A 72089-nucleotide genomic window follows, 5' to 3' on the forward strand; every position below is an offset into this window, starting at 1 on the left:
CCAGCTTCAACGTGCGGTTGGCTAGTGCCTTCAGAAGGTATGTTACTTTGTGATTCTTGAATTTCCTCAAGATCTACTTTACTCCCACTGACTTCTTGTAAGAGAAGATCTCTTTCAAAGAATTCAGCAAACCGAGCAGTAAACACTTTGTTTTCAGCTTGGTAGTAAAAGTACTAACCCATTGTTTCCTTTGGGTATCCCACAAAGTGACATTTGATACCTCTGGGTTCTAACTTGTTTGAAGTGTCACGTTTCACATACGCTTCACAACCCCAGACTTTCAAATAAGACAACTTAGGACTTTTTCCATGCCATAACTCATATGGTGTCTTTTCTACCTTCTTGGTTGGAACCATATTGAGTATGCGTGCAGCAGACTCTAATGCATAACCCCGAAAAGACATCGGTAGAGTAGTTAGACTCATCATAGATCGAACCATATCAAGTAAAGTTCGATTCCTCCGCTCCGACACACCATTATGCTGTGGTGTATAAGGTGGAGTGAATTGTGAGACAATCCCACGATTCTTCAGGTGGTCCAAAAACTCTTGACTCATATATTCCCCTCCCCGATCAGAACGAAGGGCTTTAATGGTCTTTCCAAGTTGATTCTCTACTTCATTTTGGAAGATTTTGAACGTTTCAAAAACTTCATGTTTATGTTTCAGCAAGTAAACATAACCATATCTACTATAATCATCAGTAAATGTAACGAAGTATGTTTCACCATTTCTAGACATAGTTCTAAAAGGGCCACATACATCAGTATGTATTAGTCCTAAAAGATCTTTAGCTCTTTCACCTAAACCGGAGAAAGGAGCCTTTGTCATCTTTCCACATAAACATGACTCGCATACATCAAATGACTCAGAGGCAGTTGATTATAAAATCCCATCAGATTGGAGTTTTGAAATGCGTTGTTTGTTTATATGACCAAGACGACAATGCCATAGATAGGTATTATTCAAGTCTTTCTTGACTCGTTTGGCAGTACAGGTATATACAGAATTATTATTTGAAATCACACCATGCATATCAATTTCAAAAATACCATCACGTGGAATAGCATTAAAATAAAATACATTATTCTTAGAAACTGAAATATCAAGGTGCGTAAAAGTAAGTTCAAAACCAAAATTTTTCAAAAGAGAAACTGAAATTACATTGCTCGTAATACTAGGAGCATAATGACATTGTTCCAACAAAACAATAAGACCACTAGGTAAAGTAAGCTCATAGGTGCCAATAGCTTCAACAGCAGCTCGAGCCCCATTGCCCACTCTTAAGTCTAGTGTGTCTTTCTTCAGTCTCTTACTTCTTCTCATTCCCTGCATATTGTTACAGATGTGAGTACCACAACCAGTATCAAAAATCCAGGAATTACTAGAAAAAGTATATAACTATATATGAAATATACCTGATTTGCTGGTCTGGCCAGCTTTGCCTTTTCTCAACTCAGATAGGTAGGAAGGACAGTTCCTCCTCCAGTGGCCAACCTTTCCACAGTGGAAACATTCGGCGTCTTTCGCTGGGTTTTCTTTCTTGGGAGGTGGTGGAATCTTTTTCTTAGCAATTGACTTGCCTTTTCCTTTTCCCCAAGTTTTCGGCTTATTCTTTCTCACCTTACCATCCCTAATCATCAGGACACCTGGATTGGAAACCTTATATGGAATATCCTGTTCAGCTGTTTTGAGCATCGAGTGCACCTCTGCCAGAGATTTCTCCTAACCTTGCATATTATAATTCATTACAAATTGGTGATACGATTTTGGTAGTGAAACCAAAACCGTGTTCACAGCCAAGTTAGGCGGCAAGGTAGTTCCAAGTTTTTCCAATCGGTCAATGTAGCTTTTCATCTTCAAGACATGAGAGCTCACTGATTGACCCCCTCCATTTCGCATGTTTGAAGAAGCTTATAAGTTTCATATAACTCTTGACTAGCCTGTTTTTGAAACATATTTTTCAGCTCAGTAATCATATCATATGCTGTACGATCTTCCATTTTCTTTTGGAGGTCAGAAGTCATACTAGCAAGCATGATTAAAGCTATCTTCTCTTGCTCATCAAACAACTTCTGATAAGCATTCTTTTGAGCAGCAGTAGCTGTCTCAGGAGGAGCTTCGGGTAAGGTTTCTTCAATTTTGTTCAACTTTTCTTCATATTTGAGAACAATTCTCAGGTTGCGGTACCAATCGAGGAAGTTTGAACCATTGAGTTTCTCCTTCTCCAACAAAGAACGGAGGGTGTTTTGGTTTACCTTTTGATTGTTTGACATCTACAAAAGAACAAGGTTCAATTTTAGTATTTTCGATATATTACTTTAATAAATTAATTACCCAAGTTTTAATATATTTAAAGAAAAACAATTAATTTACGAAAGCCTAAGATCCACATAGAGGTTCTATAACTACATATGTTGATCAGCTAGCAGTTATAGAGTCTACTGGTAGGTAGCGAGTACCAATTGCATCACATGTGCAACTCTTAGATCTTTATGGGACCTTGAGATATGTGTAGTCTAACAAACCACTATTATCTATTGGCATGTTTGTCCCATTCTTGCCTCGAACTCAGGTCTCACCGTGAATACGATTAAGTCGTCCAATTTGGAAACAGTGAAAATTCAGCCTAGTCTCACTCGCAACTGAAAATCCACCTCGTGGCTATAATTCGATTAGGTTTCACCGTAATCAAAAAATAACGAGGAGTGTTTGCAAGCTCATTGGATGGCATGACTTAAATTTGACGGGTATTTTTAAAAAAGTTTGTGTTAACGAATAATGCATGCACACAAGATTCGCTACACTATTTGTTAAAAATCATTTTAACCAATTTTATATAGATCGATCGTGTTTATGCGTCTAGTTTGTTATTTTATTTTATATATAAAAGTAATAAATACACAAACGTGTATCGTTTTAAAACAATTTTAAAAGATTTCGGTCATATATAATTTGTGTTTAAAAAAAAATTATTTAACTTTAAACTCGTTAGAGTTTAACTTTTAAAATCATCAATTTTAATCTTTGAAACTGTTTCCGGTTTTATTTGATGTTTTCATCAAAAACATTTAGCATATATTATAATCAACAATTAAATATAAATGCATAAAATAAAACACAATCATACCATGCATCACACACACATAGCCTAGCCCAAAAATCCTATGCTTGATCCCATGAGCCGACATGAGATCAAGAGGTCAAACTAAGGGTAATATTGTATCTCCCACTTGATTCAAGAATCAAGTGAAAACTTGACAAACGCCATCGTTGTCAACTTGACATGTTCGCCATCTTCTAAGCCAAAAGCATGTTGTATTTTATCTTCAATCTTCATCTTGTTACATTTATTTAAATTTGAAAATACAACTAAACTAGTACTTTTACAAATTGAAATAAACTTAAATACAATACTATGAAAAAGAAAAATAAATATAATACAACTTTGGCTTCAAAATGGCCTTTCTAATAATACAAATAATCAACATGACATAATATTGCCGTAATCAACAATCACAACAATCATACATAGGTCGGGGCATCATGAGCTATGTGTGCAATCACAATTTTAATAACTACATTATTAAAGCTTAAAAATGGCTTGTCCATGGTTACAATGCATGTGTATAACCATGGAATAAAACAATCAACAATTATAATAAATATTCAAGTCATAACAATAAATCTACAATTTAAAATAGTGATATTCTTTCAATCATATTTGTGTGTCATGAGGTTAAGTCTAGATCAACCGAGTTGACTTTAAAAACCAAAAAGGTTTCAACTTTCACCAATATACCACAAAGCTAAATCTAAAGAATAGTCACACGACAATTAAGATCGTGTAAAAGCGGCTCGGATACCACTGAAGAAAAATCGTGTGTATTTTTAATTAATCAGATTAACGCAGCGGATAGTTAAAATAATAATCTTTTATTATTTCATAAAACTTTTACAAGATTAAATAATCACTTATTTAATGAAACATGCACACGATTATCTATCCTAATTAGATCCAGTTATACCATAATAATTGTCATGAATATAAAACAAAAGAGGAGTTAACGATATACCTTTCTTGAAGAAACTGATGAACGGAGAGAAACCTACGATCAAAAGTATGACCGTCTCTTTGGATAGTCCACACTACACTTCAAACAACGTCAATGGATGCTAGTCCAAACTCAAGTAATAATTAATCAACCTTTGATTAATATTATGAACCAAAATATGTAATATGTGTTTTTGTTCAGTTCACCGAAAGAATGAGAGATGAATTGTATTGTTATTGATTGATATAAATCCTTGTGTGTTTTTTTAACCAAGAATCTCTCATGATATATATATTAATGTGTATCTCACATGCCAACAAAATGACTACGATCCTTTTATTTAAACAAATCTACTTTTAAGATTTCCAAAATCAATCCAAGATCCTTTTATTTTAAACAAATCTACTTTTAAGATTTTCAAAATCAATCCAAGATCCTTTTATTTAAACAAATCTACTTTTAAGATTTCCAAAATCAATCCAAATCTCCTTTTCATATTCATGAATATGATTTATTACATTAATTAATCATTAATTAATTACTTTTATTTAATTACTAGAATAATATATATCAAATATATATTATTAATTGACGTCTAGGTGTATATGTGTGTGACCCCGAAGACTCAAATGAATTTAGCCATATAGTTATATGTTGTACCTTGCACATTAATCCTTCAATATATATATATATATATATATATATATATATATATATATGTGTGTGTGTGTGTGTGTGTGTGTGTGTGTGTGAGAGAGAGAGAGAGAGAGAGAGAGAGAGAGAGAGAGAGAGAGAGAGATGAATAAACACTATTTGAAGGATGAGCGGATAAGCATATCGCAAACATACACCGTTAACGTATATCCAATGTATAATAGTATAAGTCCGTTAACATTCATTTTAACATTGTTTTTACAAATTTAACATTCATTTTAATTATTATCATACATCATAATATTTATATTTACACGTTAACAATCATCTAGAATATTAGCATAAATCTGATTTTTGTTAACGGACTAATGTGAGACGAGAATTGCTTATTCCCTTACCTATCAAATTAAAGAGCATGAATTTGTAGTAATTTAGTGTAAAAGTAATACTTCGTATTTACTAAATGTGGTGAAGCACAATTTAAAGGGCGTGAATACAAAATTTATATGTTAATCTTTTTATGGCGGCCCCGCGGAAATAGATTTTGATTTGATATGTTGGTCGGGTGTTGTCTAATCCAATAGAATCGTACCATGTTTAGTTACTTTATTGTTGCTAATAAAAAAACAAGAGATCGTATATTCGTTACACTTATTGATTGTGATTAGAGTATCACTGTGATCTCAGTACGTAAGATACACAAAATCCTCATATCAAATTCTGTTAAGATTCGATAGATGTGAAGTATTGTTCTAACGATAGTCCTTAAAAGTTGTCATTAAAACGCCTAAATGTATTATATACTCTATTAACGAACAAACTGTAACTGCTACTCTAAAGTTATCATATACATGTTATCTAAAGTTATCATATAAGAACAATGAATTTATGCACTTTAATGACAGTCTTAAGAATTTGTCACTAAAAAAGTCCTTATAAAATTTAACATTGAATAAAACAAATAACGAGGTTAGAAGGTGCACCAAATTGGTAGACGTAGATTCCATTCTAGTTGTACAAGTATTCGTCAGATTTTTTATTAACCGGTGTACTCGTTGATTTTCATTGGCGAGTGCATCTTTAGACCATACCCTCGACCTGCAGAGCACGAGTTTACTCATGATTGTATAAATCAGCAATATGGTGAACTAATGAGTTTTTACCATTGAAACATCTACTCCGTATATATATTTTCACAAAAAAATAAAATATTAATTTTAAGTTTTTATTTACTTGCATGTTTTGTTTTACTCTTGTTATTGTTATTGTTATTGTTATACTACATAATAACTAATACATAATTAATAATTGCAAGTGCAGCGGGCAAGTCAAATGGGGTTTATCGATTGATGGATCGAGTTTTACCCAAATACCCGCGACCCGGTCATGCGTTGGCGGGTACATTTTTTAAACCATACTACCCGGCCATCACAAAGCAAGCAGATGTTTGCGAGTCATTTTGCTGCACATTGTCTTTCGTATGTGCAAGCTCTCTAACATGCTCCCGTCATCCAAATCATGTTCTTCGTCTTGCTAGCCTTTTAATGCAGTTTCTAAAGACTCGAACACGTGTACCACTAGACAACATAGAAGTTTCTTACAGTAGTTTTATAGCAAGTTTTTTATAACACAAATTTAACAGACTACTGATCATCTCAATTATTTTATTGAACATTACATGAAGGGCAATCATGGAAGACACTCACTTCAAAACAGATAGAATAAAGTTGGGACAGGTGTTACTATAGATAGATATGATATAATATAATATAATATATAATTATAAAATATAAATATTAAAAAGCTTACATTGATGTATGACGTATTCAATAACATGAAGGTTTTATAATTCATGTTTAAGATGATACTCTAAGGATCGTATAGCTCAAACACAATGTCCTGCAATATAAGCCCAAGAGTCCATACTTTTCTAAAACCAATTGGTGATAGAGGGACTTCCCCTTAGACTTATATACATACATTTGTTTTATCTCATGACCGATGTGGGACTTTGGTTTGCACCCTTACAAACCTCCCCTCAAACCTAAGTCCATCTAGGCCTCCCCTCCAACGATAGTCTGGATCCAACCTTTACCGCCGCCAACTCGGAACTCTCAACCTGGTGGGAGGGCAGGGAGATTTCGATACAAGGCTTCCAGGATCAACTCATCGTGCCAGGGTCCCCCTCGAACGAGAGCTGGGTCCACTCATCGCTGCTAAAGACCGAGGGGTGCGCCACATCGCTGCGTGCGCTCAGGGGTGCGCCTTACTGCGCCGTCCACCACATCGGGGCTATAGCCTAGCTCTGATACCACTTGTAAGGATCGTATAGCCCAAACACAATGTCCTGCAATATAAGCCCAAGAGTCCATCCTTTTCTAAAACCAATTGGTGATAGAGGGACTTCCCCTTAGACTTATATACATACATTTGTTTTATCCCATGCCCGATGTGGGACTTTGGTTTGCACCCTTACAGATACGACAATGCAATCCAAAATGAATCCAAGTATATACTTCAGAGAAACCAAGTGGAGTGAAACCATAGGTGGGAAGAAAGCAACAGTCCATTAAAATGAGTGGTTAAATCAATATTAATATTTATTATTATTATTATAATTAAATATTAATATTGAGTTATTGACAATAACAATATGCAGTACCATAGATCTATAAACAAATACTATGCATGGGAGATCACTGTGCTTTGGTTCAAATTTATAAGGGCAAAATTTTTAGGACCGCTGAACTTATTCAGGCCATGAATGCTCAAATGTACAATACTTCCACTTAAGGAACTTTTTTACTTCATTTTCTTCTTTATTAGACCCCTTAATTCTTGTTAACCCAAACTTTTGGTGAGTTTTTACATAATAGAAATAATATTTAAGAGTTAAGACTACGCCTGATTATGTGTCAACCAATATGCTGTTATAAAAGATGAATGTCCAAAAACTTGTTCGTGTATATGCCCTTTACCTTGCCAGGGGAATTGCGCTTACGACACCACAAAGGTCATCACCTCCTTGACCCCTAGAATTTTAGTTAAACTCCAAGTGTTGTAATTTAGCTCAAATATGCACCCTACATGAGCTAACCAACAACAATACTCAATCTCACAAGTGTGGGGTAAAAGGAGCCAGGGAGGGAGGTGTGATGCAGACAATACTCCACATGCCTTAGAATATAAAACAATATTAATATTAATATTATTACCAAAGTTCCAAAAATGATAAACTCTCGTAGTAACATATATGAACAAGAATTTTAGAATGATGTCAGCATTAATAAAGAATTCCTTCATTACATAACATTTGGTAATATGCTAAAACTAAGCAAATCAAACTTGAATAAATCATAGGTCTAGATTTGGTAATCAACAACTATTTACAGCTCTTTACATATATCTGGATCTGTTGCTCTTTCTGGTTGATCTCATTCATAAACTAACGAAAATAAAAGCATTCACAAACCCATGAAACAAGAATATGATTTGCCCAACAAGACACTGTTTCATTTGAGTTGCTTTCTATTATATATAAACTACACTATACACTATACTATACTGTATGTGCTTTAGTTATTAGGGGGACAATAGATCTATCACATATATTGCCATTAAAAAGTGGACTAGACCAATTTTCTCAAATCTTCTCAGATCAAAACCTTTACAAATATTCTAGTGAAACCTTGATGAATGGACCTTAATGAAACGTAGATAATATAAGATCTTTCATCTATACGTTTATAGTTAGATGTCTACTACTAGTAATAGATAGTAAATTATAGTAATCACCTTTATAATATATTACTACATGTCTAGGTATATAATCTTAATGAAAAGGCACATGCGATAGTCGAAAACGATTCTAAATCAGCATAACTTGAAAAGATAAAGAGCATGAGACGTCATACAGAAAATTTCTGAGGGACAAATCTAAAAACAAGAATGTACCCGAAAGGCTAAAATGAAGACATAAGGCAATGCCATCCTCCAGAATACATAGCAACATGTATCAAATCAATCACGATTTGGTAAACAATCTTTGATTTGGGTTATATGGGCGCTCAAGTAAATTATAGGTTTACATATGCCAAACGAGCATCTATTAAATCAATCCTTCACCTGCAATCGAACAGCAATTGGAAATTGATCAGAAGCACAAATATCATAAGACACTAACACAGAATGATGAATGGCAACAAATCATCATTGATTACAATAGTCACTTAAATCCCTTCTAAAAATTAAGGGTGTCTATCTATAAGTAAGGGTGACATGTTTGATTCATTTACTTTAAAATGTTAAAACATGAAAAATTAAGGTTAGAAACGGGTCAAAGAGTAAAATATAAAAGATTTATCTAAAGAAAACAAGTCAGAAGGGTTCTAAGTCGCCTTGAGTGACTTTTGTAATCGTACTTTTGACGGCCTAATTATTTATAGGTTTAATAATTTAAGGACAAACTTGTGTTTTGAAATTAATCAAACCCATTTTGACCCATACCAAAAATTTAACTCTTTTGATCCGTTAGCCAATCCACCCATTTCACAACCTCTATATATATGGGAATTTAATACAAACAGAACTTACGTAGTTCATCAAAGGAAATACTGCTAACGCTTTCTCCAGTTTTAAAGAGACGAACCTTTCCTGCAAGATCACCATAATAAACATAAGAGGATGTCCATTACAAAAAATAGTACACGTATTGCATTAAAGATCCGTGGCACAATGGTAGCGTGTCCGACTCCAGATCAGAAGGTTGCATGTTCGATTCATATCAGGTTCAATTACTGTTATTTTGACATTCAAAAAAAAAAAAAAAAAAACAGTACAAGTGTCACTGCAACTCAGTAAAATTTCGAATAATAGGAAATAACCAATTAAACAATTTGTAACGTATGGGAACATGTATCATCACCCTTTTTTAACCCATACCATAAAACTACTTGTTTTAATATGGTCGAACAAAACAGTCAAACATACACAGATGAGACACACTACGGTGTTGTTTATTACACACCTATATATACCCCTCTACATGGTATATATGCCTCTGTATCTTTGTATTTGTTTTTAGGCTATATATATGTACCGATGTATATGTTTGTATCTATATATGTATCTATGTATCTAAGTGCATGTATTGGTGTATGTATGTTTGTCTATCTTGTATCTGTACCTAGGTATATATATCTACGAAGGTATCTTTATGCATATAGGTTTAAGCTTGAGTTTTTTTTTTTTCCCATGCTTTTGTGTGGTATATATGTATATGTACATATATATATGTATATGTACATATATATATGTATATGTACATATATATATATATATATATATATATGTATGTATGTATATATATATTTATGTTTTTATTTTGTTTGTCTGTATGTTCTACTTGAAATTAAATGGTTATGTGCACTATTTTATTCATGCTATTTGCCCTACTGTTGGGCATTACTGCTATATGTGTTCTCTTTTATGGTTACTGTGTATGGTTGCTTCTTGCTAGGCGCACATAACTCTTACAGGTACGTATCATTTGCCCTCTCTATTTCGTTCTTATGAGCATTTCTGGCCGGAGGTCCTTTAGGAAGCAATCTCTTTTGCTCTAGAGTAGAGGGAGGGACGACCTTATCTAGGCGCGGGTTCTATACCCGCGGGTGGAGTAGTGACTTCCTTCTAATCTAGGGTACGAGGAACGATTGTCTACACCCACCTCCCCCATACCCCACTTTCGTGGGATTGGGTATTGTTGTTGTTGTTGTTGTTGTTGTTGTTGTTGTTTGCAGAACAGACCTATCAATTCAGCATAAGAATCAAACGCTCAAATTTTATTTGACACGAGATAATACAAATGGTTAACAGTGTAAGTTTTGTCATTCAGACTGTCAATGACAAACCATCATCAAACATTCATTTTTTATTCGAAGATATAGGCATTTGATTCATTCAGCATTTAAATCTTGATCATATACAGGTATCCAAAAATTGTAAAACTAAAAGCGAACATTACCTTGCCAAATCAGAGTTAACAAATAAAAGAAAAAAAGGTACTTACCATCACGACGAATGCAGATCTCTGGAATGTTCTTAACTTCACCATTAATACTATCATTGTACACTCTTGTCTCAATATCACCCTCTACATAAACTGAAGAGCTGCAAAATAGGTTCCCACATCAAGAAAAAAGAAAGACACAAACACATAATCAAAAAATATAAAATTCATTAAAATCTGATAAATATTCATACTTCTTGACGAGTTGTTGAACTGCATAAGCACCAAGTATTTCATTGTGCACAGCAATACGATGCCATTGAGCAGGTTTCGGCAAGTCTTTGGCTCCGATCGTTCTTTGATCAAACATACCTCCTGTCCCAACCGTAAAGATGGTAACGGTTCTACCATTTCTCAAAATCTTTTGCAGAGGTGGTTGCCCAACCTTTCCACAAATGATTGCCTGTGTAACTAGCCTAATTAGTATATCTAATATTGTACTCGTAATACTTTAACCTAACATAACTAAAGGTACTAAATTTTCAACCAATAGCTAACAAGCGAGCCCGATTTGGAATACGGTTTATCGCAAACGGAAGAAACGAGTCAAACAAGCATAAGTTTTCAACATTGTACTTCAAGTTGCACCCAACACCATAAATCATTTTTATTCAAAATCAAAAAAATGTTATTGCAATAATCCAGTTTTTTTTGTAATCAAGTCAGACGCTTTCGGCATGTTACCCTACCACGTAAAAATGAAGGCAAATTAATCATATTTAACGCATTAATATGACGAAATAGTTGAGTTCAAAACTTAGAAACCAAAAACGGATGGTGGAATTTAACGATTTGAGAGTACCTTATGCACACCACGAAAGCCCCAACCCTTTCGGGGGTCGACACCTTGCATTTGTAATTCAGGTTTTTCAGGAAGCAAATCATCATCAACATTATCATCATCAACTGAATCACCTTCAATACCATCACCACTTCCGAACAAACCAGACGATGAAGATGATGATGATGAGTAACATTTATTCGATATTCCAACTACACAAATTGATCATAATAACACACATTAGGTCTAAATACATTATTTTTAAACCCTAATTCATGTATATATAACTTATGTAAAATTAATTCGAGAGTAACAGTATGATCATATCACCCATAATCGATTTGATAAAATGTAAAAATACAGTATAGCATATGTAAATTAGAAAACCTAAAAAAAGGGAACATGGGATGAGGATTAATAATCAGAGAGACAGAGATACCGAATGAAGTGGTGTGTGTGGAAGAAGGAAGAAAGACACGTAAGCATCTTGTGAATTTGGTAGCGAGTGAAGAACTACAAGTCATATTTCGCAATTTTGGAATTGGAAGATGATATGTTTGATGAAGCAAAATAAGGGTTTACAACAGGGTTTTTGAGTTAGCGGGCCGATAAACGGATCCGGGTCGTTTCAAGAAAAACCTAATTCTGAGAATATTTCAAAATCTAACTTGAACTTTTCACATGTTAAAAATTCATATAATATTTCACACACAACTTTTTGATATAAATTTACTATTATACCCTTAATTATACTTAGAATAATAATATAAATTCAATTTTCTAAATTAATTTATGGGTATAATTGTGAATTTTTAGAACAAAAGTGTAGATATATCAAAAAGTGGTGTGTGTGTGTGTGAAAATCATCTCCCTTTACAATAACATGAACCTTTATTATCACGTTAAATACCAACTAATATGTAACTAAATGTACAAATATTATATATGAATATTATAGACACGGATTAAGATCTTTATTCTTATACTCGGTAATATTAATGTAAACAAAGTGTTGACCATTAGCTGGTAATGATTTTTTTTAGGGAAAATTGATTCAAAATACATCGAGCTTTCATCAAAATCTATTAGCTGGTACGTTGTGCAGTAAATTGTTATGTGGGTATGTTTTATGTATGAAGATATAAATATAAATATAAATGTTTTGTCTAACAGAAGGACTAATGAAATTAGAGTTTACAAATATGAGGGACTAAAGATGTAAATATCTAGAAGGTGACCTAAGAGGTAACCTGTTATTACATGTTGAATGCATACAATAGGAGAAAATACAAAGTTGAATGCATACAATAGAACTTTTGAAAGTTGAATGCATACAATAAGATTTTGATGAAAGTTCGATGCATTTTGAATCAATTTTCCCTTTTTTCTAATAGATGTTGGTTATTTAGGAGTGCCAAAAAGATAAAAAGGCAAACTTGTTACAAAATATCCCAACTTTTACACTATTGGTCAAAGTCTTGGGCTGGCAACAGCCCCGTCAAAACATAACTAAGCTCCGTCCTTGATAAGCTCCATTAAACGCCAAATCATTTCTAGCGCCCAAAATCGTCCTACTGTAGTCGGTCCAATCAAACTCCAAACCATCACACCAATCATAGGAGAATTCAAGGATATAAGTAGGCATACATTCCACCAACTACATAAAGCGGTCCAAACATTATAAGACCATGAACAATGAATTATCAAAGATCTATCAATTCTATATGTACCAAACACCATCCACATCTGTCATCCACTCGACCACTTAAGCATTGACTATAGTTAAACATCTCTAACCGGTACCCCATCTTGAATCGCTAACCAATGAAAAAAGGCTATTTATTCCAAACCACCTTTAACTAATCAAACTCTACCTCTAAGTTAGCCGAAATCATGACCCGGACACCTTCCGCAACTGTATGGACCTTGTCAACACATGGCGATCCTCATGGTTTAGCTTTCTTCGGGCGCTCGTTACTCTCGAGCAAGCCCTCAAGAAAACCCTTCTGATGTCTCCTTATTTTTCTATATTATTTTTTTATTTTTTTAAATCTTGCCCTAAACTTTAACTTTAGTAGGTTTTCGAGCAAAAGCAATTGATTGTTCTTCTGTCCAACATCCTCAATGTTATCATCACAATGTTCTGTCGATCCAGCCCCAACAACTTCGGAAAAATCCCTTGCCTTCAATTTTTTCCTTTTGTGTCCCTTACACGGGCTCTGATGTGGAGTAGCAATAACATCTTTTCTTTGTTGAAGCCTTGATTTTTGAGCCTTTTTTTTTTATAAATCGCGCAGGAAGATCTGCAATCTAATGTGGGACATTTATGCAAATCTTGTTTATCATGAGAATATCTAGCAGCGTGGAAGAAAGTTTGATTGTCAGGTAAATCCCCCTCGTGCAAAGGTTTTTGTAAATCGTCGTACGTTTTGAGTAGAGATGTTTCAAGAAGTTTACTTGGTGAAGATAATCCGAGGTCAAGAAAGAAGATGAATGAGGCTTCCACTTCGAGTACTCATAAGCTTAAAGATCACAGTGATGACTTGGATTACGGGTACTCAATTCAAAGCTTGTTTATGGACTCTCATGATGGAAGAGACGACAGTTCAGCGACTAACGGGAAGGGTAATATGTATGTGGAAGCTTTCGTGACATTCGATGAAATGATGACACGTTTGGCCGAGGAGATCGTACTGGGTGATAGATTCATCAATGTATTATCTTAGTAGATAGAGAATCGGTCCGGGAAGAAAATTTTGAAAGAGACGTTTAATGGTAAGTTGAAGAGGGCGGGATCTAGCGGTTTATAGGTTGGGTTTGTCTCGGGTTTATTCGTTTTCTTTCTTCTGTTTGTTGATTTCGCGTCCTGTTATTATCGTGTTGTATTCGGTTTAGTATTGTTTTTGAGTTTTTCAGGTTGAGGAGACTCGTTCATAGGTATTTTTTTTGTTTAAATGGTTGCTATCTAGGTGCGAACTTCCCCGTTTTTCCGTTCTTTTGTATTTTATGTTGAGGGCGTTTTCTTATGAAAAATGATCTCGGTTTTAGGAGTTTTAGTTTTTTTCAGAAAAAAAAGGTAGGAGAATGTTAAACTTGGACTACATTTGAAGATATTATATATATATATTTTTTTTTGGCTAAAATAACGACCTTCTTTGCTCCCGAGCTTGATTGGTATTCTTTTAGCTGTGTGTCTTCGGGGATGTCTACCGTAAAGGTGCATGAGTGGTGTTCTGGTTTGTTACGGGTGGTTGGCTCTTTGCTCTCGCAACAACTTCCACCTGACATACCCATCGAGTAATGTTTACAAGGTCCCTTGGCTTTATTTTTCGAGGCAACACCAAGCGTCGTTTAAGTGACGACTTGACTACCGCTTAGAGCCTAAATTGATGTTTCAGGCAGGCTTTTAAACACATGGAAATTTAATTTCTACCATTTTCTTGGCGCCTCTTTTTTATTTCTATTATTTATTTTTTATTTTTATTTTTATTTTTATCTTTATTTTTATTTTTTATTTTTAATTTTATTTTACTATTTAAAAAAAAAAATTCCTACTTTTTGGCCGGAGGTCCACTCGAAAGCAATCTCTTTATCCGTCAAATGAGAAGAGGGATGACTTTCTCTACTTTCTGTGGGAGAAATGACTGGTCTATTTCTCGGATAGGGGAAGGATTGTCTACATCTCACCTTCCCCATACATCACTCATGTAGTATTGGGTTTCGTTGTTGTTGTTGTATTAAAACTAAGTCTTTTCATCAAAAGATGAAAGAGACGAACAAGGATACAATCAGACCTAAAAACCACAAGGCTCGGACCTTAATGCTAAACATCGAAACCAAGCTAACTAAACCCGAGCCTTAAACGAAACGTGCCACAAATACAAACCCACAAAATAGACACAAACTAGAAGCTTACACAAATAAACCAACACAAAGCTAACGAAGGAAGAATCAACACACCTAACTAAACGAATAAAGATCGATCTAACTAACCGATGACCGATTTACCTTTAAGTTTCCGACACTTAATGACCGGCTTCACAACCACTCCATTTGAAGATATTATATATAACTTACTTATCTCATAATGATCATCCGATATCAAATCTAGATTAAAAAAATCCAAGTGAAAATTAGCAAAACACCATCATAGTATAGAAATGCACAGAAAACTGAAACAATCATTTAAATTCCATAAGTGCTTTCATAACAAACAAAATTCACACATCCACTGTTATTAGTTTGGGTCTGGTCTAATTCTTCTTCCCATATTTCAGAAAACAATAAAGTACACCATCTTCTCTTACAAATTTAAAAACCCAACAAGGTAACAAGACATGTCAAAAACCCAACCTTAAACATTTCACCGAGAATACTTAGAAGACGACCAACCCTTACCACCACCAGTGCCAGCACCACCTCCGCTGCCAGGTGGTCTCCACTTTCCACTTGGTCCTCCAGCCCCAGGAGGAGCATCATCCGGCTTCCCACTTCCCCACCTATCAGATTGTGCTGGTGGAGGTGCAGCTGGCTCTGCTGGCCCACTTCTACGGTGCTTAGGCACGTACTTCCCACCACCACCAGTTGATGCAGTTGCACCCGCTGCTGCAGGTGCACCAGCACCTGGTGGTGCGGCTGATCCTGGCCCTGGAAGCTCAGATGCAGGCTTGGCTGGGGCATCAATTGGAGTACCCCTTAAAATAGCTTCCTTCCTTGCCCTCTCTCGTTCTTCCAGTTCCTCCTCTCTTTTCCTCTGCCTTTCAGCAATTTCGTCCAGCTTCGCCCTTCTCTCTGCTTCTTCTTTCTTTCGCCTTTCGGCCTCTAAATAACCAATTGAGAAATATATAAACATGAGGATCCGTGAATAGAAACTTATTATTATATTATTATAAAAAAATAATAAAAAGGATTCACCTTCACGCTTACGAGCTTCTTCCTCCTCACGTAACCTGTCGAGTCTTTCTTCTTCAGTTTTGAGATAGTAAAGCATTTTCCTCTTGATCTCCCTCTCCTCTTTTCGCGCCTTCAGAACTTGGCTTACTCGTTGCTTCCTCTCTAATTCCATTCTATCGTGCTCTGCCTGACGACGACTAACGACTCTTTCTTCAAACGCGGTCTGTATAATAAACAACAATAGGTCAGTAAATTTTTAGCTATACAAAAAAAAAGATTAAAAAAAAGGGAGGTAAAAAAGAAGACCTTATCTTGGGTAACCCGGGCAAGTCTATACTTCTCCCTCACATCCCCATCATGACGTGCTCTGCTCAACTCAACTTCGAGCTGCAACACATTTATGAAGTCATTAAGATGAATAACACAATCCTAACAGTTAAAGTGAAAAAATGTTAAAAGTGAAGTCGACAGGATACCTGCTGCTCACGTTCATGAAGTTTCTTCTCTTCAGTTAAACGTTTTTGGAAAGCTTGTTCAATCAAAGGTGCGGCCTCTTCCCTCTTTGCTCTTTCAAAGTGATCCATTGTTTTAATTAATTTTTGCATTTTCTTTTCCATTTCCTGCCTTTCTCTAACTTGCTCCTGTAAAGCTATCTCCATCAAAGTCTGTTTTGTCACCTTATCCTATAAAGAAAATTATCGGTCAACGTTAAAGTCAAACAACGGCTTCAAACCGAGAATAAACCATGAGAAATAAGAATCAAAGTTACACACCCCCTCAATGATAGGCTTCTTTCCTTTTTTACCGATACGTTTTCCAACATCATTAAGTAAAGCCAGAGCTTCCTCACGCTCACGCTCCTCAATTTCCCTTCTAATACGTTGATGCTTCCTTTCTTCAAACTCAGTAGCAAGTCTCTTCTGTTCCGCCTCCTCGGTTTTCTTTTGCAATTTTAGTCTTTTTGTTTCCTCTTCTCGTTCCTTTAAAATTAATCATTAAGCAGAACAATAAGAAAAATTATTAGTGAAGCCCGTAGATGATGTCAAAAGCACAGAACTAGAGATGGCATCATAACCCGATTGGGTAAAGAGTCAACAAGGTAAAATATGTATCGACCCAAAGCATATTTTGTCCCATAATTTAGATTTCATATAATACAACTTGTGTCAAAGATGATTACAATTACAATTACAAATCATATTATTTCAAAACTAATATATTTTGCATGGGTAAATGGGTGGTTTATCGCAATAATGAACACTCCGAGAAATGATTAAAGATGCCCGCCCAAAAAAGGACAAAAGAAAAACAAAAATTGAGAAAATGAGACATAATTATAATTCAGAGAACATAAAATACCATCTCAAGCAGGTGACGCTCCTGTTCCTCCTTGCGTTTTTCAATAATAGATTTCCGAGCAAGAAGCTTTTTGTGCTCTTTATCTACAATATCTGCCAAACTTGGAAGCATAGCACTCAGTTTTGAAGCTTTCGTCTGAGAAGGGTAAATCATTGATCTTGACTTATTCAAATTCTGAGCCAAAACACTCAAATGATCTTGCAACTTGTCAGACTCAAACCCCTGATACAATATATGAGATACAACGTTAGTCCACGAAGAAGCATGAGATATAAAAAGAAGACATAGAACATGGTAATATAGACTAACCAAGTCGCCGAATATAATTGCACCCTTCATATGGTCAACTTTCATAGCAATGAAATTATGTTTAACAGCATCAACAGAAATCCTTTCCACAACTGAGAACTCAAAGAAAGGAACCATTTTTGATAAAGTTTCAACTTTCATGGTCTGATACACCTGGGACACCTGAAACCATGATAAGAAAAATTCATAAGAATATCCATAAAAATAAATAAAACCAAACACGTAATAGTTAAACATTAACCACAATTATTTACCTGTTGCAAGAGTCTCAAGGTAGCTACTTTTTCCAAAGCAGGAATGTAGTGAGAAAGCTGGACTTCAGGTACAGAAGAAGCTGAAGATATCTTGCCCCCAAGTTTTGATATCTTTGTCAGCAAAGGCTGAACTTTTGACGCCAAATCCAGAGGCAAAAACTCATTTTCAAGAAGATGGTAAAGATCCTTCACTTCTTGAGTTACATACGTCATTACTCCTTTAGAAACCTATATACGGAAGAGAACAGTTACAAAAAATCAAATATAAAAGCCCTATTCGTGAAAGTAAAAAGGAGATGATATACAAAAATACCAACATGAAAAAACCATTACAGTATTTACAATGCATATGAATACATATAGAACGTTTCAAGAATCAGTTGGGCTTAAGTAACATTGCAATTAACAGGTGATTTGAAAGCAATCTTACCAGATCTGCTAGAAGAGATGACCGAGACAGCTGCAAAAAAACAAAAAACAAAAAAAAAAATGTGAATTACATTGTAGAACCAGCATATATATGAAAAAGATATAATTCAAGGTCGAGAGATACCACTTCTTTTGTTTCAAGCTTGGCATCGATATTAAATCCGATAAGATTGTACATCCTTAAATTCCGCTCTTTGTCGTGTTCCAGTTCTAAATGAGAAGCAGTTTTCATATGATCATACGGTGGAGCTGAAAGCGCAGCCAACAATACAGATGAAGCAATTAACTGCAGGTCTTTCTGGTTCAGATTCTTATTGAAGCTTTTTTGAAGTTGGAAAAGCTTAAACCATGCATAAGCATGATATAGATGGCTAGAGGAGATCCAGAAAATTTCTGTTAACTTCGCATAATATACAGCCATTAGGGATGATTTTGGCATTTTCTTAACCATGTTTGTCAGCCCATAAATATCTTCTACGGAGCGGAAGGCTTCCTGAAAATACAATCAAACAAATAAAATAAATGATTTAGATTAGACAAGAAAATGTATAATCAGAATAAATAATAATATGTAATGATTTCAACCCATTTATTTATATATTTGTTGACTTTGAGTGATTTTTAAGAATATTATCTCTAACAAGCGAAAAAGGTTAGCTTCGTAAATTAAAAAACAGAATGAAACAAACTAGCAAGTTACACAAAAGTCCCCTTTTCAGCATAAATTCTATCACATACCAAGTAGAATTTATCACAATTTTGTTATCATAAACAAAATGTATGTGGGTCAATCAAACGTCCCATCTTCCCAACTATAATACAAAAAAAACAGAAACAAACCTGCCAGAGCTCAAGCTCAGTTGCAACTTTCAACTGCTCAAATCGTGTATCGAGATAAAAATGTAGACTTTCAGGAGCAGTTAGATCAGGCCTGTCCCTCTGATCTCTGTACTTGTTAAGGTTTGCAAGATGGTTCCTGATTATCTCACAAAGCCTGCGAAACTCGGTTGTCCTTTTGTATTGTTTGCAGAACTGGAAAGCACGGTGTGCTGTGTCCTGCATACAAGTAATCATACATCACACTCCATTACTTCGATTATATGGCTCACAAGTCGGTAAAAAAATTGAGATAGAAAAGTTCCAACTTAAAGAATCTACTTAAAATAGTAACAAGTGAACATAAATCTACAATATGTAAACACAGTAACATTGACTTAATACAGCAGTATTAGCAGATAAAGAAAGTCTTCGGGTCAATAATTAATTATTGCATTAGCACGCTGAAACCCAAAGTAAAACAATCTGAGCTTGTTACTTGTTCAACTGTAAACATCTGCAAATCAGACTATCCATTCTTAAATATTGCTCACAAACATAGTTGTATGCATTATTATAAATGTTAACAAACGACTAGCATTAAGAACCTTTAACCTGGATGGCCATAATGTAATACCGGTTTTAAACAAAAAGATAAATTGGACAAACATCTCTTTCAAAGTCTCTTCTCCTTACAATTAAAGCTCTGAACTCACATATATCTACTACTCCATATATATTAGTGTTTATATGAAGAATCACATGATTTACAATAATGATGAGATAAGTAGAGTAGAATCATCATATTCCCCAAAAATAAACAAGGGGATAATGAGTTATAGTTTAGCAGAACACCGTCAAGTTCATAAGCCAGAAAAATATCAGATCTTAATGTTCAGAAACGTTTTAATATGTTGATTATCAAAAGATTAACTCTAATGATTAATAATGCAAGGGTAATGGAAGCTACAATTATTGAAAGAAAACTTACTGCATACAAAGCCATCAACTTGGAGTTGTTTCGAAGAATTTCAAGAACTGTTCTGTAAGTTTCCCACAAAAACTTAAACCATGGGGTCACAAGCTCCCTATCAGAGCGGTCCTTTCCCTTCTCACCACTAACATAACTCAGCATTAAATCTTCAGGTCTTTTATCAGCTTCAAGATCATCAACATCCAGGGCTTCTTCTAAAGCCTGAGCCTGACTACGAGCCAACTCAGCCCTTTTGGTTGAGAGATCCATGAAGTGCTTAATCACTTCCTCTAACGAATTAACATTAACTTGCTGACAAATTATTCGGTACTGAATCAGACCATCTTTGGCAAATCTACCTCTCCTCATATCAACACAAAGTTCGATGTACTTAAACATAATTTTCTCATGCGTTTTCTGCCATGCTCTGTACCTCTTGGAAGTGATAAGATCATGAAGGGCTTGAAGAGCATCTTGTTTCTGGCCAACATTGATCAATTCTGCATTCAAGTACTAACAAAGGTGAGTTATTCATATACATGCACACTGCACTGGAAGTGTTTGAAGATACAAAAGCCTAGACATCTTTAGATAGACGTAAACATGCAACACTGCATCAGCTTGAGGGTTAAATAAAAAGTTGTGCATGCAAGCAACAAAAACATCATTGTAAATGTCAGCCTAATATTTAAAGTCGTGACTACTAGGGAAAAGGGGACGGTACCCCGGCAAAGTAAGTCGTGACTACTAGGTTAGAATAAAGTCAGCAGTGGAGCATAAAAAACGCAATAGAATAACTTCAACCGCCTCAATATCATGAAATGGGTCCAGCAATCAATATTAAAGTTTGAGTTGAAAATACATGCATTCATTAAATATACAGTATGCATGTAATTTTGCCAGAAAAAGGCATATATACATTCTAAGTTCTCTCTTTATATTACGAATAAAAAAAATAAAATCTGCACCCAAACAGTTTGGTTTGACAAAAAACAATTTTCCCACTTATCTACAAAGATCCCAGTTTTAGCCAATCGATAGATACTTGCCAACTTGAAATTCCAATTCAAAAAACCTTCAATTGGACATATACCTAGTCCATAACAATTTCCTAGGAGGTACAAATGTAATTTTCACTTCATCTTCTTTATCATTTTTAACAACAGATCAACCATCACGTAGCAAACAAATACACTGACTTTGCTTGATGACTAGTCTCATTAGTCCAACGGCACAAGTGACAATAGCTGATAGTAAGCCAATGATCAAAAAACAACGGCAAACCCTCAGTCCTCAATTATTTAGACTATTGATTGATGTCATCACCACTCACCAATAGCAGCTAACTTGTAGGTAAAAAGCACAAGCCATAAAGAAAATATTTTTTGACACTATTTTTTATCCTAATCAAGTAAGCATAGGTTTGTTACACAATATATTTAGACCACCAACGACCGCCTATTGAACTGAATTTCACCTAGCAGCAGATAAAAACCCTACATAGAAACAATACATCAATGCGATGATGCCACTCACCTTCCGCTCGTTTCAGAGCATTCTCCGGTTTCGCAAAAGTCGCCATTTTCAATCACAGAAGTCTTCTACCTGCTATGATACATATACAACAATTTAGTTTTTGTTATTATTCTTAATCAATCAATAGCATAACACTAAGTACAACCAAAAGCAGAAGTAGCAATTGTAACTACTATGCTAATATACACAAATAAAATTCTAAACTATATCCATAAATCCATAAACTATAACAATTGTAACTACTATTCCAACTTGTAGAGCACTAAACACCAACAGATTTCCATCATAATTATATAAATAATAAATAATATTCAGCAAAAATTATTAGAAACCTAATTTCAGGCACACGATTAGTTAATCAGCAACACAACACATAGATGTAGAAAAAAATCAATTGCCGATCCGTACGTACAGCAAATTACATGTAACAGTTTAACTAGTGTGTAACACATAATTACACATAAATTCCATTACATCTCTATAATAATATTCAGCAAAAAATATCAGAAACCTAATTTAGGCACGAGATTAGTAAATCAGGAACGAAACAGTAGAAAAAATTAATCACAGATCAGTACATGCCGCAAATTAGATGCAAGACGGATAAATTCATAAATTGCTAATCAATTGAACACAAAAAATGAACAGAACGAAAAATCAAACGCGCAAAAGTGAAACTAACGAAAAATCTATGCGAAAAGTTACGATTCGTATGGAGAAGCAATACGTGAATCCGTCGTCGAAAATTAGCAGCCGCGAAGAGTGTGATTGATTGAAGATATTGTTAGAGATGACTGAATCGAAAAGAAAAGTAGGGTTTGGGGTGCAAAAACTGGCGACATGTTAAAGGGTAAATACAAGTCGGCCTTAAGGCTCAAGTTAAAAAGCCCAATACTACCGGGTCTCTATTAAAAAGCCCACGTACTTGTTTCTTTTTTGTTGTTGATACTCGAAAGCAAATACACAACAGACTTGATTTTACTGTACATATTTAAACAGACTTTTTAAATTTATTTATTACTATTACTATTAATTATATTATTTTTATATTTATTTATTTTTTGAAAAGCAAGTTCAAAAATCTTTTGTCCTTAATGTCACGGAGGATTAGTATCGAATTTTTCCTGTTAGTGTGCAATAAAATTGTTGTATACATTGCTTATATATTGACCGTAAGTAACCGGTATTGATTTGTAAAAACTTATATGCTAGTTGTTGTTAGAAAAATTTATTGCTCCGTGCATTTTCTTTTGCAATCAAGGTTTTGATAGTAGTTAGAGATAGCATCAATAAATTGGGCCGGGTTATACAACTACGGAATATAACGTGGTTTAATCTTCCTGGGTGATCATAAATTAATGTCCAAAAAAAATGAGGCAAGATTTTATGTCGTATATTTTTGTGTGTAAGAACTTTTAACTTTTTTTATATAATATATTAATTATTAATTTAAATTTAATAGTTAATATTCAATTTTAATATTAACAATATAAATATAAATATATTACCAAAGAGTCAATGGCTAGACGATATCGAGGTCACCCTTAGAATCTTGAAATTAAGTATTCAAATCTTGCTTAGGATATTTCGTGATGTATATATTCGTGTTAGTATTAGATAAGTGACTGAGTTTGCCTTCAAATAATATATTGATAATTAATAAATAAGTTGATGATATGATACAACAACATTCAATCTTGCATTAACGTGATACGAGAATGTAAGATGATGTAAGATGTACATAGTCCAATTAAGACACTATCAAGATACATACCCTTACACTTAATTACTTAATTGGCAGAGTATTAAACAATAATAACCAGGATTAAGAACAGAAAAATATAACTAAAGATAGACCAAGTTGTCTCACTGGAATAAGTAGTATGTCATCAATAAGTAGTATGTCATCAACATACAAGATCAAGAAGACAACTTTGCTCCCACTAGCTCTAATGTAAACACAGGGCTCATCTTGGTTTTGAGAAAAATCAAACTCTTTGATTTTCTGATCAAACTTAAGATTCCAGCTCCTGGATGCTTGCTTTAATCCATAAATAGATTTTAGAAGCTTGCATACTTTAGTAGGATGCTTAGGATTCACAAACCCTTCCGGCTGAACCATATATACGTCCTCGCTTAGGTCGCCATTTAGGAAAGCAGTTTTGACATCCATTTGCCATATTTCATAATCATGAAAAGCAGCTATGGCAATAAGTATCCTAATTGATTTAATGCTCGCGACTGGTGAAAAAGTTTCCTCATAATCAATTCCTTGAGTTTGAGTATAACCTTTTGCCACCAATCGAGCCTTAAAAGTGTTTACATTACCGTCCATGTCAGCCTTCTTCTTAAAGACCCATTTACTGCCCACTGTCTTGCAATTGGGTGGAAGATCAATCAAGTCCCATACCTGATTATCTTTCATGGACTGCATTTCTGCCTTCATAGCATCTCCCCATTTTTCAGATTGTGGATCTGACATGGCTTCACCATAGCTAGAGGGTTCATCATAATCCCCTAGATGAGGTTTATCTGAATTAATCAGAAGATTTAACCTCTCAGGTTGATAAAGAGTTCTACTAGATCTACGAAGTATAGGTGCAACACGTTCTGGCTCACCAACAGTGTGTCCAGCTTCAACGTGCGGTTGGCTAGTGCCTTCAGAAGGTATGTTACTTTGTGATTCTTGAATTTCCTCAAGATCTACTTTACTCCCACTGACTTCTTGTAAGAGAAGATCTCTTTCAAAGAATTCAGCAAACCGAGCAGTAAACACTTTGTTTTCAGCTTGGTAGTAAAAGTACTAACCCATTGTTTCCTTTGGGTATCCCACAAAGTGACATTTGATACCTCTGGGTTCTAACTTGTTTGAAGTGTCACGTTTCACATACGCTTCACAACCCCAGACTTTCAAATAAGACAACTTAGGACTTTTTCCATGCCATAACTCATATGGTGTCTTTTCTACCTTCTTGGTTGGAACCATATTGAGTATGCGTGCAGCAGACTCTAATGCATAACCCCGAAAAGACATCGGTAGAGTAGTTAGACTCATCATAGATCGAACCATATCAAGTAAAGTTCGATTCCTCCGCTCCGACACACCATTATGCTGTGGTGTATAAGGTGGAGTGAATTGTGAGACAATCCCACGATTCTTCAGGTGGTCCAAAAACTCTTGACTCATATATTCCCCTCCCCGATCAGAACGAAGGGCTTTAATGGTCTTTCCAAGTTGATTCTCTACTTCATTTTGGAAGATTTTGAACGTTTCAAAAACTTCATGTTTATGTTTCAGCAAGTAAACATAACCATATCTACTATAATCATCAGTAAATGTAACGAAGTATGTTTCACCATTTCTAGACATAGTTCTAAAAGGGCCACATACATCAGTATGTATTAGTCCTAAAAGATCTTTAGCTCTTTCACCTAAACCGGAGAAAGGAGCCTTTGTCATCTTTCCACATAAACATGACTCGCATACATCAAATGACTCAGAGGCAGTTGATTATAAAATCCCATCAGATTGGAGTTTTGAAATGCGTTGTTTGTTTATATGACCAAGACGACAATGCCATAGATAGGTATTATTCAAGTCTTTCTTGACTCGTTTGGCAGTACAGGTATATACAGAATTATTATTTGAAATCACACCATGCATATCAATTTCAAAAATACCATCACGTGGAATAGCATTAAAATAAAATACATTATTCTTAGAAACTGAAATATCAAGGTGCGTAAAAGTAAGTTCAAAACCAAAATTTTTCAAAAGAGAAACTGAAATTACATTGCTCGTAATACTAGGAGCATAATGACATTGTTCCAACAAAACAATAAGACCACTAGGTAAAGTAAGCTCATAGGTGCCAATAGCTTCAACAGCAGCTCGAGCCCCATTGCCCACTCTTAAGTCTAGTGTGTCTTTCTTCAGTCTCTTACTTCTTCTCATTCCCTGCATATTGTTACAGATGTGAGTACCACAACCAGTATCAAAAATCCAGGAATTACTAGAAAAAGTATATAACTATATATGAAATATACCTGATTTGCTGGTCTGGCCAGCTTTGCCTTTTCTCAACTCAGATAGGTAGGAAGGACAGTTCCTCCTCCAGTGGCCAACCTTTCCACAGTGGAAACATTCGGCGTCTTTCGCTGGGTTTTCTTTCTTGGGAGGTGGTGGAATCTTTTTCTTAGCAATTGACTTGCCTTTTCCTTTTCCCCAAGTTTTCGGCTTATTCTTTCTCACCTTACCATCCCTAATCATCAGGACACCTGGATTGGAAACCTTATATGGAATATCCTGTTCAGCTGTTTTGAGCATCGAGTGCACCTCTGCCAGAGATTTCTCCTAACCTTGCATATTATAATTCATTACAAATTGGTGATACGATTTTGGTAGTGAAACCAAAACCGTGTTCACAGCCAAGTTAGGCGGCAAGGTAGTTCCAAGTTTTTCCAATCGGTCAATGTAGCTTTTCATCTTCAAGACATGAGAGCTCACTGATTGACCCCCTCCATTTCGCATGTTTGAAGAAGCTTATAAGTTTCATATAACTCTTGACTAGCCTGTTTTTGAAACATATTTTTCAGCTCAGTAATCATATCATATGCTGTACGATCTTCCATTTTCTTTTGGAGGTCAGAAGTCATACTAGCAAGCATGATTAAAGCTATCTTCTCTTGCTCATCAAACAACTTCTGATAAGCATTCTTTTGAGCAGCAGTAGCTGTCTCAGGAGGAGCTTCGGGTAAGGTTTCTTCAATTTTGTTCAACTTTTCTTCATATTTGAGAACAATTCTCAGGTTGCGGTACCAATCGAGGAAGTTTGAACCATTGAGTTTCTCCTTCTCCAACAAAGAACGGAGGGTGTTTTGGTTTACCTTTTGATTGTTTGACATCTACAAAAGAACAAGGTTCAATTTTAGTATTTTCGATATATTACTTTAATAAATTAATTACCCAAGTTTTAATATATTTAAAGAAAAACAATTAATTTACGAAAGCCTAAGATCCACATAGAGGTTCTATAACTACATATGTTGATCAGCTAGCAGTTATAGAGTCTACTGGTAGGTAGCGAGTATCAATTGCATCACATGTGCAACTCTTAGATCTTTATGGGACCTTGAGATATGTGTAGTCTAACAAACCACTATTATCTATTGGCATGTTTGTCCCATTCTTGCCTCGAACTCAGGTCTCACCGTGAATACGATTAAGTCGTCCAATTTGGAAACAGTGAAAATTCAGCCTAGTCTCACTCGCAACTGAAAATCCACCTCGTGGCTATAATTCGATTAGGTTTCACCGTAATCAAAAAATAACGAGGAGTGTTTGCAAGCTCATTGGATGGCATGACTTAAATTTGACGGGTATTTTTAAAAAAGTTTGTGTTAACGAATAATGCATGCACACAAGATTCGCTACACTATTTGTTAAAAATCATTTTAACCAATTTTATATAGATCGATCGTGTTTATGCGTCTAGTTTGTTATTTTATTTTATATATAAAAGTAATAAATACACAAACGTGTATCGTTTTAAAACAATTTTAAAAGATTTCGGTCATATATAATTTGTGTTTAAAAAAAAATTATTTAACTTTAAACTCGTTAGAGTTTAACTTTTAAAATCATCAATTTTAATCTTTGAAACTGTTTCCGGTTTTATTTGATGTTTTCATCAAAAACATTTAGCATATATTATAATCAACAATTAAATATAAATGCATAAAATAAAACACAATCATACCATGCATCACACACACATAGCCTAGCCCAAAAATCCTATGCTTGATCCCATGAGCCGACATGAGATCAAGAGGTCAAACTAAGGGTAATATTGTATCTCCCACTTGATTCAAGAATCAAGTGAAAACTTGACAAACGCCATCGTTGTCAACTTGACATGTTCGCCATCTTCTAAGCCAAAAGCATGTTGTATTTTATCTTCAATCTTCATCTTGTTACATTTATTTAAATTTGAAAATACAACTAAACTAGTACTTTTACAAATTGAAATAAACTTAAATACAATACTATGAAAAAGAAAAATAAATATAATACAACTTTGGCTTCAAAATGGCCTTTCTAATAATACAAATAATCAACATGACATAATATTGCCGTAATCAACAATCACAACAATCATACATAGGTCGGGGCATCATGAGCTATGTGTGCAATCACAATTTTAATAACTACATTATTAAAGCTTAAAAATGGCTTGTCCATGGTTACAATGCATGTGTATAACCATGGAATAAAACAATCAACAATTATAATAAATATTCAAGTCATAACAATAAATCTACAATTTAAAATAGTGATATTCTTTCAATCATATTTGTGTGTCATGAGGTTAAGTCTAGATCAACCGAGTTGACTTTAAAAACCAAAAAGGTTTCAACTTTCACCAATATACCACAAAGCTAAATCTAAAGAATAGTCACACGACAATTAAGATCGTGTAAAAGCGGCTCGGATACCACTGAAGAAAAATCGTGTGTATTTTTAATTAATCAGATTAACGCAGCGGATAGTTAAAATAATAATCTTTTATTATTTCATAAAACTTTTACAAGATTAAATAATCACTTATTTAATGAAACATGCACACGATTATCTATCCTAATTAGATCCAGTTATACCATAATAATTGTCATGAATATAAAACAAAAGAGGAGTTAACGATATACCTTTCTTGAAGAAACTGATGAACGGAGAGAAACCTACGATCAAAAGTATGACCGTCTCTTTGGATAGTCCACACTACACTTCAAACAACGTCAATGGATGCTAGTCCAAACTCAAGTAATAATTAATCAACCTTTGATTAATATTATGAACCAAAATATGTAATATGTGTTTTTGTTCAGTTCACCGAAAGAATGAGAGATGAATTGTATTGTTATTGATTGATATAAATCCTTGTGTGTTTTTTTAACCAAGAATCTCTCATGATATATATATTAATGTGTATCTCACATGCCAACAAAATGACTACGATCCTTTTATTTAAACAAATCTACTTTTAAGATTTCTAAAATCAATCCAAGATCCTTTTATTTTAAACAAATCTACTTTTAAGATTTTCAAAATCAATCCAAGATCCTTTTATTTAAACAAATCTACTTTTAAGATTTCCAAAATCAATCCAAATCTCCTTTTCATATTCATGAATATGATTTATTACATTAATTAATCATTAATTAATTACTTTTATTTAATTACTAGAATAATATATATCAAATATATATTATTAATTGACGTCTAGGTGTATATGTGTGTGACCCCGAAGACTCAAATGAATTTAGCCATATAGTTATATGTTGTACCTTGCACATTAATCCTTCAATATATATATATATATATATATATATATATATATATATATATATATATATATATATATATATATATGTGTGTGTGTGTGTGTGTGTGTGTGTGTGTGTGAGAGAGAGAGAGAGAGAGAGAGAGAGAGAGAGAGAGAGAGAGAGAGAGAGAGAGAGAGATGAATAAACACTATTTGAAGGATGAGCGGATAAGCATATCGCAAACATACACCGTTAACGTATATCCAATGTATAATAGTATAAGTCCGTTAACATTCATTTTAACATTGTTTTTACAAATTTAACATTCATTTTAATTATTATCATACATCATAATATTTATATTTACACGTTAACAATCATCTAGAATATTAGCATAAATCTGATTTTTGTTAACGGACTAATGTGAGACGAGAATTGCTTATTCCCTTACCTATCAAATTAAAGAGCATGAATTTGTAGTAATTTAGTGTAAAAGTAATACTTCGTATTTACTAAATGTGGTGAAGCACAATTTAAAGGGCGTGAATACAAAATTTATATGTTAATCTTTTTATGGCGGCCCCGCGGAAATAGATTTTGATTTGATATGTTGGTCGGGTGTTGTCTAATCCAATAGAATCGTACCATGTTTAGTTACTTTATTGTTGCTAATAAAAAAACAAGAGATCGTATATTCGTTACACTTATTGATTGTGATTAGAGTATCACTGTGATCTCAGTACGTAAGATACACAAAATCCTCATATCAAATTCTGTTAAGATTCGATAGATGTGAAGTATTGTTCTAACGATAGTCCTTAAAAGTTGTCATTAAAACGCCTAAATGTATTATATACTCTATTAACGAACAAACTGTAACTGCTACTCTAAAGTTATCATATACATGTTATCTAAAGTTATCATATAAGAACAATGAATTTATGCACTTTAATGACAGTCTTAAGAATTTGTCACTAAAAAAGTCCTTATAAAATTTAACATTGAATAAAACAAATAACGAGGTTAGAAGGTGCACCAAATTGGTAGACGTAGATTCCATTCTAGTTGTACAAGTATTCGTCAGATTTTTTATTAACCGGTGTACTCGTTGATTTTCATTGGCGAGTGCATCTTTAGACCATACCCTCGACCTGCAGAGCACGAGTTTACTCATGATTGTATAAATCAGCAATATGGTGAACTAATGAGTTTTTACCATTGAAACATCTACTCCGTATATATATTTTCACAAAAAAATAAAATATTAATTTTAAGTTTTTATTTACTTGCATGTTTTGTTTTACTCTTGTTATTGTTATTGTTATTGTTATACTACATAATAACTAATACATAATTAATAATTGCAAGTGCAGCGGGCAAGTCAAATGGGGTTTATCGATTGATGGATCGAGTTTTACCCAAATACCCGCGACCCGGTCATGCGTTGGCGGGTACATTTTTTAAACCATACTACCCGGCCATCACAAAGCAAGCAGATGTTTGCGAGTCATTTTGCTGCACATTGTCTTTCGTATGTGCAAGCTCTCTAACATGCTCCCGTCATCCAAATCATGTTCTTCGTCTTGCTAGCCTTTTAATGCAGTTTCTAAAGACTCGAACACGTGTACCACTAGACAACATAGAAGTTTCTTACAGTAGTTTTATAGCAAGTTTTTTATAACACAAATTTAACAGACTACTGATCATCTCAATTATTTTATTGAACATTACATGAAGGGCAATCATGGAAGACACTCACTTCAAAACAGATAGAATAAAGTTGGGACAGGTGTTACTATAGATAGATATGATATAATATAATATAATATATAATTATAAAATATAAATATTAAAAAGCTTACATTGATGTATGACGTATTCAATAACATGAAGGTTTTATAATTCATGTTTAAGATGATACTCTAAGGATCGTATAGCTCAAACACAATGTCCTGCAATATAAGCCCAAGAGTCCATACTTTTCTAAAACCAATTGGTGATAGAGGGACTTCCCCTTAGACTTATATACATACATTTGTTTTATCTCATGACCGATGTGGGACTTTGGTTTGCACCCTTACAAACCTCCCCTCAAACCTAAGTCCATCTAGGCCTCCCCTCCAACGATAGTCTGGATCCAACCTTTACCGCCGCCAACTCGGAACTCTCAACCTGGTGGGAGGGCAGGGAGATTTCGATACAAGGCTTCCAGGATCAACTCATCGTGCCAGGGTCCCCCTCGAACGAGAGCTGGGTCCACTCATCGCTGCTAAAGACCGAGGGGTGCGCCACATCGCTGCGTGCGCTCAGGGGTGCGCCTTACTGCGCCGTCCACCACATCGGGGCTATAGCCTAGCTCTGATACCACTTGTAAGGATCGTATAGCCCAAACACAATGTCCTGCAATATAAGCCCAAGAGTCCATCCTTTTCTAAAACCAATTGGTGATAGAGGGACTTCCCCTTAGACTTATATACATACATTTGTTTTATCCCATGACCGATGTGGGACTTTGGTTTGCACCCTTACAGATACGACAGTGCAATCCAAAATGAATCCAAGTATATACTTCAGAGAAACCAAGTGGAGTGAAACCATAGGTGGGAAGAAAGCAACAGTCCATTAAAATGAGTGGTTAAATCAATATTAATATTTATTATTATTATTATAATTAAATATTAATATTGAGTTATTGACAATAACAATATGCAGTACCATAGATCTATAAACAAATACTATGCATGGGAGATCACTGTGCTTTGGTTCAAATTTATAAGGGCAAAATTTTTAGGACCGCTGAACTTATTCAGGCCATGAATGCTCAAATGTACAATACTTCCACTTAAGGAACTTTTTTACTTCATTTTCTTCTTTATTAGACCCCTTAATTCTTGTTAACCCAAACTTTTGGTGAGTTTTTACATAATAGAAATAATATTTAAGAGTTAAGACTACGCCTGATTATGTGTCAACCAATATGCTGTTATAAAAGATGAATGTCCAAAAACTTGTTCGTGTATATGCCCTTTACCTTGCCAGGGGAATTGCGCTTACGACACCACAAAGGTCATCACCTCCTTGACCCCTAGAATTTTAGTTAAACTCCAAGTGTTGTAATTTAGCTCAAATATGCACCCTACATGAGCTAACCAACAACAATACTCAATCTCACAAGTGTGGGGTAAAAGGAGCCAGGGAGGGAGGTGTGATGCAGACAATACTCCACATGCCTTAGAATATAAAACAATATTAATATTAATATTATTACCAAAGTTCCAAAAATGATAAACTCTCGTAGTAACATATATGAACAAGAATTTTAGAATGATGTCAGCATTAATAAAGAATTCCTTCATTACATAACATTTGGTAATATGCTAAAACTAAGCAAATCAAACTTGAATAAATCATAGGTCTAGATTTGGTAATCAACAACTATTTACAGCTCTTTACATATATCTGGATCTGTTGCTCTTTCTGGTTGATCTCATTCATAAACTAACGAAAATAAAAGCATTCACAAACCCATGAAACAAGAATATGATTTGCCCAACAAGACACTGTTTCATTTGAGTTGCTTTCTATTATATATAAACTACACTATACACTATACTATACTGTATGTGCTTTAGTTATTAGGGGGACAATAGATCTATCACATATATTGCCATTAAAAAGTGGACTAGACCAATTTTCTCAAATCTTCTCAGATCAAAACCTTTACAAATATTCTAGTGAAACCTTGATGAATGGACCTTAATGAAACGTAGATAATATAAGATCTTTCATCTATACGTTTATAGTTAGATGTCTACTACTAGTAATAGATAGTAAATTATAGTAATCACCTTTATAATATATTACTACATGTCTAGGTATATAATCTTAATGAAAAGGCACATGCGATAGTCGAAAACGATTCTAAATCAGCATAACTTGAAAAGATAAAGAGCATGAGACGTCATACAGAAAATTTCTGAGGGACAAATCTAAAAACAAGAATGTACCCGAAAGGCTAAAATGAAGACATAAGGCAATGCCATCCTCCAGAATACATAGCAACATGTATCAAATCAATCACGATTTGGTAAACAATCTTTGATTTGGGTTATATGGGCGCTCAAGTAAATTATAGGTTTACATATGCCAAACGAGCATCTATTAAATCAATCCTTCACCTGCAATCGAACAGCAATTGGAAATTGATCAGAAGCACAAATATCATAAGACACTAACACAGAATGATGAATGGCAACAAATCATCATTGATTACAATAGTCACTTAAATCCCTTCTAAAAATTAAGGGTGTCTATCTATAAGTAAGGGTGACATGTTTGATTCATTTACTTTAAAATGTTAAAACATGAAAAATTAAGGTTAGAAACGGGTCAAAGAGTAAAATATAAAAGATTTATCTAAAGAAAACAAGTCAGAAGGGTTCTAAGTCGCCTTGAGTGACTTTTGTAATCGTACTTTTGACGGCCTAATTATTTATAGGTTTAATAATTTAAGGACAAACTTGTGTTTTGAAATTAATCAAACCCATTTTGACCCATACCAAAAATTTAACTCTTTTGATCCGTTAGCCAATCCACCCATTTCACAACCTCTATATATATGGGAATTTAATACAAACAGAACTTACGTAGTTCATCAAAGGAAATACTGCTAACGCTTTCTCCAGTTTTAAAGAGACGAACCTTTCCTGCAAGATCACCATAATAAACATAAGAGGATGTCCATTACAAAAAATAGTACACGTATTGCATTAAAGATCCGTGGCACAATGGTAGCGTGTCCGACTCCAGATCAGAAGGTTGCATGTTCGATTCATATCAGGTTCAATTACTGTTATTTTGACATTCAAAAAAAAAAAAAAAAAAACAGTACAAGTGTCACTGCAACTCAGTAAAATTTCGAATAATAGGAAATAACCAATTAAACAATTTGTAACGTATGGGAACATGTATCATCACCCTTTTTTAACCCATACCATAAAACTACTTGTTTTAATATGGTCGAACAAAACAGTCAAACATACACAGATGAGACACACTACGGTGTTGTTTATTACACACCTATATATACCCCTCTACATGGTATATATGCCTCTGTATCTTTGTATTTGTTTTTAGGCTATATATATGTACCGATGTATATGTTTGTATCTATATATGTATCTATGTATCTAAGTGCATGTATTGGTGTATGTATGTTTGTCTATCTTGTATCTGTACCTAGGTATATATATCTACGAAGGTATCTTTATGCATATAGGTTTAAGCTTGAGTTTTTTTTTTTTCCCATGCTTTTGTGTGGTATATATGTATATGTACATATATATATGTATATGTACATATATATATGTATATGTACATATATATATATATATATATATATGTATGTATGTATATATATATTTATGTTTTTATTTTGTTTGTCTGTATGTTCTACTTGAAATTAAATGGTTATGTGCACTATTTTATTCATGCTATTTGCCCTACTGTTGGGCATTACTGCTATATGTGTTCTCTTTTATGGTTACTGTGTATGGTTGCTTCTTGCTAGGCGCACATAACTCTTACAGGTACGTATCATTTGCCCTCTCTATTTCGTTCTTATGAGCATTTCTGGCCGGAGGTCCTTTAGGAAGCAATCTCTTTTGCTCTAGAGTAGAGGGAGGGACGACCTTATCTAGGCGCGGGTTCTATACCCGCGGGTGGAGTAGTGACTTCCTTCTAATCTAGGGTACGAGGAACGATTGTCTACACCCACCTCCCCCATACCCCACTTTCGTGGGATTGGGTATTGTTGTTGTTGTTGTTGTTGTTGTTGTTTGCAGAACAGACCTATCAATTCAGCATAAGAATCAAACGCTCAAATTTTATTTGACACGAGATAATACAAATGGTTAACAGTGTAAGTTTTGTCATTCAGACTGTCAATGACAAACCATCATCAAACATTCATTTTTTATTCGAAGATATAGGCATTTGATTCATTCAGCATTTAAATCTTGATCATATACAGGTATCCAAAAATTGTAAAACTAAAAGCGAACATTACCTTGCCAAATCAGAGTTAACAAATAAAAGAAAAAAAGGTACTTACCATCACGACGAATGCAGATCTCTGGAATGTTCTTAACTTCACCATTAATACTATCATTGTACACTCTTGTCTCAATATCACCCTCTACATAAACTGAAGAGCTGCAAAATAGGTTCCCACATCAAGAAAAAAGAAAGACACAAACACATAATCAAAAAATATAAAATTCATTAAAATCTGATAAATATTCATACTTCTTGACGAGTTGTTGAACTGCATAAGCACCAAGTATTTCATTGTGCACAGCAATACGATGCCATTGAGCAGGTTTCGGCAAGTCTTTGGCTCCGATCGTTCTTTGATCAAACATACCTCCTGTCCCAACCGTAAAGATGGTAACGGTTCTACCATTTCTCAAAATCTTTTGCAGAGGTGGTTGCCCAACCTTTCCACAAATGATTGCCTGTGTAACTAGCCTAATTAGTATATCTAATATTGTACTCGTAATACTTTAACCTAACATAACTAAAGGTACTAAATTTTCAACCAATAGCTAACAAGCGAGCCCGATTTGGAATACGGTTTATCGCAAACGGAAGAAACGAGTCAAACAAGCATAAGTTTTCAACATTGTACTTCAAGTTGCACCCAACACCATAAATCATTTTTATTCAAAATCAAAAAAATGTTATTGCAATAATCCAGTTTTTTTTGTAATCAAGTCAGACGCTTTCGGCATGTTACCCTACCACGTAAAAATGAAGGCAAATTAATCATATTTAACGCATTAATATGACGAAATAGTTGAGTTCAAAACTTAGAAACCAAAAACGGATGGTGGAATTTAACGATTTGAGAGTACCTTATGCACACCACGAAAGCCCCAACCCTTTCGGGGGTCGACACCTTGCATTTGTAATTCAGGTTTTTCAGGAAGCAAATCATCATCAACATTATCATCATCAACTGAATCACCTTCAATACCATCACCACTTCCGAACAAACCAGACGATGAAGATGATGATGATGAGTAACATTTATTCGATATTCCAACTACACAAATTGATCATAATAACACACATTAGGTCTAAATACATTATTTTTAAACCCTAATTCATGTATATATAACTTATGTAAAATTAATTCGAGAGTAACAGTATGATCATATCACCCATAATCGATTTGATAAAATGTAAAAATACAGTATAGCATATGTAAATTAGAAAACCTAAAAAAAGGGAACATGGGATGAGGATTAATAATCAGAGAGACAGAGATACCGAATGAAGTGGTGTGTGTGGAAGAAGGAAGAAAGACACGTAAGCATCTTGTGAATTTGGTAGCGAGTGAAGAACTACAAGTCATATTTCGCAATTTTGGAATTGGAAGATGATATGTTTGATGAAGCAAAATAAGGGTTTACAACAGGGTTTTTGAGTTAGCGGGCCGATAAACGGATCCGGGTCGTTTCAAGAAAAACCTAATTCTGAGAATATTTCAAAATCTAACTTGAACTTTTCACATGTTAAAAATTCATATAATATTTCACACACAACTTTTTGATATAAATTTACTATTATACCCTTAATTATACTTAGAATAATAATATAAATTCAATTTTCTAAATTAATTTATGGGTATAATTGTGAATTTTTAGAACAAAAGTGTAGATATATCAAAAAGTGGTGTGTGTGTGTGTGAAAATCATCTCCCTTTACAATAACATGAACCTTTATTATCACGTTAAATACCAACTAATATGTAACTAAATGTACAAATATTATATATGAATATTATAGACACGGATTAAGATCTTTATTCTTATACTCGGTAATATTAATGTAAACAAAGTGTTGACCATTAGCTGGTAATGATTTTTTTTAGGGAAAATTGATTCAAAATACATCGAGCTTTCATCAAAATCTATTAGCTGGTACGTTGTGCAGTAAATTGTTATGTGGGTATGTTTTATGTATGAAGATATAAATATAAATATAAATGTTTTGTCTAACAGAAGGACTAATGAAATTAGAGTTTACAAATATGAGGGACTAAAGATGTAAATATCTAGAAGGTGACCTAAGAGGTAACCTGTTATTACATGTTGAATGCATACAATAGGAGAAAATACAAAGTTGAATGCATACAATAGAACTTTTGAAAGTTGAATGCATACAATAAGATTTTGATGAAAGTTCGATGCATTTTGAATCAATTTTCCCTTTTTTCTAATAGATGTTGGTTATTTAGGAGTGCCAAAAAGATAAAAAGGCAAACTTGTTACAAAATATCCCAACTTTTACACTATTGGTCAAAGTCTTGGGCTGGCAACAGCCCCGTCAAAACATAACTAAGCTCCGTCCTTGATAAGCTCCATTAAACGCCAAATCATTTCTAGCGCCCAAAATCGTCCTACTGTAGTCGGTCCAATCAAACTCCAAACCATCACACCAATCATAGGAGAATTCAAGGATATAAGTAGGCATACATTCCACCAACTACATAAAGCGGTCCAAACATTATAAGACCATGAACAATGAATTATCAAAGATCTATCAATTCTATATGTACCAAACACCATCCACATCTGTCATCCACTCGACCACTTAAGCATTGACTATAGTTAAACATCTCTAACCGGTACCCCATCTTGAATCGCTAACCAATGAAAAAAGGCTATTTATTCCAAACCACCTTTAACTAATCAAACTCTACCTCTAAGTTAGCCGAAATCATGACCCGGACACCTTCCGCAACTGTATGGACCTTGTCAACACATGGCGATCCTCATGGTTTAGCTTTCTTCGGGCGCTCGTTACTCTCGAGCAAGCCCTCAAGAAAACCCTTCTGATGTCTCCTTATTTTTCTATATTATTTTTTTATTTTTTTAAATCTTGCCCTAAACTTTAACTTTAGTAGGTTTTCGAGCAAAAGCAATTGATTGTTCTTCTGTCCAACATCCTCAATGTTATCATCACAATGTTCTGTCGATCCAGCCCCAACAACTTCGGAAAAATCCCTTGCCTTCAATTTTTTCCTTTTGTGTCCCTTACACGGGCTCTGATGTGGAGTAGCAATAACATCTTTTCTTTGTTGAAGCCTTGATTTTTGAGCCTTTTTTTTTTATAAATCGCGCAGGAAGATCTGCAATCTAATGTGGGACATTTATGCAAATCTTGTTTATCATGAGAATATCTAGCAGCGTGGAAGAAAGTTTGATTGTCAGGTAAATCCCCCTCGTGCAAAGGTTTTTGTAAATCGTCGTACGTTTTGAGTAGAGATGTTTCAAGAAGTTTACTTGGTGAAGATAATCCGAGGTCAAGAAAGAAGATGAATGAGGCTTCCACTTCGAGTACTCATAAGCTTAAAGATCACAGTGATGACTTGGATTACGGGTACTCAATTCAAAGCTTGTTTATGGACTCTCATGATGGAAGAGACGACAGTTCAGCGACTAACGGGAAGGGTAATATGTATGTGGAAGCTTTCGTGACATTCGATGAAATGATGACACGTTTGGCCGAGGAGATCGTACTGGGTGATAGATTCATCAATGTATTATCTTAGTAGATAGAGAATCGGTCCGGGAAGAAAATTTTGAAAGAGACGTTTAATGGTAAGTTGAAGAGGGCGGGATCTAGCGGTTTATAGGTTGGGTTTGTCTCGGGTTTATTCGTTTTCTTTCTTCTGTTTGTTGATTTCGCGTCCTGTTATTATCGTGTTGTATTCGGTTTAGTATTGTTTTTGAGTTTTTCAGGTTGAGGAGACTCGTTCATAGGTATTTTTTTTGTTTAAATGGTTGCTATCTAGGTGCGAACTTCCCCGTTTTTCCGTTCTTTTGTATTTTATGTTGAGGGCGTTTTCTTATGAAAAATGATCTCGGTTTTAGGAGTTTTAGTTTTTTTCAGAAAAAAAAGGTAGGAGAATGTTAAACTTGGACTACATTTGAAGATATTATATATATATATATTTTTTTGGCTAAAATAACGACCTTCTTTGCTCCCGAGCTTGATTGGTATTCTTTTAGCTGTGTGTCTTCGGGGATGTCTACCGTAAAGGTGCATGAGTGGTGTTCTGGTTTGTTACGGGTGGTTGGCTCTTTGCTCTCGCAACAACTTCCACCTGACATACCCATCGAGTAATGTTTACAAGGTCCCTTGGCTTTATTTTTCGAGGCAACACCAAGCGTCGTTTAAGTGACGACTTGACTACCGCTTAGAGCCTAAATTGATGTTTCAGGCAGGCTTTTAAACACATGGAAATTTAATTTCTACCATTTTCTTGGCGCCTCTTTTTTATTTCTATTATTTATTTTTTATTTTTATTTTTATTTTTATCTTTATTTTTATTTTTTATTTTTAATTTTATTTTACTATTTAAAAAAAAAAATTCCTACTTTTTGGCCGGAGGTCCACTCGAAAGCAATCTCTTTATCCGTCAAATGAGAAGAGGGATGACTTTCTCTACTTTCTGTGGGAGAAATGACTGGTCTATTTCTCGGATAGGGGAAGGATTGTCTACATCTCACCTTCCCCATACATCACTCATGTAGTATTGGGTTTCGTTGTTGTTGTTGTATTAAAACTAAGTCTTTTCATCAAAAGATGAAAGAGACGAACAAGGATACAATCAGACCTAAAAACCACAAGGCTCGGACCTTAATGCTAAACATCGAAACCAAGCTAACTAAACCCGAGCCTTAAACGAAACGTGCCACAAATACAAACCCACAAAATAGACACAAACTAGAAGCTTACACAAATAAACCAACACAAAGCTAACGAAGGAAGAATCAACACACCTAACTAAACGAATAAAGATCGATCTAACTAACCGATGACCGATTTACCTTTAAGTTTCCGACACTTAATGACCGGCTTCACAACCACTCCATTTGAAGATATTATATATAACTTACTTATCTCATAATGATCATCCGATATCAAATCTAGATTAAAAAAATCCAAGTGAAAATTAGCAAAACACCATCATAGTATAGAAATGCACAGAAAACTGAAACAATCATTTAAATTCCATAAGTGCTTTCATAACAAACAAAATTCACACATCCACTGTTATTAGTTTGGGTCTGGTCTAATTCTTCTTCCCATATTTCAGAAAACAATAAAGTACACCATCTTCTCTTACAAATTTAAAAACCCAACAAGGTAACAAGACATGTCAAAAACCCAACCTTAAACATTTCACCGAGAATACTTAGAAGACGACCAACCCTTACCACCACCAGTGCCAGCACCACCTCCGCTGCCAGGTGGTCTCCACTTTCCACTTGGTCCTCCAGCCCCAGGAGGAGCATCATCCGGCTTCCCACTTCCCCACCTATCAGATTGTGCTGGTGGAGGTGCAGCTGGCTCTGCTGGCCCACTTCTACGGTGCTTAGGCACGTACTTCCCACCACCACCAGTTGATGCAGTTGCACCCGCTGCTGCAGGTGCACCAGCACCTGGTGGTGCGGCTGATCCTGGCCCTGGAAGCTCAGATGCAGGCTTGGCTGGGGCATCAATTGGAGTACCCCTTAAAATAGCTTCCTTCCTTGCCCTCTCTCGTTCTTCCAGTTCCTCCTCTCTTTTCCTCTGCCTTTCAGCAATTTCGTCCAGCTTCGCCCTTCTCTCTGCTTCTTCTTTCTTTCGCCTTTCGGCCTCTAAATAACCAATTGAGAAATATATAAACATGAGGATCCGTGAATAGAAACTTATTATTATATTATTATAAAAAAATAATAAAAAGGATTCACCTTCACGCTTACGAGCTTCTTCCTCCTCACGTAACCTGTCGAGTCTTTCTTCTTCAGTTTTGAGATAGTAAAGCATTTTCCTCTTGATCTCCCTCTCCTCTTTTCGCGCCTTCAGAACTTGGCTTACTCGTTGCTTCCTCTCTAATTCCATTCTATCGTGCTCTGCCTGACGACGACTAACGACTCTTTCTTCAAACGCGGTCTGTATAATAAACAACAATAGGTCAGTAAATTTTTAGCTATACAAAAAAAAAGATTAAAAAAAAGGGAGGTAAAAAAGAAGACCTTATCTTGGGTAACCCGGGCAAGTCTATACTTCTCCCTCACATCCCCATCATGACGTGCTCTGCTCAACTCAACTTCGAGCTGCAACACATTTATGAAGTCATTAAGATGAATAACACAATCCTAACAGTTAAAGTGAAAAAATGTTAAAAGTGAAGTCGACAGGATACCTGCTGCTCACGTTCATGAAGTTTCTTCTCTTCAGTTAAACGTTTTTGGAAAGCTTGTTCAATCAAAGGTGCGGCCTCTTCCCTCTTTGCTCTTTCAAAGTGATCCATTGTTTTAATTAATTTTTGCATTTTCTTTTCCATTTCCTGCCTTTCTCTAACTTGCTCCTGTAAAGCTATCTCCATCAAAGTCTGTTTTGTCACCTTATCCTATAAAGAAAATTATCGGTCAACGTTAAAGTCAAACAACGGCTTCAAACCGAGAATAAACCATGAGAAATAAGAATCAAAGTTACACACCCCCTCAATGATAGGCTTCTTTCCTTTTTTACCGATACGTTTTCCAACATCATTAAGTAAAGCCAGAGCTTCCTCACGCTCACGCTCCTCAATTTCCCTTCTAATACGTTGATGCTTCCTTTCTTCAAACTCAGTAGCAAGTCTCTTCTGTTCCGCCTCCTCGGTTTTCTTTTGCAATTTTAGTCTTTTTGTTTCCTCTTCTCGTTCCTTTAAAATTAATCATTAAGCAGAACAATAAGAAAAATTATTAGTGAAGCCCGTAGATGATGTCAAAAGCACAGAACTAGAGATGGCATCATAACCCGATTGGGTAAAGAGTCAACAAGGTAAAATATGTATCGACCCAAAGCATATTTTGTCCCATAATTTAGATTTCATATAATACAACTTGTGTCAAAGATGATTACAATTACAATTACAAATCATATTATTTCAAAACTAATATATTTTGCATGGGTAAATGGGTGGTTTATCGCAATAATGAACACTCCGAGAAATGATTAAAGATGCCCGCCCAAAAAAGGACAAAAGAAAAACAAAAATTGAGAAAATGAGACATAATTATAATTCAGAGAACATAAAATACCATCTCAAGCAGGTGACGCTCCTGTTCCTCCTTGCGTTTTTCAATAATAGATTTCCGAGCAAGAAGCTTTTTGTGCTCTTTATCTACAATATCTGCCAAACTTGGAAGCATAGCACTCAGTTTTGAAGCTTTCGTCTGAGAAGGGTAAATCATTGATCTTGACTTATTCAAATTCTGAGCCAAAACACTCAAATGATCTTGCAACTTGTCAGACTCAAACCCCTGATACAATATATGAGATACAACGTTAGTCCACGAAGAAGCATGAGATATAAAAAGAAGACATAGAACATGGTAATATAGACTAACCAAGTCGCCGAATATAATTGCACCCTTCATATGGTCAACTTTCATAGCAATGAAATTATGTTTAACAGCATCAACAGAAATCCTTTCCACAACTGAGAACTCAAAGAAAGGAACCATTTTTGATAAAGTTTCAACTTTCATGGTCTGATACACCTGGGACACCTGAAACCATGATAAGAAAAATTCATAAGAATATCCATAAAAATAAATAAAACCAAACACGTAATAGTTAAACATTAACCACAATTATTTACCTGTTGCAAGAGTCTCAAGGTAGCTACTTTTTCCAAAGCAGGAATGTAGTGAGAAAGCTGGACTTCAGGTACAGAAGAAGCTGAAGATATCTTGCCCCCAAGTTTTGATATCTTTGTCAGCAAAGGCTGAACTTTTGACGCCAAATCCAGAGGCAAAAACTCATTTTCAAGAAGATGGTAAAGATCCTTCACTTCTTGAGTTACATACGTCATTACTCCTTTAGAAACCTATATACGGAAGAGAACAGTTACAAAAAATCAAATATAAAAGCCCTATTCGTGAAAGTAAAAAGGAGATGATATACAAAAATACCAACATGAAAAAACCATTACAGTATTTACAATGCATATGAATACATATAGAACGTTTCAAGAATCAGTTGGGCTTAAGTAACATTGCAATTAACAGGTGATTTGAAAGCAATCTTACCAGATCTGCTAGAAGAGATGACCGAGACAGCTGCAAAAAAACAAAAAACAAAAAAAAAAATGTGAATTACATTGTAGAACCAGCATATATATGAAAAAGATATAATTCAAGGTCGAGAGATACCACTTCTTTTGTTTCAAGCTTGGCATCGATATTAAATCCGATAAGATTGTACATCCTTAAATTCCGCTCTTTGTCGTGTTCCAGTTCTAAATGAGAAGCAGTTTTCATATGATCATACGGTGGAGCTGAAAGCGCAGCCAACAATACAGATGAAGCAATTAACTGCAGGTCTTTCTGGTTCAGATTCTTATTGAAGCTTTTTTGAAGTTGGAAAAGCTTAAACCATGCATAAGCATGATATAGATGGCTAGAGGAGATCCAGAAAATTTCTGTTAACTTCGCATAATATACAGCCATTAGGGATGATTTTGGCATTTTCTTAACCATGTTTGTCAGCCCATAAATATCTTCTACGGAGCGGAAGGCTTCCTGAAAATACAATCAAACAAATAAAATAAATGATTTAGATTAGACAAGAAAATGTATAATCAGAATAAATAATAATATGTAATGATTTCAACCCATTTATTTATATATTTGTTGACTTTGAGTGATTTTTAAGAATATTATCTCTAACAAGCGAAAAAGGTTAGCTTCGTAAATTAAAAAACAGAATGAAACAAACTAGCAAGTTACACAAAAGTCCCCTTTTCAGCATAAATTCTATCACATACCAAGTAGAATTTATCACAATTTTGTTATCATAAACAAAATGTATGTGGGTCAATCAAACGTCCCATCTTCCCAACTATAATACAAAAAAAACAGAAACAAACCTGCCAGAGCTCAAGCTCAGTTGCAACTTTCAACTGCTCAAATCGTGTATCGAGATAAAAATGTAGACTTTCAGGAGCAGTTAGATCAGGCCTGTCCCTCTGATCTCTGTACTTGTTAAGGTTTGCAAGATGGTTCCTGATTATCTCACAAAGCCTGCGAAACTCGGTTGTCCTTTTGTATTGTTTGCAGAACTGGAAAGCACGGTGTGCTGTGTCCTGCATACAAGTAATCATACATCACACTCCATTACTTCGATTATATGGCTCACAAGTCGGTAAAAAAATTGAGATAGAAAAGTTCCAACTTAAAGAATCTACTTAAAATAGTAACAAGTGAACATAAATCTACAATATGTAAACACAGTAACATTGACTTAATACAGCAGTATTAGCAGATAAAGAAAGTCTTCGGGTCAATAATTAATTATTGCATTAGCACGCTGAAACCCAAAGTAAAACAATCTGAGCTTGTTACTTGTTCAACTGTAAACATCTGCAAATCAGACTATCCATTCTTAAATATTGCTCACAAACATAGTTGTATGCATTATTATAAATGTTAACAAACGACTAGCATTAAGAACCTTTAACCTGGATGGCCATAATGTAATACCGGTTTTAAACAAAAAGATAAATTGGACAAACATCTCTTTCAAAGTCTCTTCTCCTTACAATTAAAGCTCTGAACTCACATATATCTACTACTCCATATATATTAGTGTTTATATGAAGAATCACATGATTTACAATAATGATGAGATAAGTAGAGTAGAATCATCATATTCCCCAAAAATAAACAAGGGGATAATGAGTTATAGTTTAGCAGAACACCGTCAAGTTCATAAGCCAGAAAAATATCAGATCTTAATGTTCAGAAACGTTTTAATATGTTGATTATCAAAAGATTAACTCTAATGATTAATAATGCAAGGGTAATGGAAGCTACAATTATTGAAAGAAAACTTACTGCATACAAAGCCATCAACTTGGAGTTGTTTCGAAGAATTTCAAGAACTGTTCTGTAAGTTTCCCACAAAAACTTAAACCATGGGGTCACAAGCTCCCTATCAGAGCGGTCCTTTCCCTTCTCACCACTAACATAACTCAGCATTAAATCTTCAGGTCTTTTATCAGCTTCAAGATCATCAACATCCAGGGCTTCTTCTAAAGCCTGAGCCTGACTACGAGCCAACTCAGCCCTTTTGGTTGAGAGATCCATGAAGTGCTTAATCACTTCCTCTAACGAATTAACATTAACTTGCTGACAAATTATTCGGTACTGAATCAGACCATCTTTGGCAAATCTACCTCTCCTCATATCAACACAAAGTTCGATGTACTTAAACATAATTTTCTCATGCGTTTTCTGCCATGCTCTGTACCTCTTGGAAGTGATAAGATCATGAAGGGCTTGAAGAGCATCTTGTTTCTGGCCAACATTGATCAATTCTGCATTCAAGTACTAACAAAGGTGAGTTATTCATATACATGCACACTGCACTGGAAGTGTTTGAAGATACAAAAGCCTAGACATCTTTAGATAGACGTAAACATGCAACACTGCATCAGCTTGAGGGTTAAATAAAAAGTTGTGCATGCAAGCAACAAAAACATCATTGTAAATGTCAGCCTAATATTTAAAGTCGTGACTACTAGGGAAAAGGGGACGGTACCCCGGCAAAGTAAGTCGTGACTACTAGGTTAGAATAAAGTCAGCAGTGGAGCATAAAAAACGCAATAGAATAACTTCAACCGCCTCAATATCATGAAATGGGTCCAGCAATCAATATTAAAGTTTGAGTTGAAAATACATGCATTCATTAAATATACAGTATGCATGTAATTTTGCCAGAAAAAGGCATATATACATTCTAAGTTCTCTCTTTATATTACGAATAAAAAAAATAAAATCTGCACCCAAACAGTTTGGTTTGACAAAAAACAATTTTCCCACTTATCTACAAAGATCCCAGTTTTAGCCAATCGATAGATACTTGCCAACTTGAAATTCCAATTCAAAAAACCTTCAATTGGACATATACCTAGTCCATAACAATTTCCTAGGAGGTACAAATGTAATTTTCACTTCATCTTCTTTATCATTTTTAACAACAGATCAACCATCACGTAGCAAACAAATACACTGACTTTGCTTGATGACTAGTCTCATTAGTCCAACGGCACAAGTGACAATAGCTGATAGTAAGCCAATGATCAAAAAACAACGGCAAACCCTCAGTCCTCAATTATTTAGACTATTGATTGATGTCATCACCACTCACCAATAGCAGCTAACTTGTAGGTAAAAAGCACAAGCCATAAAGAAAATATTTTTTGACACTATTTTTTATCCTAATCAAGTAAGCATAGGTTTGTTACACAATATATTTAGACCACCAACGACCGCCTATTGAACTGAATTTCACCTAGCAGCAGATAAAAACCCTACATAGAAACAATACATCAATGCGATGATGCCACTCACCTTCCGCTCGTTTCAGAGCATTCTCCGGTTTCGCAAAAGTCGCCATTTTCAATCACAGAAGTCTTCTACCTGCTATGATACATATACAACAATTTAGTTTTTGTTATTATTCTTAATCAATCAATAGCATAACACTAAGTACAACCAAAAGCAGAAGTAGCAATTGTAACTACTATGCTAATATACACAAATAAAATTCTAAACTATATCCATAAATCCATAAACTATAACAATTGTAACTACTATTCCAACTTGTAGAGCACTAAACACCAACAGATTTCCATCATAATTATATAAATAATAAATAATATTCAGCAAAAATTATTAGAAACCTAATTTCAGGCACACGATTAGTTAATCAGCAACACAACACATAGATGTAGAAAAAAATCAATTGCCGATCCGTACGTACAGCAAATTACATGTAACAGTTTAACTAGTGTGTAACACATAATTACACATAAATTCCATTACATCTCTATAATAATATTCAGCAAAAAATATCAGAAACCTAATTTAGGCACGAGATTAGTAAATCAGGAACGAAACAGTAGAAAAAATTAATCACAGATCAGTACATGCCGCAAATTAGATGCAAGACGGATAAATTCATAAATTGCTAATCAATTGAACACAAAAAATGAACAGAACGAAAAATCAAACGCGCAAAAGTGAAACTAACGAAAAATCTATGCGAAAAGTTACGATTCGTATGGAGAAGCAATACGTGAATCCGTCGTCGAAAATTAGCAGCCGCGAAGAGTGTGATTGATTGAAGATATTGTTAGAGATGACTGAATCGAAAAGAAAAGTAGGGTTTGGGGTGCAAAAACTGGCGACATGTTAAAGGGTAAATACAAGTCGGCCTTAAGGCTCAAGTTAAAAAGCCCAATACTACCGGGTCTCTATTAAAAAGCCCACGTACTTGTTTCTTTTTTGTTGTTGATACTCGAAAGCAAATACACAACAGACTTGATTTTACTGTACATATTTAAACAGACTTTTTAAATTTATTTATTACTATTACTATTAATTATATTATTTTTATATTTATTTATTTTTTGAAAAGCAAGTTCAAAAATCTTTTGTCCTTAATGTCACGGAGGATTAGTATCGAATTTTTCCTGTTAGTGTGCAATAAAATTGTTGTATACATTGCTTATATATTGACCGTAAGTAACCGGTATTGATTTGTAAAAACTTATATGCTAGTTGTTGTTAGAAAAATTTATTGCTCCGTGCATTTTCTTTTGCAATCAAGGTTTTGATAGTAGTTAGAGATAGCATCAATAAATTGGGCCGGGTTATACAACTACGGAATATAACGTGGTTTAATCTTCCTGGGTGATCATAAATTAATGTCCAAAAAAAATGAGGCAAGATTTTATGTCGTATATTTTTGTGTGTAAGAACTTTTAACTTTTTTTATATAATATATTAATTATTAATTTAAATTTAATAGTTAATATTCAATTTTAATATTAACAATATAAATATAAATATATTACCAAAGAGTCAATGGCTAGACGATATCGAGGTCACCCTTAGAATCTTGAAATTAAGTATTCAAATCTTGCTTAGGATATTTCGTGATGTATATATTCGTGTTAGTATTAGATAAGTGACTGAGTTTGCCTTCAAATAATATATTGATAATTAATAAATAAGTTGATGATATGATACAACAACATTCAATCTTGCATTAACGTGATACGAGAATGTAAGATGATGTAAGATGTACATAGTCCAATTAAGACACTATCAAGATACATACCCTTACACTTAATTACTTAATTGGCAGAGTATTAAACAATAATAACCAGGATTAAGAACAGAAAAATATAACTAAAGATAGACCAAGTTGTCTCACTGGTAAGCAATTGAACTTGCAATAATCAAAACCTCTATGGATTGCACTTAACATACATACACATAAAATTGTATCTCTCCCTTTTTCAGAATCCACAATAGTCATTCAGCTCATAATAACAACTTATAGTGTCACAGAATGACAGAAAATAGTAATCAATTAAGCTGGCACAGGCGATTCGGTATGTAATATTCTTTCAGCAAGTAATAAATCATCAGGAGTTGTTACCTGCAAGCCACACAAAAATTTGAAATTTATAGTACACATGTACTCTTTCAACACTCACAGGATATACTTAAAATATCAATTTGAATCTTGTTTTAAAATTATTTTGGTAAAGGTAGAAGGTTTAAAATTAGTTGGGGCTACCCGGGAGGGCGAGTAATCCGACCCCATACTCTGATGTACGCAGCCCAGCAGGATTACTCCATGGCTGTTTAGACCTCTTGCTAGAAACTCAGGGCCCCAACCACTGGGCTATCTAGTGATGGTTTTTTAAAATTATTGAAATCATCAAATTAAATATACCTTGATGTTAGTATAAGATCCTTCTGTGATGTAAACAGGATGTTTGAGGTGCTCTACTATGGACACATCATCAGTGACTTCTAGACCTTCTCTGTTATTTGACCGAACAAAAGAGCCTTATATTAAATCACAAGTGACAATATCGACCCATTACTTATGAATGGGTCGAGTCAGGTGACTAAAGTCTCCCAGAGTTTTTACTAGATCCATACAACATACTAAACCGTTTGTAAATAACTATACACGTAATAAAAACGGCCTTATATTGACCTGTTACACGAGACCATGATTATCAATCAATCATCATCATCATCTTGTATAAATGAAAGGAGAAATTTTTTCTTTTATATAAAATAATAATAATAAAAAGGTATTTGGTACCTATTTACAAGCTCAAAACCCTTCTTCAGCAACTCAGGCTTGATGACCTGCGGAGTTTGCATTTCCCAAAGTGTTTTCCTGTCCAACGTTTTCACCACAAAAGACTCACTATTTCCCTGCACGAATCGTTGAAATAATTTGACCCATCCATTATTTATTTTCTTTTTAAATTAGTTTATTTATTAATTTTTATTTTTTCAGTGTATGTATATACTTCTTTGATAGTAGCTTTTGCAGGAACACCAAGCACCGAAGCTCCAACTCGCAAGCCATCTTTCAGAACCTGTCAGTAGATTATCAAGAGTGAAAGGATAAACTTTTAAACGCTTGTGCAACATCCAAAAAATTATTTCGGGTGATTTTGTGAGAGTCGTAGATGGAATGCAACAAATTTCAAATTAATTATTAAATCCGTTGTGTTCTACAATTGATATACATTTCAAATACGCATCAATCGATTGACACAATTCAATATTAAGATGTAACTAGAAGGATAGATAAATATTCATATGATAAACATTTGAGATGCAACTAATGAAGTAAATAACAAACCTTCTCTACATCATTTGAAGTTACCAAAGGCCTTGCGGAATCATGGATGCATACAAGTTCAGATTTTGAATCAATTGTCTGGTCATAAAGGATATTATATCAGAAATAAATAAATAAAAATAACATGTATAATGAACTAAATAGAAACAGAAACTTCACAATACATGGAAACGAACCTGAAGTCCACTGTACACAGAATCTTGTCTTTCCTTTCCGGGCAATGCAAATTTTAAGTCCACGTTGATCGTCTCTCTGGCATCTAATAAGAGAGAAAAAACTGAGCTTCATTTGTGTGTGATAAAAGGGGAAAAAATTACATTGGGCACAACAACGTATTGTGTTCTTTTAGTTTTAAGAAGAATGTGGTTGGACCTTCAAAAATGTCTTGGTAAGATGGATCACAAACTACAACAATCTCCTTGACTTCAGGCATCTTTGAAAAAATGTAGAAACTGCAAACAAATGGAGCATCGTTATATTACAGACTACGCAAATGATTTGATGTACCACGAGAGTAATAATAGTAGACGTGGCAGCATGGGCAGCTCAGGTGGGTCGGGTAGTGAGTTGCAAGAGGCAAGTATCTTGGATGTGTGAAAATGGATCACGTCATGTTGGGGTTGATTTTGACCCAAAACAATTTTATGAATAAAAAAAATTCTTATTTTAAACAAAGTCAATATGATAAAAAAAACACATTATTTCATCGGGATATTTATTTCTTTCAAATAGAACAATTAATTAATATGGTATATTCATAACTTAGCTATATGCAACTTCTGACCCATTAACAGATTTGACCTGTTTCAAATCTAGCTATTAGTTTAATTTAACATGTTATAGATAAACTACTAAGACAGTAAAAGATGATGTGCTTTGGCATTGGTAAGATGGATGGTCAGAGAGTATGTGCTTTTGCATTCTAAAAAGTACTACAAAAGTCAACAAGGATATACTTTGACATAAGTAAGGTGGTGGTTGAGATTGCCTAATCTAAAATTACTAAGACAGTCAAAGAGGATGTGCATTGACTTTAGTAACAAAGTCAAGATATTGCGCTTCGGGCTTAAAAGCAGTATGCTCAACATAACAGTAACAGTCTTTCCAAGTAACTTTAAATAGTAATTAGTACGCTAAAAAAGATGAATCATTAGAAGACAGAGTGGAACTGTAGTTGCTCAAGAAGGTTAAGACTTAAGAGTAGGTATAGAAAAACTTGAGTTTTTATACTATGAATATCATTGAGGAAGAAAGTTAAAATGTGTTAGTGATTCTTTAGCACTTGATGAGCTCACTGATTAAAATTAAATGCAATGACCGTATAAGTGAACTTCCAGCGTCAACATGAAGAACGAGATGAGTGGGGTTTGAGTAGTTACCGAATTACCTATACAAAGCAATTGGTTGCCCTAAAAGTGGAAGATACTGCTTTGGCATGCTTGCCTACTCACAAAAACAGGTAAAGAAAACAGACATCATGATTCACACCAAAATAACATAACGAAAATGAGAAAAAATAATAAGTAGCAACTATATAAAAGTACTGACATATATATACTACTGAATCTATGCTACCATTCCCTTTTAGGTGGTGCTCACAAACCTAGTGTTTAAAAAACAAAATGGAGACCCATTTCGCATCAACACCAACTTATTTCATGTTTTTTGAAGGACATTATTGGCATCACCCAAAAAAGGACTTAACCACCGTCGCGATCATATTCCACCCACAAACGCGTCAGTACGGTTGAGAACCCCCTTCGAGAAGCTAATTGTTGGTAGTACCAAATAGATCCCGGCCATTGGAATCGAACTTGCGCCTATTCATTAAGAACAAACACATGGCCACTTCATATACCACTCAGGCAATGCCTTGGTGGTACCAACTTATTTCATCTAGTTGACTCATTGCTTTAAACAACCACAACAACAAAACCCAATCCCACATATGTGGGGTATGTGGAGTTAAGATGTAGACAATCCCACATAAAACTGAAAAAAGGCAAGCTAGTTAAATATAGACGAGATATGGCACAAAAGAAGCACCCAACTTTTACAATATTGCTCATTTCATTTAACCGACTTCCTTTTATCAATCTAAGGTATCTACGTTTTCTTTCCAAGGAAAAATAGTGTTTGTGGACACTTGTCGGGCTGCTTTATCGAACCATCAAAACGCGATGTTGTTACCTTTTGAACCATCACATCCAAATATTCACTTTTCAATGTAAAAAAATAATATAGATATCTTGAAATTTTCAAATCAATATGTCAATATGATAGAGCAATTCTTGGTTGTAAAATAAGTGGAGTACCAGAAACAAGGAATTAGGTACCAACATAAAATTTCAAAATATTAAACAGAATTGAAAAGAATACATACACCCATTCTTTTTCCTTTTCCACCAGCTAATAGGACCACGGATACACTCTTCTCTTTTACAAAATCACTCGTCTACAATATTAATAATAATAACAATTTTAACCAAATCACTAAAATAAACAACTGTATATACATATATAATAAAGTGATTGTGAAATTGATGGTTTAAATAAGGTGTGTCACCTGGTTTGTAGTTGTAGCAGAATGATCGGTGTCAGATGAAGAGCAAGTGATTGTACACCTTGAATGTTGTTGTTTAACAACATAATTGAGATTTCTAGTAGAAAAAGAAGAAGCGAATTGATGGTGAGTTAAAAGGGGGGGAAGATAGAAAGAATTTGAATTGGTAGGTGGTTTAGATAGGGAGGATAATGGAATTATAACTTGAAGATTCATCATCTTCACACACCCTTTTGATTTGATTCTCAGCTGAATTTATTTTTATACCGAGACAAAAATGATAGATAGATGCCATTTTGCAGTTGTTAAAACTTGACCAGAGGAGTATCTCTCCGGGTTTCCGGGTTTTCATGTTTGGGGTTTCCGGGTATAATCCTTATGATACTATGATTCTTATGATATGATTCTTTTTAGGGATGGGCAATGAATTTAAAAAAATTGGAGATCTACTGTACCGCGTTTGTGATGGGCGGGTAAAATTAAAAAAAATTACCCGCGAGTGGGCTTGGATGTAATCTTTTACTCGCGGACGGATAGCGGATGGGTGATGGATGCAATAGATCCGTTACAAGTAAAATCTGATCTGAAAATCCGTAATAAATGGGTGAAAATCGCCACCTTGATATATGACCAGTAGGTAATAATTTACTCCGTATAAGTTTCTACATTCGTCATATCATTTTGGTATCAAACTTTTTAGTAACTATAGCATCCCACAACTACACATTACATTTATTATATAATCAATGCATGTTGTTTGTTTATTTCGTTTATTAGACTATCTTAATAAATCTAATTTTTACGTATCACTTTAGTAATTCGTCAACCTAATGTATGATTACTTTTAGCAAATAAATTTTGTTGATTGTTAATTTTAAACATTGTAGCTTCACATGTATTATGTAATGATATTTATTTTGATTTTTGAATACTTCAATTTACAAATAATTCATGAATAAGATCCGCGGGTAAACTCGTGACCCGCGCGTAGGTACGGGCATGGATCTAAACATAAATCCGTTAACCAATATCCGCGGGTTAATGGATCTTCAAAAAATCCGCGGCTGCGGGTGATGGATGTAGTGGATCCACGCCCACAATCCACGGGTGCCATCCCTAATTCTTTTAACCATAATTGATGGCTTTTAAAAGGAAATAATAAACATAAACAATAAAAATGATAAGAATGTCTCCAATTAAATAAAAAGTACATAAATTGGTGAAAATAGCCTCATTTTCGGAAGTGTTTAACAATATGTCTTTAAAGTTGCAAAGATACCTTTTAACTAACCATCACGCATGTTGTGTGTATAAGACCCAAATATTTATTGTACATAATGTATTTATGGTGTACGATCCGTGTATGAAGTGTACGTGTTGCTTGCTCGAACGCCGAAGGAAACTGGACGTTGTCTGAAGTGACAAGGTGTGTATGTGATGACCCGGAGATTTTCGAACAAATTTAAACATTAACCTTTATATATATCCGACACGATAAGCAAATCTGTAATGATTGAGTCTCGAAAGTTTTGAAATTATATTCATTTAATTAAATACCCTTTGACCATGCCAAACGATTCACGAACAATTAAGTGTAAATAAATATATATATATATACATGTGTGCTTATTAGATTGACACATATTATAAAACATTGAACGGATTAGTTGATATGAATATAAGCTATGAGATCTATTTAATGAGGTGGGAAATGTTATCAAGGTATTAAATGAATAATACTTTATACGAACGTATTTGTTCGATGTAAGTTTATCGACGAGATTAAAAGATAGTATCAAATGATTGAATTATCGGATACATTGAATTATGATCACGAGTCTCCGTCGTAAGGTCCACTGTGATTTAAGAGACTATTACATTTTTAACGATATTCGGAAAATTAGTGAAATGATGCGCATGCAAGAACGACAGTGTTCTTATCGAGGATTAGTCAAAGGTTGGTGGAGGGTTGAATTTCATAACACTTGGTTGATAACTTGCAACGTATATAGAACGTGATTATGTATATTAGATATATTAGTTAGGTAAAAGATAGTAACCCTTGTTCATTGATTCGATTTATAAATAGATATTTTAACTAGAGCCTTTGAGAAATTAAAGTAAAGGTTGGCGCATAAATAAGTTATATCAGATTAAGTTTTCGAGCATAACCGTTAGGAGATATAACAATATCTTGTATTCACACGATTTTAATGTTATATATATATTGGTCTTTGAAATATAATTAATTTTGAAAAGTGAAATATTATATTATTGGATAAATATTTCAAACATATGTATTATGTATAAGTTTATAAATTTTAAATGTACATATATTTTATTTTAGTCATAAAACGTTTTGATTCAAACTAATAAGATTAGATATATATTTTGTTATATAACGAGATGTCGATTTATAAAAAGAAATGACCAAACCACTCAAAAGATTAAGTTACACTTTGAGTGGGTTAGTTTTTAATTGGTTTAAGTCTAGTTAATAATAAAGGTACATGTCACAAAACGTTTAATTTAAAATAAAATATTTTGATAAACAACGAGTCACTGATTTATAAAAGTAAATGACCACAACGCTCAATTTTATAAGTTACATTTTTTGTAAGGTAATTTATTGATGAGTAAGTCAAATTATTGATAAAGGTACACGTCGCGTAACGTAAAAGACTAATTTCCTAAACGTACGAAAGTGCGCACGAAAAACCGAAAGTGGTACATGAGTCGTGAGACCACGTCCGTGTCATTTTTGTAAAAATTATATTTTTACCATGAACGTAAATATAATATAATATATAATTAATTATATAGATTAAATATTAATTTATATATAATAATAAATAATTAATAATGATGTCGACGAAGGAAACATAAACCGTGTGCTTTATAAATCATGTGAGAATGATGGGTCCGGACATGAGAGGTGAATGCATATAACCATCTATAAAAGCTTGCGATTTAATCTTTCATATACACATACATGTTACATTCCTTCGTAAATATTTTATATTTATATTAATATTAATATTATTATTATCATTATTAATATTATTATTAATCTTAATATTATTATTAGTAGTATTATTATTTGTATTATACATAAAATGCTACGACGAGGTCATGAGCGAATTATTTTAAAACTGGTTTTCGAGTAGGATAGGGCTAAGGAAATTATGGGTTATAGCTATGGAGGTCATGGGTATGGATCAGGGGTATGCTCATGAAGTCAATCTAGTGTTTGTCATCTCCGTTGCATCTACGTACCTTTCCTGCAATATTGAATCTCAATATTGATACGTGAGTACTCCTAATTAAATTTTTACATACTAATAGTGTATCCCTGACTAGTGCTCGAGAAAATAGGATTATGCATGCTTGTACATTTGATATTGCCCTTAGATAGGTTATGTTGAATCTTAAAGGTTGTTATACTAGGGATGAGATAAGGTATAAGAACGTGATATAAAAGACGATTTAAAAACTATTAACAAACTGATTAGGAAATAATGAGTATGAGTATCATGATAAAAATTAAATATTGTGAGATAATGAATTACATAAAATTATCGTTCTTATTATTTTTTAACATTACTAGTATTACTAAAAATATCGTTAGCATTAAAACTATCTTTTTTATCAAAAATTATCATTTTAATAGAAATGTCATTATTACTATAAAATAATATTATTACTATCATTTTTAAATAAAAATTATTACTTTAAAGTAATCATAAAAAGTATCGTAAATATTAAAAATATCTTAAATTGAATTATTATTTTACCATATTATTATTTGATTTCTATTAATAAAATAATAATAATTATTATTACAAAATAATATGACTTTTAATTATTATTATTATCAATGCTATTTAATCAAATAAAAATGTAATACGAATATTATAATTACCCCAATAGAATCTATCACAATATTTTTAATATTAAATGAACTTTATAAATTTAATACTTAAGATATATAAAAGTATACCTTAATATAAAATTGTATTTATTAATAAATGAATTATATTATTTATTCTATTAAAACTTTTAAAAATATTTTTAAATATATATAACGACGATATTTAAAAATTATATAATAATCATTTTTAAATTCTGGAAATCATTTTGAGTCAAACTAAATTTTAGCGTCCTTTGCATATTAGACTCGAGCATTAGGATTGTGGTACACTATGACACAACCTAAATTGTTAGACAAATATTGACCAACATATATATATATATATATATATATATATATATATATATATATATATATATATATATATATATATATATATATATATATATATATATATATATATATATATAATTAATATAGGTTCGTGAATCCAAGGCCAACCTTACACTTGTTCAATGATGTTATATGTATTTTTACTACAAAATACAGTATGGTGAGTTTCATTTGCCTTTTTACCCTTTATATTTTTGGGCTGAGAATACATGCGCAATTTTTATAAATGTTTTACGAAATAGACACAAGTAATCGAAACTACATTATATGGTTGAATTATCGAAATCGAATATGCCCCTTTTATTAAGTCTGGTAATCTAAGAATTAGGGAACAGACACCCTAATTGACGCGAATCCTAAAGATAGATCTATTGGGCCTAACAAACCCCATCCAAAGTACCGGATGCTTTAGTACTTCGAAATTTATATCATGTCCGAAGGAGGATCCCGGAATGATGGGGGATATTCTTATATGTATCTAGTTAATGTCGGTTACCAGGTGTTCACCATATGAATGATTATTTTTGTCTCTATGCATGGGACGTATATTTATGAGAACTGGAAATGAAATTCTTGTGGTCTATTAAAATGATAGAAATAAATGATTATGATAAACTAATGAACTCACCAACCTTTTGGTTGACACTTTAAAGCATGTTTATTCTCAGGTTTGAAAGAAGTCTTCCGCTGTGCATTTACTCATTTTAAAGATATTTCTTGGAGTCATTCATGACATATTTCAAAAGACGTTGCATTCTGGTCGTTGAAGTTCATTAGAGATTATTATTAAGTAAATGACAGTTTAGGTCATTTATAGTTTGGATATTATGAAATGGTATGCATACCTGTCAACTTTCGATGTAAATGAAAGTTTGTCTTTTAAAACGAATGCAATGTTTGTAAAATATATCATATAGATGTCAAATACCTCGCGATGTAATCATATGTTATTGTATTCGTCCTTATGGATTGGGACGGGTCGTCTCATGTGGTATCAGAGCGGTGGTCTTAGCGAACCAGGTCTGCATTAGTGTGTCTAACTGATAAGTCGTTAGGATACATTAGTGAGTCTGGACTTCGACCGTGTCTGCATATCAAAAGTTTTGCTTATCATTTCGTGTCGAAAATCATCTACTTATCATCAGTAGGAAATTACCTGCTTATCATTCTTAAGTCTAGACGCGTTTTCTTGCATTTATTGCATAATAGTGTATAGACGAAATCTTATCCTGGCATATCTGTTACTGTGAACTTTGGCTGACATTTTTCAAAGTTTCTTCCGTAATTTATGGGATTTTGGTAATATATATACATATGTAAATTATGTATTGAAGAATACCAAATCTAACTCCTATAATCTATTCCATATAAAAAAAAAAATCATTCCCTTGATCATCCGAGATGGATCCCTCAACCAGTTCGAATTCCTCAGATTACGACAACTATTCCGATATGGAGTTGTATTCGAGCTCTGACAACAGTGTGACCGGAATGGATCAACCAATCAGCCATCATCTATTCTGGATGAAATGGGGATGGGTTCGTAGTCTCCTCAATCATTGGAGACAAGAAGAAGGTGATCCCTTCCATCCACTAAATTGCCCTCTTGGCAATGAACCTGAAGCACTTACCGGCGAACCTGTTCGAGAAACCATATTCTCTCTCATTTCCCGAGTATCTCGTCACGATTATATACTACACCAAATCCTAGATTATATTTATCCGCTCGTCCGAACCGATAATCACCCTGGTGTGATAGAAGAAGTCAGCGAGCTTCGCGCTCGGGTAGTGGCTTTGGAGAATGCGGTGCAAAGGCTACAAACACCATCAGCAGCACCAGCAGCATAACCAGTACCGCCAGTAACATCCACATCGCAAGCCTCAATATCATAAGCACCAGCAGCATCACCGGCATCAACAGCAATCACCATTATTAACATCAACAGGATCATTACCACCACCAACAATCACATCCGCATCACACGCCGCAACATCACGATCTGTACCTCGGGTATCAGTATCACACACACCATAAATACCAAGGAGTACCAATTGTAACAACGGATGAAGTATTGATTCATAACTTCATCGAAAAAACATTCTGTGGTGATTATGTAATCTCTAAAGTTTTAGAGATTATCTACCTCCGCCTTAACCATAAAACCAGATGAGTGGATAGAGATGATGGAGAAAAGGATCAAAACCCTGACAAGAATGGTGCGCGGTCTACAAGCTAGACTTGTTTTAGCAAACAGCATCAGCAGTACTCATAGCCTCACCAACACAGTTTGTGCTGTCAACATTATTAAAATCGTCCGCACATCTAACATCACAAGCTTCGCCAGTTCAAGAATCACTGTGGAAACCATTACGAATTAATAACAAACATATTGTATCAACGAGTTAGGAAGTAACAACTCAGTCCTTCGAAGAATTTATATGTATATCCTATACATATATATAAAATTTTAAACCATAATAAATCCTTCTGTACTAAGCTATTATGTATGAAACTTAACTATATGGTTAAATTCATATTACTAATATGCTATGATGTACATCCTTCGTTAACTACTTAACCATCGTTAACTACAACCTCTATTTCAATTAAATGAATTTGGTTTCATAATAAATCAAGTGTATCATTCAATAACATGTTGGATTTTACACTTTCATCTTCGATGTACTCGAAATTTACTGGAAAATAACATTCGTATCTTGCGAAGTTAACAAGAGTTCTATAAGCATCAGCATGATTCACTAAGGAAATATTTATAAATATTGAAGTATTGATTACATTAGTGAAATACTCCGCAAGAATTATGTAATCTCTAATGTTTTAGAAATTATTCATTTCTAATTCAAGCCGAAAATCAAATGAGCTTAGTATGATATCAACTCATTGAATCTGTATTACATCTGAAGAAAATATACCCACATATATTTTCATAAAGATTGTAATGAACACTCTTGTTCAAAATATTATTTTTGAAAATTTTTTTTTAACGGGTAGGTAATACCCGAGAGATATATAAAATCACAATTAATATGTTACGTTCTTCAATTCTGATTCAACAATCATCAACTATATCAATATACATTCCTCTATAGAAATCAAAACAACCATACTCATTCGAATCTAATTACATATTCTGATTTTGGGAATTTCAGAATTCAACTCGAGATACAACCGAAATTATCACTCTTAGATCCTTATATTTTTTCAAAGCTATACTTTGAATTCAAAACTGTGATAGCGCATCACTTTTAATCATAACACTCAGAGGAATATAAAAATCATTCAGGATTCAGGACGATTCCATCATTTGGATATTGACTATGACAATCTGCATTTAAAACCCTTCGAAATTTCGAAAGACACTTCAAATAATGAACAATCGAGATGATGATCCAACCACACGATACCCGAAGTCTTGTACCTGAAAAACTCTCGAAACCAAGATTATAGTTTAACATGTAACCACGTCTGATCCTTTATCATTTATTAACAAAAACAACATTTCGATTCCTTTTCAAAGCAGCCAATTTTGTCACAGCTTCAGCAAGTCAACTTCGACTTTTCAGTCGGACCAGTCTTATTATAACCCCGATAGATACGTTGCCTTTCGTCATTGTTACTGGAGAATCTTTCATATTCCACCATATTACCACCAGCGTTTAATCATCTAAAACAAGATTCCTCTAAACCCACCTCGGATTGATAACCAGTGATTCAGATATTATAGCATTAAATGCAGAGGAAATATAAAAATGGTAGATGGTCTAAACGGCCAAAAGTTTGATGATAGAAGATAGTGAGTTGGTAAAGCTCAGAAAAAGAAAGGATTTGATACTGAAAAACGAATTGAGCAAACTATGAAGGAAGCCGTAGACAAAACACAGAGACTAAATCTGCCTTCAAAGGATTCAAATGATTCAGTGCCTGCTGAAATTGTTAGCAAACACGTTACTCCTTATCCTAAACCTTCACAGACAGATATTCTTCATCATCATCTTACCTTAAATATTATAAGGTATCTTCGTATCTTCCATTATACATATTCTCCATATTTCTGGAAATATTATCACAACTATTCTTATATGAGATCATTTATCTCTCCGTAATATCTGCAACATAAAAGAAACTGTGTTAGTTTCTAAATTCTGAAAAATTCAAATATGAATGTTTTTGAAGTAGTGTTGGGAACTGATGCATGGGTTAGTATAATATAATGACACTTGATCAACGTCATTATATTACAGTAATTCATGCTAAGTTTCTAATGGACGTGATGATTCACAGAATATACCGTCATCATGTACCATTTACACGACTCTTACATTCTACTTAATCTCTAAACATATCAAGGAACTATTTCTTGATGATTCGGTCTTTTTCAGGGTATTCTGGAAATTTAACAAATCGGGATTTACCATTGCCCTTTCCTTCTTAGAACAATTACTATATTCCTTCTGAAATCCATACATACGAATTCCGGACCATTACGAGAGCTATTTAATCGTAAGAAGAAGAAACGAAAGGACAAAGCTCCGAAATAGAAATTCGGGGTATAAACCGCAGCAAATAGAAGAGAGCATTAACTATGGATGACGATGACTATAGAAGACAGAAGCAGGGACATCGAAATATAAGGGAAGGTGTAAAATCTAACAACAACCCAGAAATTACAACCCGTATATATCGATGCATATAGCAATGTAAAGACATGGGAGAACTAGAGACACTATAAACCCAAGAGTATAGTAGAAGTAAATAGATTCTTCTGGTGGCAGATTAAAAAGAAGAATGGCAGATATGCAAGTTAAGAGGATATCAAGGATCAGGATGGGATGGAGCATATTAACGAATACTTTAAAGTAGGAATTGAGAAAGAAAGAATAGAAGGTGTGAGTTGTAAGGAAATGGAGAGGATGGATTTATAGGAAAATTTCCGACAGAGCAATCGAAGCAGATTATCGCGTTTAATCAAAGAAGATCTGAATCTCCTTAATTACCGAAGAATCAAATCTTAATATGAAGATTTCTTCTAAATTCCTTAAATTCCGGAAATCAATCTTGACTACGACACCGGTTAAGTCAAACTTACTTTTATTCATTTTCACTCTTAAGTGATAGCTTCATTCGTGCTCTTCATGTAACAGCCCGAGTACAACCCGTAGTGGATATTGTCCGCTTTACCCCGACGCACGGTGGCTCACGGTTTTGCTTCAAGGGACTCACCCTCAAAACGCGTCCACTAGAGGAGGTATCCACACCCTTATAAGGGGTGTTTCGTTCACCTCCCCCACCGATGTGGGATGAGTTCTCACACTCTCCGCCACTCAGGACACTGCGTCCCTGCAGTGCACATCGATGCGGGCCCCAGCTCTGATACCATCTTGTAACACAAGTTGGGGACGCATCCCACTCAGTGCCGTTCCTGCGCACAGGGTGACCACTGAGTGTACCTCAAAGCCTGGTTTTACAGCCCGCGTCTCCGCACAGCCGGCCAACCCTTTACACATAAAGGGATCGCAAGGGGTAAGAGCCAATGCTTCGTCACATGTCGCCACTGTGAGAACCCCCTTTACGATTAACCTGCCAGTCAGGTTAAACTAGCTCTGATACCATCTTGTAACAGCCCGAGTACAACCCGTAGTGGATATTGTCCGCTTTACCCCGACGCACGGTGGCTCACGGTTTTGCTTCAAGGGACTCACCCTCAAAACGCGTCCACTAGAGGAGGTATCCACACCCTTATAAGGGGTGTTTCGTTCACCTCCCCCACCGATGTGGGATGAGTTCTCACACTATTGTAACAGCCCGAGTACAACCCATAGTGGATATTGTCCGCTTTATCCCGACGCACGGTGGCTCACGGTTTTGCTTCAAGGGACTCACCCTCAAAACGCGTCCACTAGAGGAGGTATCCACACCCTTATAAGGTTTGTTTCGTTCACCTCCCCCACCGATGTGGGATGAGTTCTCACACTCTCCCCCACTCAGGACACTGCGTCCCTGCAGTTCACATCGATGCGGGCCCCAGCTCTGATACCATCTTGTAACACAAGTTGGGGACGCATCCCACTCAGTGCCGTTCCTGCGCACAGGGTGACCACTGAGTGTACCTCAAAGCCTGGTTTTACAGCCCGCGTCTCCGCACAGCCGGCCAACCCTTTACACATAAAGGGATCGCAAGGGGTAAGAGCCAATGCTTCGTCACAGGTCGCCACTGTGAGAACCCCCTCTACGATTAACCTGCGAGTCAGGTTAAACCAGCTCTGATACCATTCTGTAACACTCCAGCTTAACATGACCACAATATTTTCCGCTTTGCCCGCAGGCGCACGGCTTTTTCTTGGCGACCACACACGAGAAGCACTTTCCCAGGAGGTCACCCATCCTGGTAGTGCTCTCGCCCGAGCACGCTTAACCACAACGTACTGGCACTTCTACTCAGCCTGTGATCCCAAAACGCGTTGTGTCATTTAAGCGTGAGTATTACCTTATAATCCCATGATCACTCATGTTCGTGGGCGATGTGGGATTTGCCTAGGGTGTTACATTCACCCCTCCTTAGGGACTCATCGTCCTCGATGAGGTTTGCCCCACCACCCCCAACGGCACATGAGTGGCTCTGATACCATTATGTGAAATCCCACATCGCCCACGAACATGAGTGATCATGGGATTATAAGGTAATACTCACGCTTAAATGACACAACGCGTTTTGGGATCACAGGCTGAGTAAAAGTGCGAGTACGTTATGGTTAAGCGTGCTCGGGCGAGAGCACTACCAGGATGGGTGACCTCCTGGGAAAGTGCTTCTCGTGTGTGGTCGCCAAGAAAAAGCCGTGCGCCTGCGGGCAAAGCGGAAAATATTGTGGTCATGTTAAGCTGGGGTGTTACACTTCACAAAAACAAATCATTTTATCTATATTAATCAATGATGATAAAACCCTAATTATCAGTTCATATACGTCATGAAAACACTCTTACTGTTAGCCATGACAACCTCTATCAAATTTCGGGACGAAATTTCTTTTAACGGGTAGGTACTGTGATGACCCGGAGATTTCCGAACAAATTTAAACATTAACCTTTATATATATCCGACACGATAAGCAAATCTGTAATGATTGAGTCTCGAAAGTTTTGAAATTATATTCATTTAATTAAATACCCTTTGACCATGCCAAACGATTCACGAACAATTACGTGTAAATAAATATATATATATACATGTGTGCTTATTAGATTGACACATATTATAAAACATTGAACGGATTAGTTGATATGAATATAAGCTATGAGATCTATTTAATGAGGTTGGAAATGTTATCAAGGTATTAAATGAATAATACTTTATACGAACGTATTTGTTCGATGTAAGTTTATCGACGAGATTAAAAGATAGTATCAAATGATTGAATTATCGGATACATTGAATTATGATCACGAGTCTCTGTCGTAAGGTCCACTATGATTTAAGAGACTATTACATTTTTAACGGTATTCGGAAAATTAGTGAAATGATGCGCATGCAAGAACGACAGTGTTCTTATCGAGGATTAGTCAAAGGTTGGTGGAGGGTTGAATTTCATAACACTTGGTTGATAACTTGCAACGTATATAGAACGTGATTATGTATATTAGATATATTAGTTAGGTAAAAGATAGTAACCCTTGTTCATTGATTCGATTTATAAATAGATATTTTAACTAGAGCCTTTGAGAAATTAAAGTAAAGGTTGGCGCATAAATAAGTTATATCAGATTAAGTTTTCGAGCATAACCGTTAGGAGATATAACAATATCTTGTATTCACACGATTTTAATGTTATATATATATTGGTCTTTGAAATATAATTAATTTTGAAAAGTGAAATATTATATTATTGGATAAATATTTCAAACATATGTATTATGTATAAGTTTATAAATTTTAAATGTACATATATTTTATTTTAGTCATAAAACGTTTTGATTCAAACTAATAAGATTAGATATATATTTTGTTATATAACGAGATGTCGATTTATAAAAGGAAATGACCAAACCACTCAAAAGATTAAGTTACACTTTGAGTGGGTTAGTTTTTAATTGGTTTAAGTCTAGTTAATAATAAAGGTACATGTCACAAAACGTTTAATTTAAAATAAAATATTTTGATAAACAACGAGTCACTGATTTATAAAAGTAAATGACCACAACGCTCAATTTTATAAGTTACATTTTTTGTAAGGTAATTTATTGATGAGTAAGTCAAATTATTGATAAAGGTACACGTCGCGTAACGTAAAAGACTAATTTCCTAAACGTACGAAAGTGCGCACGAAAAACCGAAAGTGGTACATGAGTCGTGAGACCACGTCCGTGTCATTTTTGTAAAAATTATATTTTTACCATGAACGTAAATATAATATAATATATAATTAATTATATAGATTAAATATTAATTTATATATAATAATAAATAATTAATAATGATGTCGACGAAGGAAACATAAACCGTGTGCTTTATAAATCATGTGAGAATGATGGGTCCGGACATGAGAGGTGAATGCATATAACCATCTATAAAAGCTTGCGATTTAATCTTTCATATACACATACATGTTACATTCCTTCGTAAATATTTTATATTTATATTAATATTAATATTATTATTATCATTATTAATATTATTATTAATCTTAATATTATTATTAGTAGTATTATTATTTGTATTATACATAAAATGCTACGACGAGGTCATGAGCGAATTATTTTAAAACTGGTTTTCGAGTAGGATAGGGCTAAGGAAATTATGGGTTATAGCTATGGAGGTCATGGGTATGGATCAGGGGTATGCTCATGAAGTCAATCTAGTGTTTGTCATCTCCGTTGCATCTACGTACCTTTCCTGCAATATTGAATCTCAATATTGATACGTGAGTACTCCTAATTAAATTTTTACATACTAATAGTGTATCCCTGACTAGTGCTCGAGAAAATAGGATTATGCATGCTTGTACATTTGATATTGCCCTTAGATAGGTTATGTTGAATCTTAAAGGTTGTTATACTAGGGATGAGATAAGGTATAAGATATGCATGTCATTGGAAAGCTAGTGAAAAATTAATAACTTTTCCTTTAGATGTCAAAGGGATCTGATGGACGGATTAGAAATTATAGCCAATTGAAATTTTGTAAAAATGATTATTATTATCATCGTTAATATCATTGTTCTAATTTTTATCCAATTATTATTATTATTATTATTATTATTATTATTATTATTATTATTATTATTATTATTATTATTATTATTATCATCAATAAAAGTATTATCATTAAGAATTGTTATTTTTATAGTTATTATCGTTAATGTTATAATTAGTATTATTATTATTATTATCACATAAAATAGTTATTAGTAATTATTAATATTATTATTATCATTAAAATGAACGTGATATAAAAGACGATTTAAAAACTATTAACAAACTGATTAGGAAATAATGAGTATGAGTATCATGATAAAAATTAAATATTGTGAGATAATGAATTACATAAAATTATCGTTCTTATTATTTTTTAACATTACTAGTATTACTAAAAATATCGTTAGCATTAAAACTATCTTTTTTATCAAAAATTATCATTTTAATAGAAATGTCATTATTACTATAAAATAATATTATTACTATCATTTTTAAATAAAAATTATTACTTTAAAGTAATCATAAAAAGTATCGTAAATATTAAAAATATCTTAAATTGAATTATTATTTTACCATATTATTATTTGATTTCTATTAATAAAATAATAATAATTATTATTACAAAATAATATGACTTTTAATTATTATTATTATCAATGCTATTTAATCAAATAAAAATGTAATACGAATATTATAATTACCCCAATAGAATCTATCACAATATTTTTAATATTAAATGAACTTTATAAATTTAATACTTAAGATATATAAAAGTATACCTTAATATAAAATTGTATTTATTAATAAATGAATTATATTATTTATTCTATTAAAACTTTTAAAAATATTTTTAAATATATATAACGACGATATTTAAAAATTATATAATAATCATTTTTAAATTCTGGAAATCATTTTGAGTCAAACTAAATTTTAGCGTCCTTTGCATATTAGACTCGAGCATTAGGATTGTGGTACACTATGACACAACCTAAATTGTTAGACAAATATTGACCAACATATATATATATATATATATATATATATATATATATATATATATATATATATATATATATATATATATATATATATATATATATATATATATATATATATATATATATATATATATATATATAATTAATATAGGTTCGTGAATCCAAGGCCAACCTTACACTTGTTCAATGATGTTATATGTATTTTTACTACAAAATACAGTATGGTGAGTTTCATTTACCTTTTTACCCTTTATATTTTTGGGCTGAGAATACATGCGCAATTTTTATAAATGTTTTACGAAATAGACACAAGTAATCGAAACTACATTATATGATTGAATTATCGAAATCAAATATGCCCCTTTTATTAAGTCTGGTAATCTAAGAATTAGGGAACAGACACCCTAATTGACGCGAATCCTAAAGATAGATCTATTGGGCCTAACAAACCCCATCCAAAGTACCGGATGCTTTAGTACTTCGAAATTTATATCATGTCCGAAGGAGGATCCCGGAATGATGGGGGATATTCTTATATGTATCTAGTTAATGTCGGTTACCAGGTGTTCACCATATGAATGATTATTTTTGTCTCTATGCATGGGACGTATATTTATGAGAACTGGAAATGAAATTCTTGTGGTCTATTAAAATGATAGAAATAAATGATTATGATAAACTAATGAACTCACCAACCTTTTGGTTGACACTTTAAAGCATGTTTATTCTCAGGTTTGAAAGAAGTCTTCCGCTGTGCATTTACTCATTTTAAAGATATTTCTTGGAGTCATTCATGACATATTTCAAAAGACGTTGCATTCTGGTCGTTGAAGTTCATTAGAGATTATTATTAAGTAAATGACAGTTTAGGTCATTTATAGTTTGGATATTATGAAATGGTATGCATACCTGTCAACTTTCGATGTAAATGAAAGTTTGTCTTTTAAAACGAATGCAATGTTTGTAAAATATATCATATAGAGGTCAAATACCTCGCGATGTAATCATATGTTATTGTATTCGTCCTTATGGATTGGGACGGGTCGTCTCAGTGTACGTATCTTTTTAACTCCAAATAAAGTTTGTGTTGATGTTTCAAAGCCTTACCATTGGAAAGGAAATCTTATTACGTTTCCAACGATATTTGATTCATCGAAAACGGAGCTACGGTCAAAAAGTTATGGCCAAAATAAGTTTCTGAAAACTGACCTGCAGGTTGGAGCGGCGCTCCACCATTTGGAGCGGCGCTCCGATTGCTGCTGATGCAATTTTCAGCCTTTTTAAAAGGTTTAAATGAGGGGTACTTTGGTCTTTTCATTTAGGGTCGGTTTATGGTCATCAAGACTGATCTAGAACTCCATTGGAGCTCATTTCTCACCCACCCAAACACTCTCATCCACATCTAGAGAGAGAGGAAGAGTTCTAGAGTGAGAGAGCTTGATTTGGAGAAGAAGGAGTCGAATTCTCGCCAAAGCTCGGGTTTTAAAGTTGTTCATCTCGCTCCTAGCTATGTTTTGGTAGTATTGGTAAGTTCTAACTCCAAATTTCATTTGTTAGATTTGATATTCAAGTTAGGGTTTGAGATTGTTAGTTGTAAAACCCATTTGGTTGATGAAGAGGGTTTATGGAAACTTGCTATTTTGATATTTGGCGGGTTTTGGGTCGGTTAATGATTTAACCATGTTTAAGACTTGTAAATGGTGTATAATCACTAGTGTTAGTGATTATTGGTGTTTTGGAAACCATTAGGGTTCTTATGGTTGACTAATTTTGAACTAGAGTCAAAATTAGGGTTTGTTGATGATTATGACTCAATTGCCGATTTAATAAAGTTTATAAACTTAAAATGGATTAAGTTGAAGCATAGAACCGAGTTAAATATGTTCTGGTGTCAAAACTTGCTAATGGCGTGATATTGACTTCTTATGGGTCAAATTAGGGTTTAAGTGTCATTTTGGGCAAGATAGGTGTTTAACACCTATGATTGGGTTTGATTGGCATATTAGGACCATTCTCACTGGTGTTAGTGATTATTGATTAGTTTGGGCGCGGTTTGTGCTTGGAAGTGCATTTGGGTCGAAATTGCACTAGTTGTCAATTTGGGTTGATTTGTATATCCACCCTAATTGTGTTACTTGTTATGTGATAAATGGATTAGGTACATTCCATCGGCGATTGCGGATTTCGGTAGCATTCTTCAAGGCGACAAGGTGAGTGTTAATATCTTATATGCATATGTATGTGTAGGATGGGTGCGGGTCGGGTGAAGGGGTTCTCGCTTATAGAGATCGCTTCTCATATAGGTGGAATTGTTGGACTTGTGTATAGGTCCAATTGGCACGGTTGTGCGTTTTGGTTGACCACTTTGGCGAGGTGCACACTTTGTGTGTACGTTATCACATGGGCGTGTGATGTGGACTTATACAACCCCAATGACGAAGGGTTAACATAGTGAGTGGAATAATTATATGCGTATGTATATAATGTATTTATTTGTTGTAGCGTGATGTGACAACCCGGAAATTTTTGACCAAATTTAAACTTTATCTTTAAATAATTAACGTTTTCGACACGATAAGCAAACTCTATGAAGTTGAATCTCAAAATTTTATAACTGTTTCATTACATTTGACTGCTCTCGACGATTCATGAACAATTATATGTATGTGTGTGTGTGTGTATATATATATATATATATATATATATATATATATATATATATATATATATATGTACAAGTAAAAATGACTTTGCTACAGTAAAACACTATTTGCTACAATAAAACACTATTTACTACAGTGAAACCGTATTTTGCTACAGTGCTACAGTGAAAACGACTTGTTACAATGATTTGCTACAGTAAACACTATTTGCTACAGTAAACATATATTTTCATAAAGACTGTAATAAAAATATACATACATATATTTTCATAAATGAAATGTCCCGTTCTTATTGATTAAAAACGTTCCATATTAATTGATTTCGTTGCGAGGTTTTGACCTCTATATGAGACGTTTTTCAAAGACTGCATTCATTTTAAAACAAACCATAACCTTTATTTCATCAATAAAGGTTTAAAAAGCTTTACGTAGATTATCAAATAATGATAATCTAAAATATCCTGTTTACACACGACCATTACATAATGGTTTACAATACAAATATGTTACAACAAAATAAGTTTCTTGAATGCAGTTTTTACACAATATCATACAAGCATGGACTTCAAATCTCGTCCTTATTTAAGTATGCGACAGCGGAAGCTCTTAATAATCACCTGAGAATAAACATGCTTAAAACGTAAACAAAAATGTTGGTGAGTTATAGGTTTAACCTATATATATCAAATCGTAACAATAGACCACAAGATTTCGTATTTCAATATACATCCCATACATAGAGATAAAAAATATTCATATGGTGAACACCTGGTAATCGACATTAACAAGATGCATATATAAGAATATCCCCATCATTCCGGGACACCCTTCGGATATGATATAAATTTCGAAGTACTAAAGCATCCGGTACTTTGGATGGGGTTTGTTAGGCCCAATAGATCTATCTTTAGGATTCGCGTCAATTAGGGTGTCTGTTCCCTAATTCTTAGATTACCAGACTTAATAAAAAGGGGCATATTCGATTTCGATAATTCAACCATAGAATGTAGTTTCACGTACTTGTGTCTATTTTGTAAATCATTTATAAAACCTGCATGTATTCTCATCCCAAAAATATTAGATTTTAAAAGTGGGACTATAACTCACTTTCACAGATTTTTACTTCGTCGGGAAGTAAGACTTGGCCACTGGTCGATTCACGAACCTATAACAAATATGTACATATATATCAAAGTATGTTCAAAATATATTTACAACACTTTTAATACATTTTGATGTTTTAAGTTTATTAAGTCAGCTGTCCTCGTTAGTAACCTACAACTAGTTGTCCACAGTTAGATGTACAGAAATAAATCGATATATATTATCTTGAATCAATCCACGACCCAGTGTATACATATCTCAGTATTGATCACAACTCAAACTATATATATTTTGGAATCAACCTCAACCCTGTATAGCTAACTCCAACATTCACATATAGAGTGTCTATGGTTGTTCCGAAATATATATAGATGTGTTGAAATGATAGGTCGAAACATTGTATACGTGTCTATGGTATCTCAAGATTACATAATATACAATACAAGTTGATTAAGTTATGGTTGGAATAGATTTGTTACCAATTTTCACGTAGCTAAAATGAGAAAAATTATCCAATCTTGTTTTACCCATAACTTCTTCATTTTAAATCCGTTTTGAGTGAATCAAATTGCTATTATTTCATATTGAAGTCTATTTTATGAATCTAAACAGAAAAAGTACAGGTTTATAGTCGAAAATATAAGTTACAAGTCATTTTTGTAAAGATAGTCATTTCAGTCGAAAGAACGAGGTCTAGATGACCATTTTAGAAAACATACTTACACTTTGAGTTTAACCATGATTTTTGGATATAGTTTCATGTTCATAAGAAAAATCATTTTCCCAGAAGAACAACTTTTAAATCAAAGTTTATCATAGTTTTTAATTAACTAACCCAAAACAGCCCGCGGTGTTACTACTACGGCGTAAATTCGGTTTTACAGTGTTTTTCGTGTTTTTAGGTTTTAAATCATTAATTTAGCATATCATATAGATATAGAATATGTGTTTAGTTGATTTTAAAAGTCAAGTTAGAAGGATTAACTTTTGTTTGCGAACAAGTTTAGAATTAACTAAACTATGTTCTAGTGATTACAAGTTTAAA

General features: G+C 34.0%; 5 protein-coding genes across 17 annotated transcripts; all 5 read right to left on the minus strand.

The window, feature by feature from the left end:
* Positions 1 to 5659: 5659 nt before the first annotated feature.
* Positions 5660 to 12139, minus strand: LOC139890778 (single-stranded DNA-binding protein, mitochondrial-like). 2 transcript variants are annotated; one of them, XR_011773443.1, is made up of 7 exons: positions 11996 to 12139; positions 11578 to 11768; positions 10970 to 11178; positions 10776 to 10876; positions 9302 to 9361; positions 8663 to 8833; positions 5660 to 5806 (listed from the first exon to the last, which is right to left on the minus strand). XR_011773443.1 is itself a non-coding variant. In XM_071873692.1 (6 exons), exons 1-6 carry the CDS (start codon positions 12078 to 12080, stop codon positions 8817 to 8819), a joined length of 663 nt encoding a protein of 220 aa, XP_071729793.1. In that variant the 5' UTR covers positions 12081 to 12139; the 3' UTR covers positions 8516 to 8816. The 2 variants fall into 2 exon arrangements, 1 of the variants encoding a protein (XP_071729793.1); XM_071873692.1 differs by lacking the exon at positions 5660 to 5806 and having other exon boundaries at positions 8516 to 8833.
* A 3578-nt stretch (positions 12140 to 15717) lies between these two features.
* Positions 15718 to 22965, minus strand: LOC139894312 (eukaryotic translation initiation factor 3 subunit A-like). Of its 6 annotated transcripts, none has more exons than XM_071877531.1 (14): positions 22853 to 22965; positions 22126 to 22197; positions 20608 to 21089; positions 19641 to 19856; positions 18925 to 19293; positions 18802 to 18831; positions 18372 to 18599; positions 18118 to 18279; positions 17809 to 18030; positions 17223 to 17429; positions 16926 to 17132; positions 16756 to 16836; positions 16471 to 16672; positions 15718 to 16377 (listed from the first exon to the last, which is right to left on the minus strand). In XM_071877531.1, exons 2-14 carry the CDS (start codon positions 22169 to 22171, stop codon positions 15920 to 15922), a joined length of 2910 nt encoding a protein of 969 aa, XP_071733632.1. In that variant the 5' UTR covers positions 22172 to 22197; positions 22853 to 22965; the 3' UTR covers positions 15718 to 15919. The 6 variants fall into 6 exon arrangements, with proteins under 6 accessions (XP_071733632.1, XP_071733633.1, XP_071733635.1 ...); XM_071877532.1 differs by having other exon boundaries at positions 22126 to 22194; positions 22853 to 22955; XM_071877534.1 differs by having other exon boundaries at positions 22126 to 22194; positions 22808 to 22913.
* Positions 22966 to 30452: 7487 nt separating this feature from the next.
* Positions 30453 to 36924, minus strand: LOC139890779 (single-stranded DNA-binding protein, mitochondrial-like). 2 transcript variants are annotated; one of them, XR_011773444.1, is made up of 7 exons: positions 36781 to 36924; positions 36363 to 36553; positions 35755 to 35963; positions 35561 to 35661; positions 34095 to 34154; positions 33456 to 33626; positions 30453 to 30599 (listed from the first exon to the last, which is right to left on the minus strand). XR_011773444.1 is itself a non-coding variant. In XM_071873693.1 (6 exons), exons 1-6 carry the CDS (start codon positions 36863 to 36865, stop codon positions 33610 to 33612), a joined length of 663 nt encoding a protein of 220 aa, XP_071729794.1. In that variant the 5' UTR covers positions 36866 to 36924; the 3' UTR covers positions 33309 to 33609. The 2 variants fall into 2 exon arrangements, 1 of the variants encoding a protein (XP_071729794.1); XM_071873693.1 differs by lacking the exon at positions 30453 to 30599 and having other exon boundaries at positions 33309 to 33626.
* Positions 36925 to 40502: 3578 nt separating this feature from the next.
* On the minus strand, positions 40503 to 47750 carry LOC139894314 (eukaryotic translation initiation factor 3 subunit A-like). Of its 6 annotated transcripts, none has more exons than XM_071877537.1 (14): positions 47638 to 47750; positions 46911 to 46982; positions 45393 to 45874; positions 44426 to 44641; positions 43710 to 44078; positions 43587 to 43616; positions 43157 to 43384; positions 42903 to 43064; positions 42594 to 42815; positions 42008 to 42214; positions 41711 to 41917; positions 41541 to 41621; positions 41256 to 41457; positions 40503 to 41162 (listed from the first exon to the last, which is right to left on the minus strand). In XM_071877537.1, the coding sequence occupies exons 2-14, from the start codon at positions 46954 to 46956 to the stop codon at positions 40705 to 40707; spliced, it is 2910 nt and encodes a 969-aa protein (XP_071733638.1). In that variant the 5' UTR covers positions 46957 to 46982; positions 47638 to 47750; the 3' UTR covers positions 40503 to 40704. The 6 variants fall into 6 exon arrangements, with proteins under 6 accessions (XP_071733638.1, XP_071733639.1, XP_071733642.1 ...); XM_071877538.1 differs by having other exon boundaries at positions 46911 to 46979; positions 47638 to 47740; XM_071877541.1 differs by having other exon boundaries at positions 46911 to 46979; positions 47593 to 47699.
* Positions 47751 to 48796: 1046 nt separating this feature from the next.
* On the minus strand, positions 48797 to 53060 carry LOC139890780 (2-C-methyl-D-erythritol 4-phosphate cytidylyltransferase, chloroplastic-like). The gene is made up of 10 exons (XM_071873694.1): positions 52808 to 53060; positions 52625 to 52696; positions 51629 to 51684; positions 50614 to 50693; positions 50418 to 50500; positions 50242 to 50319; positions 49904 to 49972; positions 49690 to 49805; positions 49309 to 49399; positions 48797 to 49008 (listed from the first exon to the last, which is right to left on the minus strand). The coding sequence occupies exons 1-10, from the start codon at positions 53021 to 53023 to the stop codon at positions 48940 to 48942; spliced, it is 930 nt and encodes a 309-aa protein (XP_071729795.1). The 5' UTR covers positions 53024 to 53060; the 3' UTR covers positions 48797 to 48939.
* Positions 53061 to 72089: the final 19029 nt, after the last annotated feature.

Source organism: Rutidosis leptorrhynchoides, chromosome 2 (assembly GCF_046630445.1).
Source record: "Rutidosis leptorrhynchoides isolate AG116_Rl617_1_P2 chromosome 2, CSIRO_AGI_Rlap_v1, whole genome shotgun sequence".
Taxonomy (NCBI): domain Eukaryota; kingdom Viridiplantae; phylum Streptophyta; class Magnoliopsida; order Asterales; family Asteraceae; genus Rutidosis; species Rutidosis leptorrhynchoides.

Excerpts from the sequence above, each read along its gene's own strand:
- LOC139890778 (XM_071873692.1), bottom strand. The coding sequence starts at position 12,080 with ATGACTTGTAGTTCTTCACTCGCTACCAAATTCACAAGATGCTTACGT. Across the intron at positions 11,769-11,995 it reads CACACACACCACTTCATTCG|TTGGAATATCGAATAAATGT; the intron begins GTATCTCTGTCT and ends CAATTTGTGTAG. Across the intron at positions 11,179-11,577 it reads GCTTTCGTGGTGTGCATAAG|GCAATCATTTGTGGAAAGGT; the intron begins GTACTCTCAAAT and ends CTAGTTACACAG.
- LOC139894312 (XM_071877531.1), bottom strand. The coding sequence starts at position 22,171 with ATGGCGACTTTTGCGAAACCGGAGAATGCTCTGAAACGAGCGGAAG. Across the intron at positions 19,857-20,607 it reads AGTTGATGGCTTTGTATGCA|GACACAGCACACCGTGCTTT; the intron begins GTAAGTTTTCTT and ends ACTTGTATGCAG. Across the intron at positions 16,673-16,755 it reads CCCGGGTTACCCAAGATAAG|ACCGCGTTTGAAGAAAGAGT; the intron begins GTCTTCTTTTTT and ends TTTATTATACAG.
- LOC139890779 (XM_071873693.1), bottom strand. The coding sequence starts at position 36,865 with ATGACTTGTAGTTCTTCACTCGCTACCAAATTCACAAGATGCTTACGT. Across the intron at positions 35,964-36,362 it reads GCTTTCGTGGTGTGCATAAG|GCAATCATTTGTGGAAAGGT; the intron begins GTACTCTCAAAT and ends CTAGTTACACAG. Across the intron at positions 34,155-35,560 it reads GATCTGCATTCGTCGTGATG|GAAAGGTTCGTCTCTTTAAA; the intron begins GTAAGTACCTTT and ends GTGATCTTGCAG.
- LOC139894314 (XM_071877537.1), bottom strand. The coding sequence starts at position 46,956 with ATGGCGACTTTTGCGAAACCGGAGAATGCTCTGAAACGAGCGGAAG. Across the intron at positions 43,385-43,586 it reads CATCTCTTCTAGCAGATCTG|GTTTCTAAAGGAGTAATGAC; the intron begins GTAAGATTGCTT and ends TTCCGTATATAG. Across the intron at positions 41,163-41,255 it reads AGAAGCTCGTAAGCGTGAAG|AGGCCGAAAGGCGAAAGAAA; the intron begins GTGAATCCTTTT and ends TTGGTTATTTAG.
- LOC139890780 (XM_071873694.1), bottom strand. The coding sequence starts at position 53,023 with ATGATGAATCTTCAAGTTATAATTCCATTATCCTCCCTATCTAAACCA. Across the intron at positions 50,501-50,613 it reads TTACCAAGACATTTTTGAAG|ATGCCAGAGAGACGATCAAC; the intron begins GTCCAACCACAT and ends CTCTCTTATTAG. Across the intron at positions 50,320-50,417 it reads CTGTGTACAGTGGACTTCAG|ACAATTGATTCAAAATCTGA; the intron begins GTTCGTTTCCAT and ends CTTTATGACCAG.